This window comes from Micrasema longulum, unplaced genomic scaffold (genome assembly GCF_059751315.1).
Source record: "Micrasema longulum isolate JH-2025_06_02 unplaced genomic scaffold, ASM5975131v1 h1tg000677l, whole genome shotgun sequence".
NCBI lineage: Eukaryota > Metazoa > Arthropoda > Insecta > Trichoptera > Brachycentridae > Micrasema > Micrasema longulum.
This window is the reverse complement of record NW_028277873.1, coordinates 245590-317678: the sequence shown is the minus strand read 5'-3', so window position 1 is coordinate 317678 and position 72089 is coordinate 245590.

Sequence of the window (72089 nt, the reverse complement as noted above, 5' to 3'; positions counted from 1 at the left end):
CTTATTATATTTTTACTAAAACTAAAATCCCACTAAGCCACTTTCTGTAGCTTGTTAGTTTAAAAATAAAAATAATTATTAGCGTTCTTATAATTTACACAAATATTTAAATTTTGCTTAATAGTGAGTTATTTCAACGAGTTTTAAATAACTCACTTGGAAAATGGAAATCAAGTTGGGGTAGAGTGGGGTTCGAATCTCGGACCTCTTATCCGTGAGACCGCAACACTAGCCACGGGACCACAACCCAATTTTCCTCATTCAATTAAATATCTACATTTGAACGCGTTTTTTAGTAGACTAATGTGACAAAAGCTCAGCGCAATAACGCTATAGAGCCGCTAATACGGACAAAAATCATTACAGATTATCAATCTTGTAGTTAGCTATAGTTTACAGCGAAACAATGGGCGGTGGGTACTCAGGTCGAGAAACGAGAATCGCAAACGTAGCGACGAAACCGTCCGATACACGTCTGTTGTAAAAACAAACATTTTCATTGCTTTTTTTCTATGCGATGCGATGGAGCGAAATGTTGCCTCTACGCTGTAGCGCATTCATACTCTGAGGACAAAAGTAATGAATCACGAATACATAAATAACTAAAAGCAACGAATAAAGTAATGATAAAATGTATGTACACGTTTAATTTAGTTATTAATAGAACGTTTAAAATGATTTTATTGTCCTCTATTAACATGGTCGATGATAAATGCTGATAAGGACAATAAGTCGCCACTTTGAAGATAAAACAGATGGTTCAACAACTTATCGTCTTAGTACATACATTTTACGAACAAACACATTTTGCGTCACTGTTATTATTACTTAAACATGAAATATTAATCTATTACGAATAGTTAATATTACGAAAAAACACTGAAGTAAAGTTACCGTTGTTTACCGGCAGAAATTCAGCAAAAGAATTGCATCAGTCAAAGAAAACAACTACTGTTGACTAAGTCATGCATCATACGTACTTACATTTACCAAACACATTTGTATACGCGTTCCGATGTTTAATAAGCCTATGTTAATGTGTTAGTGCCCGTCGGTGAGCCAGGTAAACATACGAATTTCGTTTGTGTTAGTAAGCACACTAGAATATTTTATTTGAAATAGTTTTGCCACTAACACATTAACAAAGGGTTATTAGACATTGCAACGCACTGCATAGTACATGACTGAAATCGTATTATGTGTGAGTAATGCAGTTTATATTATTATTGAGTAAGGTCTGCTTTTGTGAGTAAATGAAGAAAATTGATGCGGTGGATATAAATAATCATATTATTTGACCTTTATTATTAAATTAACGAATAATTGAAATTTGAATAAAGCCATGCAAAATAAATCAAATGGCAACATATAAACTTGGGGCTCCTACGTAAATTATATACATATGTAATTATGTTGAAAGTACCAACTTTTCAGAACAGCTAATTAAGAGGATGCGCGATCTAACTTTTCTTCATACAAACGTATTCCCGCACTTTCTCTTTGAATTATGGCACAAAAGCGATGATGATATTAACCATCGGCGTGTCCCCATTATTTTGTTTTTTTGATAAATTGTTTCTTATGGGAGCTAAGACCATTCAAATACCCCCAGAAGCGTCCAGTTTTATCTGTCGTCTTCGGACGTACGGTATTATACAAATATGATGAATAATTTTGAAAAACGAAAAAGTACCGAAACGGAAAATTTGATTTCGATACTCTTTCTAAAAAAAACATACAAATCGGTTTAGTTTTGAGGTGCGGAAAATAAGCCGAGGAAACGTCGATTTTGTCGATCTTATTTATAGAAAATCAGTCAGTCGTGCAATTGTTTTTTCTCACTGTATCGGGGAGGCATCTGCGAGATAGTGATAGAAAAACAATAGCCAAATACCTATTCGTCAAAATTCTTACCTACCGCATATTATTATTTAAATTGAAAACATACCATGCATAATTTTATATAATATTCATTCATTTAGGGACCTACAGATAACAATATTTATTTTCGGACGTTTTTATATTTTAAAATATAACATTATTTACAAAAGCAGAATAGAAATTATGATACAGTACAAATTAAAAGGGTGTGAAAAAGTTTAAAAAAAATACAAAATAAACATAATACTAGGTATGGAAATGAATTAAAAATGATGTGTACATAAAACAATCTATAAAAGAAAAAAATAAAAGCCTAAAAATTACATATATATACCCGTATATACAAGCTGAACGAGTAGGAGAGTGCAAATGTTAAAAAATTACAAGAATGAAAAAGTTTTTAAAATTTACAAAATATATGTACCCTATACAGGTTAAAAAAGTATGAAACGCGTATTGAAATTACATACACATAATACAAGATAAAAATGTATGAAAGAGCATCAAAATCATTTCGAAAGTATTGAAAATTGAAAACATGCAAAAACGGTAAAATATTAAAAATAAATCAATAATATTTTTTTTTATCAAAAGTATTGGACAAACTCAAAATATTGTTGATAAATCCACCTGGTCCATGAAGAAGTATAGAAATTTAAAAAAAAAACATTTTCTGACGTTGCCTAGTATGTAGGGGAAATAATTCAATTAGATGAATCTCACCCGCATAAATAAAGGTTTCAGCTCTTTAACTTCACAAACATCAACAGATGAAATAATTGAAGGAATATAGATGTTCAAATATGGGCAGAATGGTGAATGTTACACAGTGTGTAAAGTGGCCACTTAAACCAGTCATTGACAGGTCATAAGCCCTGTAGATGCCTAGACTTCTATATTAACTTCTCTTAAATGTGCTTCATCTCTGTTGTAATATGTTAAAAATATATGTTTAAGATGCGCATTCTCTGGATCAACTTACATTATTTATTTAAAGTACTTCTGGAAAAAATAATTCTTCAATTCGCACGTCCTGATTCTGTATTTTGAAACTGGTACTTTAAATTTAAAATTTAAAAATTATCTTAAGCAAATGCGGAGAACTTTTTTTAGAGGGCCACAGCCGAAATTCCTTCTCTTTTTTAATACTACTCAGATAAAGGACAGGCATGAAACTAAATCGGGTTGTGGTCCTGTGGCTAGTGTCTCGGACTCACGGACCGAAGGTCGAATCCCACTCTACCCCAACTCGATTCGATTTTCTAATAGTGAGTTATTTACAACTCGTTGAAAATGGCCCTCAAAATTAAATATTTGGGTAAATCATAAGAACGCAAATATTTCTTTTTCTATTAAAAAAAAAAAAAAAATTCACTCGGGAAATTTAAACCTTGTACATTACTCGCATAAGCACGGTCAATAATACAACTGCAACACATGTGTATTATAAAAATATCCTGAACAAAGGCTAATGTCATCATCATCATAAAATCCTTATCCGCCACCGGACGGTTCGTATGGCAGTAAGGCACTGCATTGGTAAAGTAAATGCGGCGTATCTCGATCGTCTTACGCTTCGGGTGCCAGTCCAGGCACCGGGAAATATTGCAGAGTAAAACCACCCAATAAACAAATGTTTAATGTGCACCTTCCCAGGGCTGGTATTCTTGACGGAAATGCGCGCGAAGAGATCGCATTTTAACGCGTATTTACGTGCTAAATACACGCTAACACAGCGATCTCTGCGCGTGCAATTAGTTCAGAATACCAGCTCAGGGCTGTGATTCCAAACGATCTCGCGGCCGTAGAAAAACCATTTATCTCGTGTACTTTGTATGTAAATATAATAAATTGTTTTCTACGGCTTCAGAATGGCACCGCTGGGGTGGTATTCTGAATCTTCTCTACCGCCTAAAGAGTGGTTAATTTGGGGATTTTTTTAATACGACGACACTTTACTTCATATAATGGCCACTCTGATTATAAAACGTCAAATGAAATATAAAACTGTTTAAAAAACGATTACGGTTTGTTCAATTCAACCTATATTTTTTTTTTGTTTTGGGTAATGCTGAGGGTCGCAATAATGTTCTAAATGAAAATAATCGTACTTGATTTCATATTATGTTCATATTTATTTGACGTTTAATCGTCACTGTGGCCCAGATTCATTCCATAGCAATGCAAAAGCATGCAAAAAATAGAAATCCCCAAATTAATAACTCTCTAGCGGGTAGAGAAGATTCAGAATAGTACCCCGGGAACCAAACACGGGGCCTCAAAGATGGTAGACAAATGCGCCAACCTCCACATTACGAGGCGGACTTTTCTCTAGACGATTTCTTTTTCAGGATTTTTACCCGAGAGTAGCCATCGAATCGAAAACATTCGTCCAGGATTACTGTTCTATTCCACACACAGAACTGTATAATTATCCGCACGGACATTATCAATATTTACAAAATGTCTGCCCCTAAAAGTTGATGTTTTCAATATGCGATAGCTGCTATCAAAATTACGCTATTAATACAAGAAAAAATAAAAAACAATAAACAAGTAAAATAATCAACAGTATTTTGAGCTTTACAAGTTGTTGTAGCCAAGGACTTGATTTAACCCCCTAGGAAGTTTTTAATAATTGCATGTTACAACGAAATAACGAACATTTTCGAGAGGACATTTGTAAGTCTAGGCATTTATCTATGCTGGCCAATTTTCGCAGGGTGAAGTGGCCAGAAAAACCAGCCCGATATTAGAAAATTCCAAGCTTATCAAGACTAGAACGAATCCTAAAACAATGTAAATGCCTCGTTCTCGAAATTCAATGCAAGTGTAACATCAGGTGACTTATTTAAATCAGAATTATATTAGTTAATTTTGTTTATTGCAACAAATTATGTCAATATTGCGATACGTTGACGACGTCAACGTATTATTGTGTATGATGTAAATATCGTGTCGCTGCTGTAAAAGTTGATGAAACGCACGTCATACACATGTTGTTGCCCCGGAATAAAAATGACACAATTTTAAATGAGACAATTTTCTAGTTTATGATTTTTCTTCTTTCATTTTATTTTTGTATTAATTTTAAAAACTTTGCGATTTTATAGTCGCAGACGTCGGCGTCGCGTCTCATTCAACAGTATAAATTCTAACAATATTTCGAGTGTTTACCGTGTCCGGGCGGATAAAGAATACAGTTCTGTGCGTGAAATAGAATCAGAATCATAGACGAGTGTTTTTGACTAGAGCTAGATGAGGCTTGGCTTTGGTAAATACACTATAAAACGAAGTTGGATGAAGAAAATTCCGCCTCTTAGTGAGCGCTTTCCATACTTGAGGTTTGTGGTTCGATTCCTGCCAAGTTTGACTTATAATTAGTGATAAAATGTGTGTAAAAGTGGTTTGGCAGGATACTGGATACCGGCCAAGTTCCAAAGCCGGACATCTGGCCAATTTTCTAAAAAAACAATAAAAACACCCCGGTTCTCAAAATTCTATTAAAGTAAAAAAAATAATGTTATGTTAGTAAAATAAAAAGGGGTAAAAGCGTTTTCACGATATCTTTAATGATCACTTATCGATCAATGATTTGTAGATCGATTTGGTTTGAAAAATAATAAATAAAATACTTATTATGGTTTTGGATAGATTCCCTTTTTTCAAGCAAATGGATTTTTGATTAAAAAATATTATTTTTATATTATTTGTCTAAGTTTTTATGAACAAAAGTAAATTTTTCAAATAATGAGGGTTACTTTCTTTTTTCCAAACACGGTCGATATCAATAAATCAATTCAGTGGTGTTGATTTGGTGAATTTTTATTTTTGAATTGAATTTGCAGTTAAAAGAATATTGGGTATCTGCTAAATACTACTAATGCTGCTATCCGGTATCCAGACGGATATTGAGCTACGATCCAGCATCCGGCCGGATATTGAGCTACGATCTAGTATCAGACCGGATAGTAATATAAGGCCGGATACCGGATAGTTACCGGATATCCGTTTCATCTCTACTTTTTTTTAAAAAGAAATATTTGCGTTCTTATGATTTCTTCTTCTTCTTCTTCTTTTCCTCATCCGCTCCTAAGTGGAGCATGTGGACATCACCAGTGTCCTCCAGGATACCCTATCGCCAGCCAGCACTTTCGCCTCCTCCCACGTCAATCCGGCGCCCCTTAGTTCCGCCGAATAAAGACGAAAGATCGTCATCGACGGCCTCCCTGGTTTAGGCTCTCCCGAGTCCTGAGGCATGCGCAGCACGTGTCCAAGCCAGGTCCACCGCTGCATCCTCAACACGTTCGTTATATGAGGCTGCTGCGTCCGTTATCGGGCATCAATTTTAGTTATACAATCGAACCACCCTATACCAAATATTCTCCTCAAGCACTTACTCTCAAAACTCAGAAGTGTGGTGTTCTAAGCTTTGGTATGATTCCAAGATTCGCACCCATATAGGAGTAACGACATTATATAGGAGTTGAATTATCGGCAGTTCGTTTTGACTGAGTATAGACTATAGTTCTTGACAACACGCATCATGTTAAAAGTTGCTCCAAAAATTCCTAGGCGAGTTGCGAGCTCTTTGTGCATGCTACCATCCTCAGTTCTGTGAACTCCCAAGTATTTACAGCTGTCAACTATCTCGATCCTCTGTCCATCATTATAGAGAGGCTGATCAGGGTCAGGACAGGATTTGTTGCACATAATCTGAGTCTTTTAAGTATTAATATTAAGACCCAGATGAGTAGAGTTATGATTTACCCAAATATTTCAATTTTGGGGGCCATTTTCAACGAGTTGTAAATAACTCACCATTAGAAAATAGGAACCAAGTTGTGATAGAGCGGAGTGCGAACCTAGGATATCTGATCCGTGAGCCCGCGACACTAGTCACGGGACCACAACCCGGTGCAAATGTTTTAATCACTTAAAATGATAAAAATCACTTTAACCGTAAATTACAGAGAACAGTAAATTAAAAATATCCCTACATTTTAAAATTGAGTGTTTTTATCGCTATAGCTACTCTGAGGACAAACTTCTAAAAAAAGGAAATTGATTAGAGGCATGTCTACCTCGCAGTGTAGTGGTTGGCGCGTTTGCCTTCCAATTTCGATTCCTGGTAAGTTTGACGTGATATAATGGTTTTACACTGCAATATTTCACTGCTTCTTCACCTGAAGCAATGACTAATCTTAATGTAGAAGATGATTGAGATTCGAGATACACCGCATTCGGTTTACTAATGCAGTGCCCTATGCACCATGTGGTGCGGATAGGTATATTATTATTAAACGCCTAGATTTTCATATTCCCTTCTCAAAATATTCTACCCCATGTTCAATAAAATAAAATAATTGTATTACATATTTTCTCATGTTACATTTGAGAATGTGCAATTTTATTTATCTTTGGCATATTGGGAAGTAAATATGTTTGTATTTAGATACGCGAATACTGAAATCCGAAACCAGAATAAATATTTACTTCCTCCATATAACATTTCCCAAGCAAGTAATTTACCTTTCATTTTCTCGTGTTTTCCGAGAAGTAAATGTGGAAGTAGAATGATGAAAGAAATTTTGTTTTGTAGAATTATTATGGAATATAATATTTTCTGGGATCATTTTTTAAAATACGAAAATAAAAATATACATTAATCGTGCCAAGATAAACTTGAGCTGTGGACTTTGAAAGTGGATTAGCGAAAACGGGAAGTATTATATTTTGCCAAAAATTTATCAAAAGAATTAAATTATCTTAAAACTTTAAAACCAAACTGCTCGTAGCTTTCACATCCGTCACCCTGAGTTGTAAAACTCTTTTCGTGTTTTTCGTTAGGACTTCCAATATAATTGTATATTCGTGCAGTGTTGCATTATTGTAAAAAAAAAATCCCCACAATTCGCCACTGAAGTAAAAACCGTATTTGCTCACCCTACAAAAGCATATTTGTTTTTTAAAAACTAAAAAAAACATTTTTTATTTTTATTTTTTATCATTTACTTTTCTAATTATGTATAAGGTTCATATTTCATAAAAGTGGATTTTTCTGCTTGCATATAAGCCTTTATTTTATTATTTTACAAAGAATTAAATTTTAAATTAAAATGCTTTATTTATAATTAAATTTTAAAACTTACTTCACCTTTTAAAAATATAAGCAAAACGTCATAACTTACGAAAGAAAAATATTTTTAAGAACGTTTAGAAAGTAGGTATAAACTATTTTTTATTTTCTATATAGTCAAACCTCTTGCCAAGTTCTCTCCTATACCCTTTTCAATAAAAATACACGTTTTAAATGACTTTTTTTTGCTTACGCACCCACATACACGCACCCTCACGCATTCATTCACACACATTCATATACATACACATAAATACAAACGTCGCAAACATACATTTGTTGTAAACTCTTTTCTTATGTATTATTAGATTAACACTTTTATTTTATTGATATTTTTAAGATTTAAAAAAAAATATTTTATGTAAACATTATTGTATTGTGTTACTAAAATGTTATAAAGAGAGAAATCCCTGCAAAAAAACTGCTTTCGCAGTTTGGTAGGAATTAAAAAAAAAAAAAAAAACAGTAGATTTTTTTAATTGACTTTAGTATTGTTAATATAATTCTACTTATTTTTTATGTAATAGCTATTGTGTAGACTTGATTAAACACTCTTTTCATTAAAGTACCATTTTCTCGTTTTCAGTTTTCTATGGCTGGCTGCTTTCTGTATCACTACGTTCAATTGAAGGAATCAGGATGTTCAAGGATCACAGAACGGTGAATGTGTAACCGAATATCACACGCAACTACACTGGCTAGAAGGCATAGTAGAAACATTTACACTATAATATATTACTTCTTCATAATATTCTGAATTATCCCATTTCTTCTGTCTATCAGAGAGAGCTCTTCCAATCTCCATCGCAACACGGACTATCTCATCATTATAGTAACAAAAGAACCCTTTTAATACCCATTCAACGTTTTATTTTTTGCCTCTTCACTCACAGCAGTAGACGCTCCATTGCGGAATAATCTAGTCACTAATGTCACTATCTAAATATTTGAGATTTTTCTCTTCGTGTATAACGTAGATTTTGTAGTTTATTTTTGTTTTGAAGATTGTATAAATTATAAGATTCTGTATTCTGTACCGTGAATATATCCACATACTTCTTATTTTGTCAAACTGAACGGTTTGGGTATGTAGGAAGAAATTGCCTCGAGGCAATATGCCTGGCCCTTGCCCCTTATATATAAAAAAATATGTAAATAAAGTGTAAAATAAATAAGAAGAGTGTTGTGATTAATTTTCTGTTTCCGGGAACCCAACCCAACATCTCACCGAATATAACTTGTGGCGTCACGCGCGGAGTAATTAAAAAAATATAAAACTCAAAAAAATCGTAGCAATAATACGATACATAATTTATTTTTTTGGTTTAGTTTAATAGTCCATTAACACTTTGTATCCCGGAGCCGTGTAAACACGTGATTATATAACCACGCGTTGTGTCCCGTCCCGTGTTTTCACGTGGTTTACCAGCTGTTCAAAAAAGTGCATTTTATTGACATCTAGTGACTTTTATTAGTACTTTTTCGATGCTGATAAACTACGTGAAAACACGGGACCGGGACACAACGCGTGGTTTTTATAATCACGTGTTTACACGGCTCCGGGATACAAAGCACAAAAAAGAAATGAGGCCCTGTAGGTATATGTGCGACATTGCAATGTGATTCTCCATAAAGGCCAATGCTAGAAAAACTATAATACAAAAATGACATATTAAATTGTTTTAAATAAATATGAGAAGTTACAATTGATTTAACTTAGTATTTTCATAATTATGACACGTTTAAGAAATCCTTCACCAAACATGAAATTTCACAAAAATGGGCCAGGCACAGGGTAAATTCTATGTGTATTCGGCCGGTGCTTAAAGTGTTAACAAATAATAAAAAAACCCAGGACTTCCTCATTTTACTATATAAACCCAAATTTAAGTTGAGTCGATACATATTTTTTATACTCGTTTCTTAAATTTGAATTAATTTGTTTTTACCAATAAAAATAAAATTGAAAAAATAAAAAATATGTGTATTAAATACCATAATGGATACGCCTTTTTGTTACTAGAATTTACCAGTTAATCGAACAGCTTTTGCTACTGACCGTGTAATTGCAATTTGGTCACGAGGAACCGCGACAATATCCGACATAAGCTCTCCCTCTCAGTGAAGAGACCAATGATAGCAGCATAATTAAATTAAATTATAATCAAGATTTATGAAATTTAAATTTAAAAATAAATATTCCTTGATTTTTGGTAAAAAACAAATCAATTTATTTGTATCAGCGAAATCGATAAATACCTATGGTCTTTAAAACGGTTTTCGTGTATGTGGAGGTTATTTATGTACTTATGCTTATATGTCAGGTTTACATGTTTTTTCGTATCTAGGTTTGCTTCTGTGGCGCGTATTTAAATTGAAAGCCCCACGGACTTACCCGAATCTGTTTTAAAGGTCTTGTGGCCTCTTTTCAGATCCGCACGTTGCAAAAATAATTTATTTTTTTAGCTTTAATGAACGGTACATTTATTTAGTTTTTCAAAAAAATCTTTGTTTTTAAAAGATTCGCGTATTTGTATTTTTTAAATTTATATTTACCGCTTTCAATGCCCCGATTCGGGCGCGTATTTACATACTAAATACGCGCTATACAAGTGCTTTCGACGGTCGTGAGAGCGTTCGAAATAGCAGGGCGGGGTTGTATATCGAGCCATGATCGCCAAAACACCGTAATCGTCAAAAACAATATTTTACGGGAGAATATTTTGTCTTCTTAATGAGGAAGCTCGGTGGTTTTAAAATAGTTTATTTATTTGTTAATAGACTATCATACTAAGATAAATGAAAAAAATATATGTATAGTATTAGAAGCGCTATGAAGTTTTGTAATTTTGAAATTACTCCGTGTGTGACGTCCCAAGTTCTCTTCGGTAAAGAAGTTGCCTATTTTTGGCCTTGCTTATTATGTTCAAGGCTTACATTAACTGCAAAAGTTACGTTCCTTATAATTTCTCTGACTATAGTGTGAGGATCTGGTGGTGGAAACTCATACAGGAGAAGCCGGACTATTGACAGGCATCAACAGACCTTCCGTTCCACTTTGAGAGCGTTCGGCATTTGGTGTCCTATTTTTATTTATTAAACGGTGATGATACCAGCAGCTAAAATAACGAAAGAATTCTCATCAAATCAAAGTTATTTAAAAGTAGAGACAGTATAAACATTAAAATCACAAAATATTCGTACTGTCCCTATTAATTTGGTAACCCACTGTAGTAGCTAAAGAAAAAGTATTTTTTTGTTAATGAAACATGATTATTATTATTAATTAAGAAGAATATAGTAATACAGTAAACTATCGTTTTTGTCGGTTACGATTTATTTATTTTATTTCATTTATTTATTTTTAGTTACATTGAGAACATTACAGAGTATCCAATTAATTCTCGACAACGATGTTTTGACGATTATGGTTCGATACGTAGACGTAGAATTATAGATTAACTGTAACTACACTACCCGTGTTCGGTACCAAGTACCCAGTACTCAGTTCTTCCAACTTCCTATCAGCTGCCAAAAGCGCCAAATTTATTTTCAGAGCGTACGCGTGTAAGCCGCTCCGCTTGTCCACGTAATGCTTCGGTCTTCAGTCTTCACACTCCTCATTCATCCTCATTGATGCCATTGGACGAACCCAAACAGACGATAATAAACACGCGCTGATTTTCACATCCAGCTGCGAGCGTAATTATGTAGGTGATCTGGACTCGTGTACGTTTTGTTGATATTCCGAATCAAATACATCTATTTTTATATTTGCTTCTACACGGGTGCAATAATTGCATGATGACATTCGGGAATAACAAAACGATTTAAATTGAGGAATATTTACAATTTCAGGCTGACAAGATCGACGTCATTTTTTAAATTTTATTTTTTTAATTTAACAAAGCCTATTGAAATATATATGTATATGTATATATATATAAAATAAAATCAATCCCCGTTATTAGTCTCGCAAAAACTAAAAAAAGGCTTAACAGATTTACGTACGGTTTTTTGATTTTTTTTTTAATTTGCGTCCTCAAGGTTACATAATAAATAATAACATCTTCAATATGTTGAGTGGAAAAAAGTTAGAAGCATATATACATATGTTTTTCATCGATTTCTCAGGGTTGCATTCGACTAAAATGCATATATTGAAAAATTCGGAGGATGCTGTTTTTTTGTACAAAAAAAAATTGTATTTTAACGTTTCCAAACAATTATTTTTAATAGATACTAAATTAATTAATTTCTTTACAATTTCTTCATTTCTACATATTAAAATATTTTAAATGGATTTGTAGTTAAGCTAAATATTAATTTCAACTGACATTTGAAACATTTTTGAAAAACGGATTCTTACACAAAATGCTCCACTGTTGGTAAGTAGAGCAGAGTTTGACTTTTGCAAAAAAAAATCCATATTTGAAAATCAATTATTTACAGTTTCGGAATTCAACCATAAACAAGTACAACAAGGTACCTACTTAAATTCAATATTTGAAAATAAATTATTTAAACATTTGGAATTCAATCGTAAGCAAGTACCTAGGTACCTACTTACCAATGAAAAGTTACACTATCGTTTTTACGTTTATCCGAACGGTTTTTACATGCTTTTACGACACAACTAAGCATTTCGGTTTCGAATTAAATATCAAGCTCACGTCGAATCCCAGCTGGCGGTTAAAGAACGACTACGTTCTAACAAAAAAACTGACATGCAGTTTTTTTTCGCACAGTAACGGGGAGGCATCTGCAAGACAGTGACAGGAAAACAATATTTGAATACCTATTTATCAATATTCTCTGTCCTCACAATTTGTGTAAACTGAAATACAAAAATAATAATGTACATATTTAATTTGGACTAAATACAATAATTAATATCAAACTTTCGATTATGTTCATTTAATATATATATAAACGAGTATATTTATCATCGTTATATTAGATAGGTTTTGTTTTAATTTGCGTTAAAACTTTATTAGTTTAGTTATGTGTTTATTATTGTCCGTCTAGTGGCGTATGGTCAGCGCGTTTCCTTGCCATGCAAGAGGTTTAATAAAACAACTTTGTTTTTAACCACTGGTTAAAAACAAAGTTGTTCTGTATTAATTTTATCATAATGAATAACCACAAGGTAAGTGCTTCAAATATCAATTTAAGATAGTTAATTAGTTTATTTTGTACGAAAAAAAATGCTTAAGTAATAAGCATCAATATTATTAAAAAGTGAAATAATTATACCAAAAATGTAGTTAGGATTAATCTAAGTTTATTTTTAATACCGTTATACATAGATATTTTCTGTTTTCTAATGATATCACACATTTTGTAAGTATGTATTAAACAACATGAATTAATTGTTGTGACCTAATGTTATTTATATAAATATTTATTAATATGAGAACAAAATAAAAATGACATTTTAATAACAATATAAATATACACGTCCAAGCGATAACTTTGGTTACGACAGTAAATTTAAATATTAAATGGGATATTGAGGAAGTTCAGTGCAATGGGAAATTGGATATAAAAAATGTTTTCTTCGCGCGGTGATAATTAGAGAGAGATCAAAATCATTTTTATTAATTTAAAAAATAAATTAAAATGATTTTAATAAAATTAAATGAGTGTTGTGAAACATTTCCGGTTACCGGGTCAAATGAAGCCAACTCACCAATCGTGACAACTCACGGTAGAGAACATGAGACGTCACAGGCGGAGTAATTTCAAAATCACAAAATTTTACAAAATCATGGCGCTGATAATACGTTCCATTAAAATATTTTAAATTGTTTTTGGCTTGTTGGATAGTTTTTTAACAAATAAAAAATGTATAAAAACACTTACTCGAAACCTGAGGATGAAAATAAATTTCACGGTAATACGTACTGAATCGATTTCACAAAGAAACAAGTATAAAGTAGAGCCATTAACAGAACAAATAACCTTTCATTAACCTTAAATTATCAATTCGCACAATCCATAAATTCACAGTTTTATACCGACGCCTTTATTTTATTACTGGTCTTCGTTATTTTAAAATTTGATCAACGATACATTTTTATGTAGGTAATGTGAGACGCTGATACGAATATAATAACAATTAGTTATTTCATACTATTTCAACAACAGCAGACCATCACGCCGTTTCCCCGTAAGGGTAAGCAGAGAGGATAGAACGCCACATCACTCTATCTTTGCATACATATCTCGCTTCCTCTACATTCATATATCTTCTCATGCACGCGCGCCGATTATTCCGACTTTTGACATGTCCATCTTCAAGTATTTGTTGGATTTGGTCGTGCCATGTCTTTCTCGGTCTTCCTCTATTTCTGCATCCATTAACATTTACATTGTAAACCCGTTCTTTCGCTGTCCATTCGCTCTACATGTCCAAACCAGCGCAGAGCTTCTTTCTTGATTTTGTCGACAATGCCTATCTCAGCCTTACATAATGTACGGATCTCGACATTTGTGCATCTATCGTTCATTGTTTCAACACACATTCGCCTGAGAGATAGCATTCATCCCTGGTTTTCCAAGTCCATACTTCGCTCCCATACATCGGAGTCGGGAGCAGGACTCCATTGTGCTCGGCTAAGTTTGCCTCTTGCGACAAACATTTATTTGCCTAGGTTGATTTCAGTGCGCCGATATTATTTAATCATCTATTTTTAGATTAATTTATTTCATTGCCATTATACAGGGTGTTCTTTAAACCTTGTCACATCCAAAACCACGATGATAAGTATGGAAAAGAAAGCATATTAGCATATTGAAAAAAATATTTAGAACAAAGAAATTAAAAAAAAATAAAAGATAGAAAAAAAACAAATGGTTGCTTACTTCTGCAGGGGAGAAGCAAGGGGGGCGCGGCCGTGCTATTGACTGTGTATTAGACTCCCTCCTCCTCGTTTCTTTCCTGCAGAAGTAAGCAACCATTTGTTTTTTTCTATCTTTTATTTTTAAAGATTTTAGTCGTTCTAAAAATTTATTTTAATGTGCCAATATGTCTTGATGCTTATACTGATCATCGTGGTTTCGGATGTGGCAGGGTTTTAAAAACACCCTGTATTATTTACTCTACTCTTTTATCCGACTTTTAAGGTAAAATAATCACAAAAACCTACAGTAATTATTCATCGCCTATCCACGGTCCCTAATCAAGAATGGCATTATTAATTGCGAATCCCGCGAATTTCTAAATAATCCGGGGGTGTTGATTTGTGCCCGAAATACCTTAGACATCGGATTGAATTAAAAATAAAATGTTCTCCATCTTTGTTGTAATTTGTCGGTCTTGGTGACTCCCTATGGGGGTGGAATCCAGTATTTTATCTACGAAAACATTTGGACAAACTCAAAATATTGCAATATATTTATAATGACTTTTTTTATGTTTGGCATAAGTTCGGAAATTATTGGCATAGATTTATTTATTCAAAATTACACTTGTTTAAATATCTATGAACTTGTTAAGGCTTTTAGGCTGTGCCCGTGTCAAGCCATAATAATTAACAATAAAAAATACGTAGTAATTGAATTAAAATATAATGACATGTGATGCAATAGAATAACAATCCAAAAAAATAATGTTTATATAATAAATAATAAAATTACAAAGAAGACAATTAAATAAAATATACTTACAAATTTAGATTCATACATATTTGAATATACAAAATAATAGTATCATTAAATCAAGAGAAAAATTTGTATTAAAACATAATTGAATGAAGATTGCTTTATTTAATTACTAAACATTTGTATTGGTATCTTTGTTGATTATGAATCAGGTTTGTTTACCTCTCTTCCCACCTTGATATTCCGCCTAGCCAGATTATTATTAATCGGGCATGTGTGTATATCATAATAATATATTTCAATAATTTATTCATTTGAAATGGATACCCTTTTCGACCGATATTCGATAAATGTCGAAATCCGTGCATCCGTGCTGACAAAAGCATTATCGACAAAATCAAGAAAGGAGTTCTGCGTTGGTTTAGACGTGTAGAGTGAATGAACGACAAAATAACGGCTAAAAATATTTACGATGTGAATGTTGATGGATGTAGAAAACGAGGAAGACGGACATTTCAAAAGTCGGAATTATCGACGTGCCTGTTTGAGAAGATGCATGAAAGTAAAAGAAGGGTGATATGGCGTTCTATTCTTCCTACCTACTCCTAAGGAAAAATGGCGTAATAGTTTTTGTTTGGTCGTCTGGTTTATAGTGAATTAGTATATTTTAAGTCTATGCTTTCACCGTTGTCTTTTTTGTGATCATCGTGGTTTCGGATGTGACGGTTTAAAGAACACCATATATATATGTATATTAGAAAAACAATAATTTAAATGCATTGTATACGATATTATGTTCAACCGTTTGTAAATAATTCAAAACAGAAACCAATATGTCACAACATTTCCAGTAAACCCTTTTCGTAACAAAATTCAAATCCGTTTCATCTTACGTTTCTCTTGTTTGTTTTTTTGTTCCATCCAAGCTTTAAAGAACGAATTTTAACAGACGAAAATGAGTCTGATTTACTTTGGTAATAGAGCTTGAATTCTTATCCGCAAATGTGGCCTGTCGTTCGACATAGCACGACACCATACATGAACATAGGGCGGATTTATTATTATTTTTTTTAAATATTTCATTTATCAATCGGCAGGTAAACACAAAAACCAGTACACTATGAGGCCGACTAATCTTCACTCGATTTATTTTAGCAAAGTTTTCACCCGCGAGTAAAAACTAAATAAATAATAGTAAAAAAGAAAATAATTAATAAGTATCCACCCACCCTAATTTTATGGGACCGAGTGAATTGGCTCTATACCCGTACTATGTCTATGGCCCGTGCATGACAGACACAATCAATCATTTCTGGAGTAATAATACTAGAATAATAATATACAAGATTAAATATGAATATGTTTAATGGAAAGCATTGTGCTACGTAATGCAAAAATATTGTCAATTTTTTCTTTTCAAATAATGTTGGGTGCAGATTTTTTTGTTTTCCTTTCGTAATGCTTATTTTTAGTAAAAAAAATATTTTAGTTAAAATTTCAATATCGATTCTGAAAAGCGAAATCGTGTGGAGATAATTACGTCTCGTGGTGAGAAATATTGTATTAAAAGGTGCTTTTACGTTTCAATATTCCAACTTACAGAAACATAAAATTGTTATATTCTCTAAAAATTTATGACTTCCTAATTCATTTATAAACATTGCAAATTATAAATGTCCCTATATTTTCCAATTATATTACTGTAACAAGCCATTTTTTAAATCGAGTAACATGTAACAGGAATATACTGCCAAATTTCCTTTCGGGAGATTATTCTTGTGATTCTGAGAACCAATTCCGACCAACGTTGCTAGATTTATTTGTGTTGAATATAATGTTAGAATACATGCAGGGTATGGGGATATATCATATTATACATAGGTAACACAGCGTGGTTTAGCTACTGGCTGATACACAGAGAGTCTTATTTAGTAGTAGCTATCTGTGTACGAGTATAGGTACACACCATACGCGGTCCGTCCTTAAATTGGATGGAACCAACACTTCACTAAAAAATTGTCTTCTCAACTTCTTTATTCATCTTCATTCCTTTTCCGCACCTACTGGTGCATAGGGCACTGTATTGGTACACCAATCTCATCGTATCTTGATCATTTATGTTACATACGACCAGTCTTACGCTTCAGGTTCAGGGACTAAAATATTCTAGTGTTGAATCACTGATTTTAATAAATATTTCGCGTCATCCATGTCGGCAATCGAACTCGAGACCTCTTGCATGGCAGGCAAACGCGCTGGCCACTATACCGCGAGGCCGAGACTTCTAAACAATCGGTAGTGATTTTTTTATAATATAATGAAATCGGCTATAAGTTAACTAATTGTTAATCATAGCGATTTGAGACGGATTCGATGTTCATTCGTAACTTCTACAAAAATGTGACAAGCCAACACACACAACATTTCGCCAGCGCATTTATGCGCTAACGCCGCGAACTGAAGTAAAAATCAAAGCGCTCCGTCTAATAAATACTAAAATATGGAACTGCATAAGTCTGTTGCTTCCTATAAGGCGGTCGCCCAGTTGCTGAATTCACAAGTCTGCGCACGCGCAAATTAAGATCTTACGTGCTCCGTGGAAGCAGTTCTAACAAACCAATCCATGTATATTTTCTCAAATGTTTTGTGACAAATAACAAATTTAGCACTTAAATCGCTGACACGATGATATTAAACGATAAAATGTAACTCTTTTATGCTGAAATTATGGCATTAAATTGCTTTTTAGGTTATTTCAAAGCACTTGACTCGAATAGGTACATATTTTACATATGTACCTAGTACCGAGTGACTGCTTCCCTAGTTGAAAAAGCACGCCCATTATACAGTGTACAGTGTTTCAGGGCCATACCGCGAAACTTCAAACGGAACATTCCGTATGGTAAAATTTTAAGAAAATCTAACATTTTCTTTCAAAATTTCGTTTTTTGACCGACCGAAGTTTCGGTTTTGGTTTCGGCCGATTTCGGCAAAACTCCGGTTCAGCTAAAACCTGCGGTCGGATTATGTGGACTAGACTGATCTTGTGATTAGTTCTAAGATCTTTCAAATACATATTTTTGTAATTCCTTTATAGTTCACATTGAAGAACTGCTACGTATGTATAAGTTTTATGCATAACGTAACTACGAATCGGAAAGCCCTAAAAATAAACAAATTTCTTCGTAAATTTATGCCTTTTATCGTAAGGTAATAAAAAACACACACTTTTAGGCAATTTGAAGTGACTTTTGAGTTATTCGGGTAAATTTCTGTTTCGGCCGAAATTAGAACGAAAGCCGAAATTCGGTTTCAACCAACAACGTACTACAATTTAAAAAAGGAGTCAATTTTTTTTTAAATTAAAGAAATATTAGCGTTCTTATACGAGTAATTTACACAAATATTAAAATTTTTGGTGGTCATTTTTAACGAGTTGTAAATAACTCACTGTTGGAAAATGGAAATCAAGTTGGGGTAGAGGGGGGTTTGAACCTCGGGCCTCTGGTCCGTGAGTCCGCAACACTAGCCACGGGACCACAACCCGATTTAATCCTTAATGTTTCGGACTAGCGTCCTTTCTACAAACCCCAACCCATCCGCTTCCCGGTCGCTTCCTAGTCCGCGTCCAGGGCGTATCGGTCCGTCGGTAAAATACGTTTTGTAAAAAAAAATAATAAAAAAAGCGATATTTAAATTTATTTCAACAGAGGGGGAAAACATTTTTGAGAAGGGAATATGGGAGTCTAGGCATTTACAGGGCTTATGACCTGTCATTGGCTGGTTTAAGTGGCCACTTTACCACTGTGTAACATTCACCATTCTGCCCATGTTTGAACATCCACATTTCCTCAACTCTTCCATCTGCTGGCTTTGTGAAGTAAAAGAGCTGAAACCTTTCTCACGCGGGTGAGATTCATTCGGCTGAACCAAATCACCTACTAGGCAACGCCTGAAAACAAATTTAAATATGAATTACTCCCTGGGGAGAAAATCCAGCCAGTCTGCAAGCATTTAGACATACTCAAACATTGTTGGGTAAAAATGCGATTTTCCAAAAACTTCATCGGGATATTTTTAAAAGTATATTTTTTTTAATACATTAAACCGTGAGTTATAATTTTTTTATTTATTATTGTTTAAGCATCTTAAATGAAGAGTTACTGCATCTCGCCTCTCGTACCAGATTCTCTACATACGTATACATCGAGTACGTAAGTGTAGTAGTGTAGGTGGCGAATGTGGCAGTGTTGGTTTCGTGTAATATGTAGAATAGTAGCGAACTAATGGGCCCGAAGCCATATGATGAAGTCGGGTAAAACTACGACAACAGGCCACAGGTTGTTTTTATAACACTTTTTGTTCGCTATAGAGATCTCCGCGTGTTGCGAGTTGTGGTTGTGAGTTGTGACTTGTGACCGCGGCGAGGTCCTATTCCTGACACAGCGAAGGTGCGAGTGACTGCACGCAACTTTTGTATACCACCGCGCCCGCGCCCGCGCCGTCGAATAGCCCCAAAATAATTTTTAATTATTATTGTTTATTTAATGACAGGAAAACGCACCAACCGATACACATGAGGTTGAATAATCTCCGCTTTTACTTTTGCAGGTTTTTTTTACCCTAGTCGCCATTAGAACTGCACCAGAACACTAAATGCAAAGTATATCAATCATCCTTTACACGAAAGTAAGATGATCATGCTTACGCTTCAGGTGCCAGTCCGAAAACATGAAATTTTACAGAATAGTACTATATTTTTCATTAGTATTTCAAATTGATGAAGCTAGGAATCGAACCCAGGATATTAAAATTGGTATGCGAATGCGCCAACGTCCAGAATTCTGTTTCTATTTTACACACAGAACTGTATTCTTAATTCACCCGGACACAGAGAGTTATATAGTTAAACCGGGTTGTGGTCCCGTGATTGTATTGTGGACTCGCGGGCCAAAAGTTCGAGGTTTGAATCCCACTCTACCACAACTCAATTTCCATTTTTCCAACACAAGCTATTTATGACTTTTAGGAAATGGTCTGAAAATTTAAATATTTAAGTATAAAATAAAAACTCAAGAATTTCTCTTTTATATAAAAAAATAAAATAATAGTTATTAAAGACTCATATTATGAAACTCACTCCATCCTAATTTCGATACTGTATTGATCGATTCTTGTAATTAAATATTTTCATATAAATATTTTTGTAAATGTGTTTATAAAATATTGTTAAATTATTAAAAATCCAACTCCTCCTTTAAACACGAGCATCTTGCTTCATTAAAGAGGTAGGAATGTCAAATATAAAATTTTTAATGTATTTTTATGCAAAAATGTAAAAAAGTTGTTTAAATTTTTTGATAAAATTAAAAGTAGAATAATATATAATACATAATATAAGTCGATGCGAAGGAGCATTGCGAGCGGAATATCGCACACGGGATAAATATGATATTGTCGAGCAGTTGAAGAATAGTGATCGGCACAATGCCAGCGCCTGGGGGTCTAGCGCTTCAAGCCGAAGTACTCCAAGCGCTGTGCTGTTGCTATGCGATCCACATCGCGCTATACAATATTATGTTCCTATTATATACGTATGTATGTATATACGCGATGCCGGTAGGTCTAGTCATGGCAATTATTGCTATCGTTACTCAATTTCATTAGCGTGCGATATTTATTGCATGGCATGTGAAATGCTATTTAAGTGACACATAAAAAAGGCGTTTTTTAAACAAAGAAATCAGACAAACGTCGTAAAGGGGTCCGGGGCATTCCACGTAAAGTGCAAAGGGAAGTAAATTTTTAATTTCCATTTATCACCTCTAATTTAATAATGTAGCTAAACGTCTTTTTCAAAAATATATCCCGAAATATTTTTCAGAACATTAAATAATGACTTTTTGTCTATGGATTGTTTATGTAAATTATTACTTCACATACATTTAGTATTTAGAAATCACACCAGTCGTAAAGCTCTGTCTCACTTGTCACAATTTTGTTTAGTTTTTTTCTACATCTGTTATTAGACCAAGTGACCGGATTTTGGACTTAATGTATTTATCTTCGTGGACAATGCGTGCCTACGAGAGGAAGAGGATCGTTGCATTCGAGATGTGGTGTTGGAGAAGGCTGATGCGAGTGCCTTGGACAGCCAGAAGGACGAAAGCATCGATACTGGAAGATCTCCATATTACAACTCGTCTATCAGTGGTGTGTTTGAGAAGGATACTGTCTTTCTTTGGACATATTGATAGACGTGAGCCAGACAATCTAGAAAAGGCAATAATGTCTGGCCGAGTTGAAGGTAGGAGAAGCCGAGGTAGAATCCCATATAGATGGACTGACCAAATAAAGGTGGCTACGGGACTAAAATTTGATGAGTCAGTGCGTCGGGCTGAGGACAGACTGGAGTGGAACAGACTAATTAGAAGTGTTCATGGTGATCACGATCCTCAGCATTGAGGGACCGACTTGGAAGAAGAAGTATTTATCTTTATAAAATAATTTATTGTAATGTTGAGTCTACATTTTGTTTAGAGAATTTGTTGTCCCCAGTCGGCGATTGAGATCATAAACTACGTTTTATCTTCCAGCCTTCAATAATAATATGGCTCACTTGAATTATTTGCCATTATCACGTAAGTTAAGATTATATAATTATGTAGAAATTAATGCTGATATTGATATCTTTAATGATACATTAAATAATTATAGGAGAACTGTAACGCAATGTATTAAATCAAATAGTCCGTTATGTTAGTTAGGTAAAATAGTTTGTAATAAACTCTTAGTATAATTTTTAGCCTCACAACTTTCATAATATTAATATAATTTAATAAACCTAGTCAATAAAAAAAATATGTATATCCATACAAACTTTGTTTTACTCATTTGCGCATGTTGTGTTCACATATAATTGATGAACAATATCTAAATATAACAAATTGAAATTATTATACTAATGTCGTATGTATTGTTTATTGTTTGTGAACCATAATGAATAAAATAAAATAAAATAAAAAATTGAAACGCAGCCCATATAGGCTGCATTTTTATTTTTAATAGGTGTTATGCAGGCGTTATATAACGCCTGCATAACACCTATTCTCCTCTACAGATGCGAATCGTGACGGATCACTAGGGCCCAAAACAGCAAAATTCTGAGTTTTAAGAATAGATGTTTCAGGAGAATCTCGGGTGTGCAGTGGTTTGACTTTGTAAAGAATTGAGTAATAAGAGAACGGAGGGAACAAACTCCGCTGACAACAGCTGTCACCAAGCGGAGGCGATACGGTTGTCCCGGCCATGTGCTGCGGACGCCTCCCGAGAGCCTTACCACGCGCGCCTACTTTACAAGGCATTAAGTTCTCGATATCCGTCCTGGACGTCCACTGCTGACTGTTCGTCGGCAGTTAGTGTCAGAACTCAGAACTACGGGACGAGAACCTGACTTAGGAGGATGCGCAGGAGCTGGGAGTCGACACAGATGCTCGGAGGATCTTCGTAGACACCATATGTTCCAACCTCATATTTTATTGAAATTTTACGACACAAAAGAATCTCTCATTAATATTGAGTAGTTAGGCATAAATTTATCTTCAAATGCGCAAAGGCAGAAAAGACTTTCCACCAGTCACATTCATTCAAATAATAATTGCAACACGGAGCATATCGACTATTTGGCTTTTTCTTTAAAGCGGTATAGTAAAATGGTTCTTTCTCTTGTTTTAAAAAAATATTTTACTACTGTACAAATTATGATGACAAAGTTACAACTCAAAATTGGTCAAGTTCTGGAATTAAATGTCCCTCCAGTCGTAATGGAAAGCCTCTTCTACTAACCATATGGTTAGTATGAACCATAGATACCCATTCGTGTATACGTAGATACGTAAACTAACTTATCAATATGTTGTATACTCATAGTAGCGAGTATTTCACCCAGATTTTCACGGTTCATGGTGGGTTCCTGAGCTACCTGCATCGCTTTAGGCTCTCCGAGATCGACCGCTGCCCATGCGACTATGAAACTCCTCAAAATGTCTCTCACCTGTTGATGCATTGCCCCTTTTTCAGCTTTCAAAGACAACAGCTGGAGGCGCGATGCAGAAACCTAAGTGAAGATCTTTGCGACATCCCATCGGTGATAGGTAATAAAGAACTCACACGAGAGGTAGTATCATACATGATCAATATAGTGCAGGCAATTGGTAAAATAAACTAAAATAGGGAATAAAATGCCGAACACTCTTCTAGTGGAACGGTGTTGACAGTAGTCAACAGGCAGGCTTCTTCTGAAGAGTTTTAAGTGGTTTCCTCTCCACATAAGCAAATGCTGGGAAGTACCTGATTGGTCCACATTAGAATATCCTTCTTTTATTATTATTATCCAACTCTCTATATCTCCTATTATTATCTCCTTTTATTATTATTATTATTATCCAACAGTTTAGCTAAAATAAACTAATATAATAGCAAAAAAATCATATTTTTGAAATATAAACCTTGAATATTATAAGCAAGGTAAAAAATAATGCAACTCTCATGTAATTATTTTTTTTAAAGTAGCTAGTATTTATAGCTTCACACACTGTAATTATTGCGGGGTAAGTGGCCGCTTCACACACTGTAACATTCGCCATTCTGCATGTTTACACATCCACATTTCCTCAGCTCTTCCACCTGTCGAATTGTGTAAGCAAACGGTTAAAACCTTTATTGACGTGGGTTTATCTACCTGAATTATTTTACCTTCTTAGCAACTCCTGAAAACACGATTCAGTTGTTAAACTTATTTTATAGATACCAGTCTGTTCAATTAACAATATTTGGACACATTCACAATATTGGTAATAATTGACTTATGGTACTGCGTTGAAGGCATAAATGCAACATTTTATTGTTTTTAAATTATGTAATGTATTTTATAAGCAGTTCTGTATTTAAATAATTTTAAAAAATGAATTTTCAGAAGATATATGCGTCTCTCAAAGTGGGCAATAACGCTCTCTTGTGGGCGCTAAAGGCCTTCAGAGGGGTGCTTGAAAGTTTAGAGTAAATTGGAAGGCATCGAGGCGATCATGGGCGGAGATGGCTCATTAAAAAAAATGACTTTCAAAATTTACAAATTGGTCCCGGTCGGTATGACATTTTTTCATGAATCGACTTCTGCAGCTTTGTTTTGATTTGCTTTGTGCTAAGCTTTACGGGGAGCTCTAGAAATTTTTGTCGGTCTCGTGGTGAAGTGGTCAGCGCGTTCGCCTACTATGGAAGAGGTCTGGGTTCGATTCCTGACATGGTTGACATGAAATATTGATTTTAAAAAAGTTTTTACACTAGAATATTTCATAGTCCCTGGGCTAGCACCTGAACCGTAAGACTGATCATCCAACCTTCGCGTTACAAAAATGATCAAGGTATGCTGCGATCGGTGTACCAATGCTGTGCCCTATGCACCATTGGATGCGGAAAGGGAATGATGACGATGATGAGAATTTTTACTTTCTAAGTGGACGGTGGGCGAAATGAGTTTGAGACCTGCGATATACTCGTATATCGATCGGTATTAGAAAATATAATACATGAATATTTTGTAATGAATATGAACCTTTGACGACTATTTTCGACTCGATGCGATAACTACATTAAATTTAAAAACTCGAAAAGCGGAAATTCGGTTAAACCGTTTGTCTACAATGCATAAGTTAAAACGCAATTATAGCGCGTTTTTACGTACTAAATTCGCGTTCAAGCGCGCTGTAATTGCGTTCAGAATACCAGCCCAGGGGTGCTATTCTAAACCACTCTCGCGGCACGAGTAAACAGTTTTTCTCGTGTATTTACTTACAAAATACACGAGATAATACGGGCGCGAGAGCGTTTGGAATACCAGCCCAGGTTTGATTCCTTATAAGGCTGATATGAAATATTTATTTAAGAAACATGTTTTTACACAGCAATATTTCATAGTCCCTAAACCTAAACTGACCACCCGAAGCGTAAAACTATCATCACACCTTCATGTACGAGTATATTATTTTTTAAATATCGGTCGATATGCTGCGATTGGAGAATGCAGTGTCCTATGCACTATTAGGTGAATAAAAGGATGTAGTTTTGCTATATTTTCCTAAGGTTTCATTTTCTTGTGTATACGTTTAAGGTTTAAGATATTAAATAAACGTAAACGTCAATGTTCAATTGTAATAGAAAAAAATAAACATGTACAGATGAATAATTAATGAAACCATATTAATTAAATTTTGAAAAATTAAAAAATCGGTAGCTAACACGCTTGCCTCATACGCGGCGGGTTTCGGGTTCTATTCCCGGTGAGATCTGAATAATACAAATAATATCAATGAATTAAAAAAGAAGTGTAAAGTTTGTGCAATTATTGATTTATTTATTTTATTAGATAAACAAACAGTATGTACACATATATTGCCAATTTCTTTGTATATTAGTGTAAGAAACTCATGCACACACCAAAAAAATTGTGTACACTTAATACAATAATTTTAATTATGTTTAATATAATAAATGTAAAAGAAACGAAATGAAAAAATATGTATATAATAATAATAATAAAGTTAAATGTCTGCTTCTCTTAAAATTTCTATAATTTTTGACCTAAATTTACATACATTGTCACAAAAAATATCAGCCTCGGTAAATATATTGTTATATTGGTCGCATATTCTAGGTATTGTAGATTGTTTAAAATAGTTGGTTGACGCGTTTTCAGTGTAAAACAGAAGATTTTGTCTTGTCGGTCTAGATGGCACACGGAATGGAAGTCTTTCAAGTAGGTTTGGAGAATAAATTTTATTATTTATTAATTTGAATAAAAATAACTGGTTCTAACATTATTCTTCGATTTTTATGAGAGTTCATTCCATGGTTCTGCATACTTTCAGCATGATTATTAGTTCGATTACTTTTTATTTTAATATTTCATAGTCTTTAGACTGGTACCTGCAGCGTAAGACTGATCATCTTACCTTCATATTATAAATATAATCATCTAGACGCTGCCATGGATACCTATATCAATGCAGTGCTTTATGCACCATTAGGTACGGAAAGTGGGATGATAACAATAATACTACCATGATATATTGTGTAAACTAACTTAAGACAGCAAAAAAACAAAATAAATGTGTTTTTTTAAGCCTGGATTTTCTGTGCTGTGAGCTGTGATACATTACAGTGATTGAGCCTCTTGGCCTGTCGCGATGCAAAAATGATATTAGCTGGGGCATTTAGCAGTTGTAATCGCTATTGAAAATAACCGATTCACAATGCGAATGCTAATTATGCCATTATTAGTATACAGATGTAGCTCAGTACCTGGCAATGGAAGAAGACAGATTTCTATTTCAAATATAATTTTGTCTTACGATTTTAATCTACATGCGGAGATAAATAACTCTTTTGTACACTGACGCGTATAAAATATGATTTGAAAGCAGTACCGAGGCGGCCGAAGTTGGTTGATGATGTCACTCCTTATAATGGCGGATGGGAAAGTTGCGGAATATTTCCAAAAACAATTAACTAGAAAAACGCTTCTTAAAAGTAATCAGCAAATTAATATCAACACATCAAAAGACTAATTATCAGATCACCAACTAAAGGCAGTCTTGCGGTACCACAAATGAACACTTTACACAGACGTAAATTATATTGGACCTTGATTTATCCTAAGATATTCTAGTAACTCAACAAATAAATATTTTTTACTGTTTATTTATTTACTTGGTCATCGCATATTTTAAATGAAAATAAAAATTAATAAAAAAATTACGCGTATCTTAAAATTAAAAATATCTTTAAGCAAACACATGTACAAACAAAATATATTTATTTTAATTAACGCTAGTTTCAATTTACAATTAATAGAAAAAAACTATTTTTGTAATACACAAAAATATATTTCAGTAATAATTATTTTAGGCAAAACGAAAATCGAAAAATAATAATTAATAAAACATTATTTAAACGGAGTCTTTCAAAATCGGAAGAAATCAGCTAGAAAGAACTCTAAAATTAGCAATACTATCGCCAAAATAGACTGTGTTTTCTTATTTTCTTGGTTCTAATGATATGTTTTATATCTGATTATATTTCTCCGTTTTTTTTGTCTAAACTCTTCGCTTTAAGAGAATAGTGATTTCAATTCTTATTCTATTCTAGAGGCAACATCGCCTCAGTTTCTCAGTAATTAATAAATGTGTTTTTCTGACTTGACGTGAATTATAAAAGCTTTGAACTCTAAATCTCAAATCTCTAAAAATACAGACATGGAAGGGAACATATGAAAAATCTGAAAATAAAGTAAATAAAATAAGTAGTAAAGACATGGCTAGAGACTAATTACTTAGCTCTTAATAAATCTAAAACTAACTTCATTCCATTCCATATCAGTTTTAGAAACTATTCACAAAATGCTTATCTTAACATCAAACTACATAATAATAATTATCTTCAGAGTGCTCATTGTAATTGCCCAATATTGGATAGGACAGACAATGTCAAATACTTAGGAGTTATTATTGATATAAATTTAAAGTGGAAACAGCAGATTGAAAATATTACTAACAAACTTAAAATACTAACGTTTTACTAATTTCAAAACAATTTGAAATATAATTAATGTACGGGAACTTTTAAAGATTTATTTTGCATTGTGCCAATCAATTTTGGAGTCCGGTAAAATCGTTTGGGGTGGTGCGAGTGACATAATTTTAAATAGCGTATTTGTTGCACAAAAATCCATAATTAAAATAATACTCAGAGTCTCGATACAGACATCTACTGAAAAAATATTCCACAAATCACAACTTATGACACCAAAAAAAATATACGCTGAAACTATACTCACAGATTCAAAAACTACTCTTACTCAAATGAAAGACATAACCCCTGCAATACGTCACAAACAAATAATATAATCACTAGATCCTCAACACAAAGACAACTTAAACAAATACAAACTAATACCACTTTCGGAAGAAGGGATTTTGAGTATTATTCAATTAAAATCTATAACCTACTTCCACTATCTATTAAAACAATTAGTAACTAGTTTTTTCAACTGCAGTATTTCATTGTCCCTGGATTTCTGGATTGGCGCCTGAAGCATAGGACTGATCATCTTCATGTAAAAGATGATCTAATTTAGCTGCGCACGGGGGAAAATTAATGTATATACTAGCCAGACATATCTGGAGATCGGATATTAACTCAGTGAAAACTAAATGCCGCTTATATAACGCCTGCATAACACCTATTCTACTCTACGGATGCGAATCCTGGTACCTCACTAGGGCCCAAAACAGCAAAATTCTGAGTTTCGAGAATAGATGTATCAGACGAATCTCAGGTGTGCGCCGTGTGTGGTTGTTTGACTTTGTGAGGAATGAAGTAATAAGAGAACGGACGGAACAAACTCCAGTGACAAATTATGGTTATTAGAAAAAAGTTTTTTGTATTAGTGATAGTTTTTAATTTTTCAAAATGTAATCTGTAATTGTTTTTCAAGTAAAATTATTGGTAATGTAGGTTAAGTGTAAATAATCAATGTAATTTATAAGAACCTGCTGACGAGTTGTATATATGCTACTCAGCAGGACTTTAATTTAAGAATATATAAAAATAAAATAAAAAAATAAAAAAAACAACTGTCGTCAAGCGGAGGCGATACGGTTGTGTCAACCATGTGCTGCGGACGCCTCTTGAGAGCCTTACCACGCTTGCCTACTTTGCAAGGCATCAAGGTTCTCGACGTCCTGGACGTCCACTGCTGACTGAACGTTTCAGAGACGGGAATATGGAAGTCTGGGCATTTACAGGGCTAACAACAATGTTTAAATATGCATATTTCTTACATTTTTTTATGGGCATTGTTTGAATTTTGTGAAGTTAAAGAGCTGAAACCTTCATTGATGCGTGTGTGATTCATATAATGTAATTATTTTACCTACACACTGGGAACTGGGTACTAGATAACGCCTGAAAACATTTTTCAATTTTCATACTTCTTTATTGGACCAGTTGGGTAAAGTGTATTTTAGAAAATTACAATGAATTTTGACCGAGAAATTTCTCGAACCAGTTTGAATGCATTACATTTAGTTTACGTAAAATGACTAAGAAATTCATTCTAGAATGCTTTATGAGTAACGTTTGTGACCTTGACGGTATGTACATACGTAGATAAATAATTAAAAGTACAGTATTGACTTGTTGCTGGGCAATTTTAATATGATGACATTTCCTGAAAACTGAAAATATAAAATTGTAAAATTGAGTGATAACGTGTCTATACATAGATAATATAAAATGAGTAGAATATGCGTACATTTTTATACGGTTATGAGTCGTGCTGTAGCACTCATAAAATAAAAAAAAGTTAGGAGAGAATGTCATCAAGACAATAATCATCAACGTAATTATCTTAAAATCGGGTTGTGGTCCTGTGGCTAGTGTCTCGAATTCACGGATAAAAGATCCGTGGTTCGAATCACACTCTACCCCAACATAGATTTAGATTTATTTATTTATGACAAAATACAAGGTTTTTAAAATTTTACAATTACATTACATTACATATATTATCTGTACGAAATATTCCCAATCAGCAAAAGCGCTGGTATGAGGGGATATTATATATAATAACAAAATAGTTTAAATAAAAAGTCGATAAAATAACATCAATATCACTCGTCACACGGGCTGTAAGAACAGTTTTATTTAGGTGTTTTTTAAGTACGTGTATGTTTTGTATATTTTTTAGGTCATTAGAAAGTGAATTGTAAAAATTTATTGCTGTATACAAAAAACTACTTCTTTTTCTGTTGGTCCTAGGTTGTTCGCAAGTTAAATTATTTGATGCTCTTGTATTTATTTTATGTATGTCGTAGTTAAAATTTAATTTAATATTTGTCTTTATTTTATTCTTTTTCATCTTAAATATCATTTTTTTTCTGTGTAGATTAACTCCTCTAGATTGGTTGATTCCCATTTTCTAATAGTGAGTTAATTACAACTCGTTAACGAGTTTTTAAAAACGCCCCTTGAAAATGAAATATTTGGGTAAATCGTCAGAACGCAAATATTTTAATAATAAAAAAAAATCTTACAACCACTGGTGCTCAGGGTACTTTATAAGCACTGCAATAGATTTTTTGCTGTACAAGACGCCAGGGCCCATAATACATTGGAAAATGAATAGATTTATCTTCAATTATCTGCAAAAAAACATAATTTTTTGTATAAAAAATGAAGTATTTACTTATATAATATATATTTTTAGACATGTTCAGATACAGATACCGATAAAGATAATTCAAATCTTTATGCAAATATAAAAATTTTTGTACAGCTAATTCGATTTTGCTTTATGGACAATTAAAGATAACTCTCTTGACTTCGGGAGATAAAAATTATCTTTGATTGTCTATGAAGTAAAATCGATTTTTAAATTTTGTGTTAATATGTGCATAAAAGTTTGCAGTATTTTTGTCGGTAACGTTTAATAGAATAAGCTTTTAAATAAATATACATGGATATAAATCGATAAATATGTATACACCTGGGTCCCGATTGCAATGGGAAGTCAATAGAGTTATCTTCGACTGTCTATAAAGAAAAACCGATATTTGTGTACGAAAATGAGTATATTTGCATGAACATTTGAAGTATCTTCGTCGGTAACCTATAATTGAACATAATAAGAATAAAATTTGTATGCATACTCTGCTTTTCATACAGAAAACTTAATTTGACTTTGTATATAAAATTGAAGATAAATTTTAACTTCCCATTGTAATCGAGGCCGTAATAATCCGCATTCATGTTTTTCTTACAAACATGTTAAATTATATAATGTTCATGCAAATATGCTCATTTTCGTACACAAATATCGATTTTTCTTTTTAGACAGTTGATAATAACTATTCTCATTGTAATCGGGGCCTAGGGCCTCTACAATGGGAAGTTAGCAGAGTTATTTTGAAATTTATCAAAAACAACAAAAAAAAACACATTATAATGTTTAACCTCATACGAGATTAATAACAGCGTAATTATATATTACTCGTATGTGGAAAAAAATTAGAAAGTGTTTTATTTCAAATAAGTTTTAAATGTTTTTTCAAAAAGTAAATTCTGAAACAATAAATAAAATAGAGTTATTTTTAATTGTCCATAAAGAAATATCGAATTTCCCGCATGCAAATTTTATATTTGTTTTGAAACATGTTTAATTACAGGCTACCGATGAAAACACTTCAAATTTTCATACAAATGTACACATTTCCGTACAAAGAAATCGATTTTACATTATAGGCAATGGAAGATAACTCGGTTAATTTCCCATTGTGATCCGAGGCCCTGGATTCTGGATCTATTTAAAACGAAGATTACAGTACGGACGACTTAAAAGTATTGTAAACATAAAATTAGGGACTGAAGTTTTATTTGAATGATTAGTAATTACTTATCTTTTTATTTTATCTAAATTGTCTCCTGAATCATACAATTTATTTCAGGTAACATGTACACAGTCGAGCAGTAAAACTTTTGTTGTAACATGATAAGGTAGGCACGTAATGTATTGTCAAATCAAAGCAATATATTTAGAATCACCTTGGCAACCGATTAAATTCAATTCAAAATTACACCTACCTTCTACATGAAATAAACGTTCATTATTACTCTGCGAAATAAACTTACGAATTTCGTCATTTTACTTGTAAAGTTTTTTTGTAGTCAATCAGGTCCTCAAAACATATTTTATTTTATTAATTTCATCACCATTCCATTTGGTTTAATTTGGTATTTAATTTACGCTGTTATTTGATTTATTTCATCATTTCATTTTTGCATTGATATTTATTTGACTTATCTCATCATCATTCGTTTTTCGGACTTCTGGCCACCTAATGAAGACGTTCATTGTTTTTTATTAATAGACTATTAAACTATAGTCTTTAAAATATAGCTTGATTAAAATGACAGCTGTCAAACTAATTTCATTAGCGATGGGAAATTACTGATCACCGATCAAATCGATTTTATCAGTTATTTCATGCAATCATGAAACTCTGTTTCCGAAAATTGATATAAAAAACCCAAAAAACAAGCCTATTATAGTGTGTTTAACACAATTATTCACCAAAAAATGAGACATTTATACTTTCTTCATGAACAACATCAAATAAATTATTTTTTATTCGATCAATTTAATTGATCAATTTGTCCCATCTCTAACGTTTTTGCAAAATGATGTAACCTTGTAAGAACGTCGTTAATAATAAGGTTTATTTTAGTTTTCTTTTAGTTTTAAAGCTGATTTTATATATTAATCTTGATTTATGTTTCAAGCATTGTATTAAAAAAATAAATTAACACGCCAGATAAAAATGATTTTTCGTGTGTCAATATAAATAACTCTTTTGACGTTACTACAAAGTTATGTCGTCACTTTTTCTGACAACTGTCATTCTAATCATGTTAGAATTTAAGGACTATAAGCCAAAAAACATAATACAACAGAAATGCAGAACATTTCAGAGAAGGGAATATAGAAGTCTAGGCATCCACAGGGCTTATGACCTGCCATTGGCTGGTTTAAGTGGCCACTTAAAAATAAAAAAAATATTTGTTTATTTTTCCATACATACTCGTTTATTATTTACATAGAAATATAATTACAATAATTCACTTTAGAAAAATACATCATAAAATTAATATATAACATAAATTGAAAAAAATGCACACAAAGACTTCGGCGTCTGAGCGTGGGTCATTCCTTTTTTAACTATTAAAAAGTTTATATCATATAAATATGGTATGACATGACCACGAAAAGAAAATAAAAGAAAAATAAAAGAAAAACCGAATGAACATTTGCTGATATTACGAAAATATGATTTATTTGCAGTATGCATTTATTTTTAACATTTTTTTTAAAAAAGAATGTGTCTATCTGTTCCTTCCATGCACTTTACACACTGTGTTACATTCACCATTCTGCCTATATTTGTACAACTATATTCCTTCGATTCTTCCATCGTTTGTGAAGTTAGAGTTCTACATCTCTGTTGTATTATGTCAATATTGACTGCTTCCTAGGGGGTTGAATCCAGTCCCTGTCTACAAAAAATTGTACAAACTCAAAACATTGTTGATTAGACAAAAAACATATTTATTTTTATAATTGTTTAAAGTTTTGTATTTTTGAAATAACTTCGCGTGTGACGTCAGCGGTTCTTCTCTGTCAGTTCTACCGATTAGTTCGTTTACAATAAGCAAACCGGGTATCCTTCACAGATCTCATATCATTGGTTAGTTCATATGAACCAGTAAAGTCGTTCAAAGTAGTGCATTTTTATTAAAATATTTTTTAATATTTTTTTGCACGTCTTCAAGAAACTTTGCCGTACAATTTAATGCTTTATGTTTGACCGTGCGCAGAAAACATTATACAATTTCTCGTAGACCTGAAGTCCCTCATTGCCGGCCTCGTGATGTAGTGGTCAGCGCGTTAGCCTAGCACTCAATAAATTTTGGGTTCGATTTCCGACGTGGTTGATATGAATATTTATTTAAAGAGAATTTTTACACGATAATATTTCATAGTCCCTGGACTGGCATCTGAAACGTAAGACTGATCATCTTGCCTATTAAGGTTAGTATAAAAAAATGGACGAGATAAGCTGCAATCGATGTACCAGTTAAGCCCCCTAGGTATCATTAGGTGCTAAAAGGGGAATAATTATTATGCATGGTGCATAGGGAACTGATTTGGCATTTATTTGCCGTATTTATTTCATCATCATTCCCTTGCATAAAGCACTGCTTTGATTCTCCAATCGCAGTTTATGAGCGATCATTTGCGTATTTATTTTATTAATGGCGCATTAAGTTTTTTTTTGTTGTAACTTACACGAAGGCAAGATGATCAGTCTGACGCTTAAGGCGCAAGTCCAGAAATTATGAAATATTGGCATAAAAAGTCGTTGATTAGATGCACATACTTTACGCCGACCTTTCAGGGGTCAAGACGTCAGGCACGATAGCAAAGGTACAAACCACGAGACGGAGAAATCATGTTTCAGGACTATTACCTTACTGTAGCAATTGACTACAAAACAGTTTGGTCGAGAGTAAACCGCTAAGGGTATCTAAATAAGGCTAACGCACCAACCACTACACCACGAGGCGAGCTTATCCCCATTCGGTTTCCCTTTTCAGGATTTTTATCGGAGAGTAGCCATCGAGTCGAAACCAGGCGCACTGCGTTCTATACTTTATCCGCTTGGACAGACGAAACGCCTCAAGATGTCCCTCACCTGTTGATACATTGCCCCTTTTTCAGCTTTCAGAGACAACAGCTAAGGCCGCATGCAGAAGTTTGGACGAGGACCTATGCGACATCGGATCGGTGATACTTCATAAAGAACTCACACAAGAGGTAGTATCTTACATGGTCTAGTCAGTGGGGACATTGGTAAATTAAACTAAAGTAGGACGCAAAATGCCGAGCACTCTTTTAGTGGAATGGGGGGCCCGTTGAAGACTGTCAAAAGGCCGGCTTCTTCTGAAACGTTTTAAGTGGTTTCCTCTTCATAAGAGCAAATGATGAAAAGTTTCTGATTTGCCCACTTAAAATATCCCTCCTGATTCCAACAGCGAATAGATGCTTCTTAAAAGCAGAAAAAATATTTCTTTTGCTATCCCGTTTTCCGCATCCCAAAACTGAACCAATTTTGTTGTTTTGTTTTTAAGAAAGAGAATCAGAATAAATTTTTTGTGTCGGCTCTTTTTGCGTTTTTCATTAAAAGTTATTATATTCATAAAATAAAGACAAGATAGAGAAGAATACATAGAGACAAGTCAATAATAAATGTCTATAGAGTGTAAATCAGTACTTTAGTGCCATAATCCAGGGAGAAAATATGGGAATACATTTGTACGAAGGAAAGTCGGACAACAATTCCTAAGTCCCGAGACGCGGTGTGCGGTACGTGGTGGGCAAGCTGTAAAGCACCATTCTGCTCATGACATCACATTTTTACTTAGGTATTTAATCTTTTAGAACTCATTTATGTATAAGTTAGTACATATAATATTACGTGTAATATGTGACAAGGTAACTACTACATATGCGTATTTTTTTGTGAGTGCGGTCGTGAAATTTTCAGAACGAGTTCACTACTAGGAAACGCCTAAATAGATTTTTTCTTCAGTAAGTTAAGGTACGTTAAAATACACATGATTAGTAAGAACAAATGATGTTGGAAAAAAAGATGGCGTAGCGCCAAGAATCTCACCTAATCTTTCTCCTCCTCCTTCTTCTTCTTGTCTTTCGTCTCACCGACGGAGGTTGGAAATCATCGCAGCAATTCTTACTTTGTTGGCAGCTGCCCCGAACAAGGACTGAATGCTGCAATGGAACCAGTCACGCGAGTTCTTCAGCCAAGAGATGCGCCTTCTACCTGCACCGCGTCTTCCTTCAATTCTTCCCTGTAGAATGACTTGTGAAATAGTTTATTGTTTACCTCTCATCAAATGCCCAAAGTACCCAAGTTTTGTATTCTTTATGGTCTTCACTACCTCTTTATCTTTTTTCGTCGGAGAACGTTATCGTTTCGAACTCGGTCGTCCCGAGAGATTTTTAATATCCTTCAGTAACACCACATTTATTTTAACTTTATTTTATTTATTTATCTTTAAAACCAACACAGTCATAATAATAAACAAAAGATAAATAATAACAACAAATAACAAGACCAATTATAGGCTTCATATCGGAACAAAAATATAAAAAAACAAAACGTTCAGTTTGCTTGGGGTGAAAGGAAGTGGGATGAGAAAAAAAGGAAGGAAGAGAAGAAGAAGAAATAGTAAGTAAATAGAAAACAATGAAAAAAGTAATAAAAATGTATATAAAACACACACATTCATACAAACATTATATAAATATATATATATTTATATATATATATATACATACATACACATATACAGATATATATATACATATACACACATGAACATGCATATATATATATATATATATATATACATACACATACATACACACATGAACATATACACTTATGGACAAACATACGCGTACATATATATAATTAATAATAAAATACTGAAACTATTAAGAAAATTAAAAAATAGTAACTAAATATTTTACTCTTGTGACGTCTCTATTGCAATTTTGATATATTTTTTAAAACAGTATTTTCTTTCGTTGAAAAGATCTATGAAAAGATTTATTCACACTTCAGTACATTACATTGTATGGTGTAAAGTTTACCCTTTACCACACAGTTTACCTTGAAGATGGCTTCATCAATGGTAGACAGAACGTCGAAAAGAATCTAACTTACACGGGATCACCCAAAAAAATACATATTAATGCACACTTTTAGTGACCGTGAAAATCTACGCATCTACATGAATTTCGCGGTCAAACGTTTTATCAAATGTTATTGAATAGTTGTATACATATGACCAACTAGCGATTTTTCTATGTCTAACGGTTTCGAGACGTGTCCGTCTCTTCGCCAGGACACCAATGAGGAATTTCAGCCCTACGGGAAATTGGATACAATAAATGTTTTCTTGGGCGCGGTAAAAATTGGAGCATTAAAGTGCATACATGCATTCCGGAAAATAATAAACCCAAATCAACCAATAATAAATAAGAGAGTTATGGAAGATTTCCGGTTTGCTTACCGTCAATGGACCAATGGACAGAACTGATTGAGAATAAGCGAAAGAGAACCTCTGAAGTCACACGCGGAGTTATTTTGGAAATACATAACTTTAAAAAATCAAAGCGCTGATAATATGATGTAATATTAAAATTGAAAAAAAAAAATTTTTGCTTCGTTTAATAGTCTTTTGGAAAACAAAAAAAATCCCCCTGTACTTCCTTCATTAAACTGACAAGCAAATTCTAATATCGCCATCACCACAGTTGCTCAAAAATATAAAACCAATGTGCTTTTAGTAAAATATAATCAGTGCGTGTCAGTGTTAGCTAATAAAAGCATGTGGTTTCGAATCGGCACATTGGTTTTATATTTCTGTCCAACAACCATGGTGAAGATGTATAGTGGGATTTGCGTGTTAGTTTAATTGGTGTCCTGACGAAGGGACGGGTACATCTCGATACCGGTAGACATAGAAAAGTCTGTAAGTGGTTATATACAACTGTTTAGAATACACAATTGTTTTATTTTTGCTCTTTAACAAAACAGGAGGTCTAATTTAATAAGTGAATTAAATACATATCCCATTACTGAGATCTCACTAGGAATCCATTGGCTGTTTTTCTAAGAGAAACGGCTAAACACTCTGAGCGATATTGATTAATATACGGTTTATGCAGGATATTCTCAGAGAGATTAACTAAGATAAATTAAAAAAGAAAGGTATATCCTAAACAAAACTTGTTTAAAATTAACAGTAAAACACGTTCTGATAAGTAGAATGCTTTTTCTAATCATTGACCAATGATTATCATTATTTATAGTATTAATAGACGATTGATCGGGTCTCAAACTGTCCGACAGGTTTAACTAGTTAGAGACAAATAATTATTAGCTTAAATGTCTTTCGATCAACATAATTATAATAATATTAATTAATTAATGAATTCATACAACAATAGTTTATTTCCATCCGCTTATGGTTTTGGTTTCTATCTCGTTCGACTATTATACAGAAAGTTTATTTGTAGATTCAATTCTCGGATAGGTTTTTAAAAATAATAAATGATAATCTATAATTTCTTTAAGTTGGAATTTCAATAGATAGGATTTTTTTCTCGCAACAAGTAATCGACATACGCAATCAATAATTTAAAAATACACCATTATCCCTAATACTGATGCATGTGTACATTTAACGAAGTTTGTTTTCTCATCTTTCTATATATTTTTCACATTCGCTCATAAGTGGAGCATATGGACATCACTCTTGGCTGTTTCCATGCCATCCCGCGTCCCCAAATCGGGTTGAGGACGACCGGAAGATTGTCATAGACCTTCCAGGGCTGGTATTACAATATTCTACACGCTCTCTTGGCCGTATTATCTCGTGTATTTTGTATGTAAATACACAAGAAAAACTGTTTTCTCGTGCCACGAGAGTGGTTCAGAATAGCACCCTAAAGCGACAGGTGTAAAGAAGAGGCATCTCGGCTTAAGACTTCTCGAAGAAGCCGAAAAACGCTCCGAGTCAGGTCAATCGCCGCGCCTTTAGGGACAATTCTGTTTACAGGAAAAAAATTATAATACAAGGAAACAATGGTGAATAATAAACAAATTAAGCATTTATGCGGTGACGAGTGGCGGAGTATAATTAAATATAAGTGTTCCATATTTATTCATAGAAGATAAAGAGATAAAACTAATGAATAGCAGGTATTATATAGCAAGGTCAGGGTATTTAATGTGGCGTGATAATGCACACTCTAGTGATGAGATTATTGAGTACACAATCGAGTCGTCCCAGTACTGAGTATGTACTCACTGCCCGACTACCCAGTCAACCTGACTACACAATGTATTCACGCTTACATATTGTAGTAGACGGCGATGACACATAACTTAATATAATGGTTTTATTCTTTTTAGCGTAGGTACCTGCAAATTGAAAATGGATCTAGAGGATTTCAGTAAGGACATACAGCCATGTTCTCTAGAAAAAAAGTGTATTAACCTTTTATACTAAAATAACTTATTCATACAAAAAAGCTCGCAATAGGAAAACGTCCGGCGGATAAGGAAAACCCGAGCTGAAAAATTGAACAAAAATCTAAATATTCCTATCATATTCGTAATCTCCATAGACCTAGATTTATACTTTAAAAATAATCCAAGAAAAAGAATGAAGAAAAAACGAACAATACGAGAAAGGGAAATTTAATGTCTGAAGTGTTTACACAAAACATAATGTTTAAATTGCAATATTATAAAACAGTATAAAAAGGTACTCTGATGTAACAAATTTGGTAGCAAAAACATAATTTCATTTCGGTTAAAACATCTTTGATTATCATATTTTTGCCAATCAAATTCAGAAATTGATTCTAATTATGATTTTTCAACATCAATTTTCAGATAGCATTATCATGTATGTATTGTATTCATATACACGTACACTGCATATTCACATTTTTATTATATTATCATTTAAATGATTATCTGAAAGGACTGCTTAATGGACTAATGATGCAGAGACTGCGGTTCAGACAATTGTATATAAAAAAATATTATGCTCACGTTTGTATCTATATGAATGAAGAATGTATTGTACTCAGGTATTAATTGATTGCTTTTTCATTAAACAACACAATATAATATAATTGAATTGAAAGTTAAAATGTGCTACAGTAAATGAAAATGTGGGTATTAAAAAAAATAATTAAGAAAGTATTGATACGCATATCAGAACGAAGATGGAGATCGTCTTAGAGAAGGGAATATGTAATTCCAGGCATTTAAATATTAAATTCATAAAAAAGCCAACTTCAGGAGAAATATTCCTAATTCCATTTTGGCAAGGAGAGGCGTCACTTCAGGAGACTGCTTAGAGACATTGCAAAAATTTATTTAATATGAATCATAATAGGTCCACATATTGTGCAGCGTATTGTTCAGACGGTGACATGAAATAGATTGGGGTATTTAAAATATATATATCTGTACCTTAGGATTAAACCACGGGAGTCACATTGAACTAAATTTTAAGGACACAAGATTTTTTCATTGTGTGATTTCCAAAACATGATACCTTTTGAATCAAATTAATTAATTTCAAATTATTAATATTCAAAGCATTAGCTTTGTGGTCCAACATTTTAATATTATGTTAATAAAATTTGTATAAAACCTTCAATACTATGGTGAAGGTGTGTAGTGATATTTGCATGTTGGTGTAGTGTTGTTGTCCTGACGAAGAGACGGGTTACGTCTCGAAATCGGTAGACAAATAAGTTGGTGAGTGGTTTTATACAAATTTTATTAACATAATATTAATTAATTTCAATCTATAATAATTATTTTGATAATAAAAGTACATTTAAAATAGTCTATCAGGGACTACTGATGTTTTTTCCACTAAAACAAAGTGGACTTTAGATTTTAACTTAAACTCGAAAAAGTATTTTTATGTTGAAAGTGACTTTGGTGTTTTGTTTAGGTATAAAATGGCTTATTAAAATAATTTCTGCATTTTTAACTTCAAAACGGCAAAGAGTGGACTCCCGTGTTTTTAAAATTTTTTTAAAAATAAATATTAGCGTGCGTATAATTCACCCTAATATTTCAATTTTGGTGGCCATTTTCAACGAGTTGTAAATAACTCACTATTAGAAAATGGAAATAAAGTTAGGGTAGAGTGGGGTTTGAACCTCGGACCTCCGGCCCGTGAGTCCGCAACACTAGCCACGGGACTACAACCCGATTCTATTCTTTATCCTCTATGGAGCAGATATGCATGCTCACACTTATATTGTAATTAGGGTAACAATTTCAAAATGAAGGAATGCCTGTTCAGGGTGCCTAAAATGCCTGTTTTTGGTAAAAAGCCGTAAAAAAAAAAAGCATTTTATATAAAATTTTATTGAAATAATTACGTATGAATAAAATAATGTAATTACTTCATTAACTTTTTTCGGATGGTTAGATTTTAATGAGACCTTTTTTGTAATATTATATAAAAGCAAAAATCATCACAAGAAATTTGGAGATTTTCTTGGGTCATCAATATTGTCTTTGCTGGCTTAAAATTTAACATACCGTAGTATTCGTAAGTATATTCCTTTATTTAATCGCATTATTAAATTTAAGTAACCGGCAGTGGCATACAATTTTCATTCTTACGCGAGGGGATTTAAAGTTACGTTTAATAAATGCTTATTTTTACAACCGATACATCTTTTTTCTCAGTAGACAGAATAATAGTTTGAAATTCAAAAATGGCTTTTTCAGAGCAATCCGGCCCCACGCCTCGCCTGTCTAAACATTAAAATGCCTGTCAAATGCGGCAAACGACTGTCATTTATTTTTATTAACTTATTTATTTTCTTTTATTTAGGAAACATACAGTACAGTTACACAGTTTTATATTTTACACAGTTAGACTTAACTCCAATGGACCAGTGAAGTTTCCATATTTTAAAGTAATTATATGTAAGGTTATTAATGAAAGTACAATAAAAAGAAAAAAAAACATAAACGGAAGTTGCTTAAAAATTAAAATTGAAGTAAAAAAAGTTATTTTAAAGTTTGTAGTTAGTATTTACAAATGCAAATAATATTAAAAATGAAGAAAATTTGTAAAAGTAATTAAAAGATAAGAATTAAAATAAAGAACGAAAAACATGCTCAGATGTAAAAATAAAATAAAATAGTAATAACATTTTTAAAAAGGAAAAACATAAATATATACATACATATTTTAAGGGATTCAAAGAAACGACGAGAAGAATCTTTAAATGATATATAAGACAATAAATTTATGTAAATTTAAAAACATCTTCAAAATTAATGACACATTATAGTAAGAGCAGCAATAAATTGATTTTATATACATATACAATATAAGTAATTATAAGTAGTTTAAAAGTATAAAAACATGTCGATGCAGCAGAGAAAAAAGAAAGAATAACAGGGCTGGTATTCCGAACGCGTTTACAGCGCGCTATAATGCGAATTTAGTACGTAAAAACGCGCTATACCGCGCTATAATTTCGTTTGGAATACCAGCCCAGGTATAGCTCGTAATCTTAAAATTTTAAAAAGCAATATAAGGAGAAGATTTTAAACCAAGGGTAGTTGATAAAACTATATGGTAACTCTAGTTGTATCCCAACATCCCAACTCAACGCAGTGGCTAATTCGTTTCGTAAATTCATTCGTATCGTATGAGAGGGAACGAGAGCGAAATATGGTTTCGACTGCATCAGAATAAGATGGATATATGACGAACAAACGAACGAACGAACTTACGAAACGAATTTGTGACAGAATATGCCTGCAGGACTTTTCATCTCATAGATATTGGGATACTTTACTATTTTATGTAATATATGTGCTTTTGTAATAAAAAATACAGGGATTTTGACCTGTCATTTGTTGGTTCAAGTGGCCAGTTTAAACAATGTGTAACATTTATCATTCTGCCTATGTTCGAACATCCATATTTCTGAAACTATTTTGTCCGTTTATTTTTAAAAGTACCTAAAAGAGCTAAAACCTTTATTGATGTGATGATGTGAGTGAGATTCATTAGATTATTTCACATACTCGTAACGGCTGAAAATCATAAATATACAGTACCAAAATTAGATTGTATCAAAGGTTGAGATGATTTTTTTTTCAAAGGTGGTTTTATACTTTTTTCATTATCTCGAAGCGTAAGTCTGATCACCTTAGTTGATTAGTGCACTCGCCTACCATACTTAAGGTCCGAGGTTATATTTTGTCAAGGTGGACTTGAAATAATAGTTTTAAAGGTGGTTCTTCACTGCAATATATTTTATTGTTTTTAGACAGGAACCTGAAGCGTTTGATTGATTGCAATACCTTCTATGTAGCGAAAATGATCCAAATACGCTGCAATCGGAATGCCAATACTAGAAATGCATTGCCCTGTGCACCACTGCACTGGTGCGTAAATAAAACCGATGATGTTTTTTGAAATACAATCCCTGAGAGGCAATTACAAGCGCCATCTTCATCGTTACATACAGAGACGGTATTCTTAACTTCGCTGCTATCTCTATCTACATCGAAATGCTCTACTGACTTGTCATCTAACATGTTATATGATCGAATTCAACAAATTAGTGACGCTGAAACTATACTCCTTGTTCTTAACTAAATTAAAAGTTAAATGAATTATCTTTCACTTTCAAAATGTGGCCACTTCAAAGCGATTATAAACTCAAATAAATCCTAACTCAAACAAAAAATGTTCGCTTGAACGTGATTTTTATATGCCGTTTGACTATCAATTCTCAAGACGGTATGATTAACTTTTCGTCTGTATAAATAAATCTACCGAGGTATTACAAAGCCAGCTCTTTTGACATCTCGATACATTATACATTCAGGAAGATCGTAAAAAAGGTGAAAAAAAAAATTAATTCAATTTATTTTTTACGGCTAGATGCTGCTATATGTTAATAGAGCAGCATCTAGCCACATTATCTCTGCATCTAGCCGTTTGGTTTCAAAACTGACAATTACGTCAGAATTTAATTCGACTTGAAATTGACTTATTTCATTTCGGATTTTAAATATGCGTTTAGTAAAAAAGGTAACCACCTCAAAACGATTGAATTTTTTAACTCGTAATTGAAGCAAAAGTTGCTCGGTGGAATTTTTTGTCACATTTAATGAGTGTAGATATGTGTACCATAGGATACTTCAGACCTCGGTGCATGCCGATGCACCTACGTCAAAATTTGAAGATAAAGGGTCGGTAGTGCATCGTGATCGCTTGGAAGAATTGATCTTCAACTATGACGTCATGGTGAAGGTATGAAACTCTTAACCTCTGATTGTAATCGCGGCCCTGGACCGCTTAAAGTGTAAGAATGACGATCTTGCCTTCACGTATAAACAAACATTTGCTGAAACGCTGCGGTACAAATGCAAGTTAGTTATGCACCATCAGTGTGGATAAGATATTATTAGTCGTATAGCTGTACTCAAAATTTAAGTAAAAAAATAACCGCATTTGCGCGTTGATTCCGTTCCTCACGCTTCACAGCACAGCGTGTTAACCACTTCACCGCAGAAAATAACTACAAAAATCAAATACAAGACAACGTTTTTTTTCTGAGCGCATCGGGTCGAGAAATAAAACATTAGCATGGCTCCATTATTTTCGTCATTTTTTACAACTCAAAAACACAATGATGCTTACAACTTGTTTACCATAAACAGTATGAAATGATTAGAACATTGACACTATTTTTATGGCATGTTGGACTAAAAAATTTTTTTTTTTTTTTTTCGTCAATATTGACAAAATGGGTATGAAAGTAATATCATGAAACACATTTTTTACAAGTGAGTAATAACTATTTAATTTTAACCTTTGCATAATTAATATTTTTTCGGTGAATCTGGCCTGTCAAGGAAAACATATTTGAAAAGTTAAAGTTAAAATAAGTTATCATCAACATTGATAAATGAGAGTAATATAAAGCAATTATTAACTTTTATTAATTATTATTTTCAAGATTTAACTATAACTGCGAGTTTTAAAAAAAGTTAATTTTCTAATATAAACTTAGGTGCTATACTTCTTATTAAATTTATTATTCAATGATTTATGTAAATATGATAAATACGAGTACGTAGGTCAAGTAAGCGATCGAAATGTAATAAAGAAGAATCTGTAATTCAAAATAATGGTCCAGCACCAGAAAAAATATTCATAAATATCACAGTATTTTTAATATTTTGAATCGGGTTGTGGTCTCATGGATAATGCCTCGGACTCACAACTCAAACGTCCGTGCTTCGAATCCCACTCTACCCCAACTTGATTCCCATTTTCTTATAGTGAGTTATTTACAACTCGTTGAAAATGGCCCTCAAAATTAAATATTTGGGTAAATCATAAGAAATAAATATTTCTTTAAAAAAAATAAAAAATTTATAAAATAATAATAATAATTTGTACCGAAAATTATATCTACTATCCCAAAATACTTCAATTGCAATCAAAAATTAAATTCTTCTACCAAAATTTGTAATGTGTGAGTGTGCAAGAGGAATGTGTACGAAACTATAAGAGTTTTTTTAATGTTTTTTTACTATATTATTGCACGATGTTTTAATTTTCACAGAAACTTGACTTCATCCAGACATCAGCACAGTCGAACTCAGACTATTTAACCACAATGTGTATCGATTCGATAGAAATAATAACTTCAGTTACAAAACTAGAGGAGGTGATGTGTTGGTGGCTGTCAATAAGAATTTTATATCCAGAACACTCAAGACTGTGCATAATAATGTGAAACATATTTTCATACTAATACATTTAAATAAGTTGGAAATAGTGATGGGCTGTGTTCCCACCATTATCTCACACGCATGTCTTCCAAAATCATAGTAAAGAAGTTGAACTTCTGAAATTTTCCCATCCTGATGCTAAATTTCTTACAATTGGTGACTATAATCTTTGAAATGTTGTGTGGGACACAATAGATACTGAATCTACAGATATCTTTAATAATAACATAACAGATGCTGAAAGACAAATAATTTACACGTGTCAGTATCTAAGTTTAAAGCAATGAAATAATTTTAAAAAATAGTTCATTAGATAAAATAGAAATAGTTCTTTTCTTTCAAACCATACATCTACATCTGTATGTAAATCACTTGGTGTTGTTTTTCAACCAGATGGACATCACCCTGCTCTTGATCTAAGCATGTGTAGTTGGGGTACAAAAAATGTTGAGTCGTTAAGTCTTTCGGTGATTTTATTAAAGCTAACTATTTGATCATTTGTTATTTTCTTTCAAATGCTAACTGGTTATTTTTAGAAAGTAATAATTTAGATAATGTTGTTGATACATTTTATAATACCTTATATACATCAATTGATACACATGTTCCAATGACCAAAAGTTGAATATCTTCATTTCCTTTATGGTGAATCTATAAAATGACTAGAAACCTGTCTGATTACCGCATTTTTCAGAAGTTTAGATAAGAGTATAAAAAGTTTTCTCTCGATTGCCACTAAAAATATATTAAAAACAGTATTGAAAATCCATTAGAAGCGATAATAAGATAATATTTAATTATTCTTAAAATTTTTAAAATGACATTTCTTTACCATATGTTATGTACTAGTCCTTAAAAACTGTAAGAAATTCAAAAGATAAAGTTGATATTTTTGGAGAACTTTTTAATTGTGTATACGAACTAAATAATCAGCAAAACTAATTTAACTGTGACAGCTGTCCCGCATTTACATTGAGGTGTCGGATATAGAAAAAAGTATTTAACAATTAAAATCCAAATGTAGTTACTGGCCTTATAAAATACCATCCATTTTCATAAAAATGTATCGATTCCTTTCTACACCCACTTCATATATTTTTTAACAAATCTTTGCCAGGGGGACATTTTCGTGAATTGTAGAAATCAAGTTTTTTAACCCCGAGATTTAAGAATGGAGATAGAAGTGACAACAAATTACAGACCGCAATCCCAAATCTTATTGAAATAAATATTTTGAATAAAATATCTTTTTACTAGCCAGATAGTAACTTCTTCTCAACATGGATTTATGTCTTCTAGATCAACTCTTACTAACCTTGTTTTATACGAAAATATTATTTCAGATACTGATTGCTTTGATCTATACCGATTTCAGTAAGGCATTTGATAAGGTTTGTATAAAAATTCATGTGCTTATACACTACAGTTTATACTATCTAGTTTAAGTCAAGTATAAGAATACCTATGCCAAATTGATTTACTAGTTATTTAACCGGTAGATACTCGTAGTAAAAATTGGTGACATTCAATCCTATTCCGTCTTTATTTATTTTAATTAAATTTAATTTATTTATTTTTAAAACCAACACAGTCATAATAATAAACAAAAGATAAATAATAACAACAAATAACAAGACCAATTATAGGCTTCATATCGGAACAAAAATATAAAAAAAACATAACGTTCAGTTTGCTAGGAGTGAAAGGAAGTGGGATGGGAAAACAGGGAAGGAAGAGAAAAAGTAGAAAGGGTAAGTAAATAAAAAAAAAACAAAATTAATATAAATACATACATATACACAAAGACTCGCCCTTACATATATACATACATACGCATACACACATAAACATATTTGCATAAACAAATACAAAAATTATAACATTAAAATCAATTCCAATTCACCATTTGAAAAACACACCGTATGAATATTGTGTTAAATAAATTAATTTATGAAGTATCTGAAGTAGCAGTCTCCTACAGGTTATCTTCCCTAGACTTAATGCAATTTTGAATACACGTAAATGTCGTTTTACGCCGCACTGTGGGCTAAGAATGAAGCTCCATAGACCTTAGCGTTGCTCAAAAATCATGTACCTAATTTTGAAAAAAAATAATATTCCCGCGTTTTCTTTTTTATATTTTTGTTCCTATGTGAAGCTCGTAATAAATTGGTCTTATTATTTATTGTTATTCTGTATTATTATTATTAATATGTTTCATAATTTTTTATACTGTATCACGATGTGTATACTGTATCACGACTTTAGAACATAACACAGGGCTTTTGTACTCATAGGATACGTTGCTATTTTATGAAATAAACAATAAACATATGTACTTTGGTAATAAACAAATAAAAATAATAACTAAATTTAATGCAACTCCCCCGAAAAATGACAGACGACGCAAAATAAACTATTTGTAAAATTAATTAATGTAATATTTCAATTCAATGTGGCTAGTTAGCGAAATTACCGTTATAAATATGTTATATATTTTCATGTTTCGTGTTTCTCTTCCTGTTTTTCTTGTCTGACAACACCCTGTGTTCGTATATTGATCGTTCCTACGAAGAAGGTAGTAACTCCGAAGTTTTAACCAAATTAAACTCTTAATCAAAGCGATAATATAATCTAAGTAAGCGTCATTAAACTAATCCGAAATTGTGGTTTTTGACCTGGGCACGCCTTTTTTTGATATATTAATATTTTTATGCGTACGAACGAAATAAATTAGAGCCTCAAGTGCTTTCGACTCGATGGCTACTCTCATGTTTCTAAATTGTATCGGGACTGGATCCTGAAGAGTGAGATTAATCACTTACCTTCTTGTAACAACGAATGGTTGAGGTAACCTGCATTTGATGTACCAGTGCAACGTCTTTTTCACCGACGCGTCGGGTGGTTATAGGGTAATGATTATGACTCCCTTAAAATGCTTGGCTTTGTTCTTAGAAATGCCAAGACCTTTCCTAACACTCAGATTATGAGGACGTTGTATAATTCCTTGGTAAGAAGTCGTTTGGAGTTAAGTTCCATTATTTGGTCGCCACATGAGACTCGATACTCTTTGATGGTGGAGAGAGTGCAGAAAAAATTTCTGGGCTATCTGTACCTAAAAGAGTGTGGATATTATCGTTGGCTCTTCCCAACCGACTTTTTACTGGGGATGCTAGGCTATCAGTCATTATGGAGGAGGAGGGACGTTCATTTGGGTGTCCACTTTTTCCAGGTGATCGGTGGTCGCATACATAACTCAGAAATTCTGATGGATGTAGGTCTGTTCGTACCTGATAACTATCTTCGACAAAGACAGCATCGATTATTTTACCTACCACGATGCAGAACCAACCTGCCAATGGTAATGCCGGTTGGTAGAGCAATCTTGCTACTTAATCGCATCGCCTCGGATGTCGATATATTTCACGACAGTGGGCCTTCCCGAAGGAAAGCACTTTCTAACTTTTATTTTTCTTTTTACATTTTGTAATATTATTTTAATAACATAACTATCTACTGTAATTTGTAATATATTATTGTATTTAGAATGAATGTAATGTTCTAAATATCTGAATAAATAAATGAAATGAAATGATGAAATCTAAAAGAATTACTTACGAATAATAAAAAAAAGTAGTAACAAACTTTCATTCAGTCATTTTCAAATGTTTAATTGTTTGAAGTAAGGACAAAATAAGCAGGGAGTTATAGTGTGTTTTTTATCAATACTTTAAACACTTTGAGTACCGGCCGAATACACATAGAATTTACCCTGTGCCCAGCCCATTTTTGTGAAAATTGGTTTTCTAAAAAGTGTTGCGACAATTAAAAAATACTGCGTTAAATCAATTAAAACTTCTCATATTTATTTCAAAAAATTTAATAAGTCATTTTTGTATGATGGTTTTACCAAAATTGGCCTTTATTGAGAGCTACATAGCAATGTTCGCACATATATATGGTCTCACACTTTTTTTGTGTTTTGGATACCGGAGCCGTGTAAACACGCGATTGTAATAATCACGCCTTGTGTCTCGGTCCCGTTTTTTCACGTGATTTACCAGCAGCGGAAAAGTACAAATTAAATTCACTAAATGCACTTTTTTAGACAGCTGGTAAACCACGTGAAAACACGGAACCGGGGCACAACGCGTGGTTATATAATCACGCGTTTACACGGCTCCGGGATACAAAGTGTTGCAAAAGCCTGCACGCTCTCCGATGTACAGTCGCGTCGAATAAAATCACTGACATTACTTTCTAGACAAACCTAATAAATAATAAACCACATATTAAATAATTTAAATATAAATTTTAAAAACACTTCAGACCCACCCTCTTCTGAACTCCATATAGTAGAAAATTGTGTATCTTGTAGAATAAAATATCTTGTTTTAAGGAATGTGTTTCAGACAGTAAAAATGAAATCTAAATATAATACACATAATATGTATAGATACTACTACTACTATATAATATATGTAAATAAATATAAAACGAACTCCTTCTCTAAACAAGAGTTTTCACTCTATTAGACGGGTGGGTTATACATTATATATTATGTAGCAATCACTTTGTAATTTGGTACTTATTTTGTCAAGAATATTTTTTCAATATATTTTTTTTTAAAAGTCCTCCTTTGTAAGATGGGCCGAATCGACTTACCCCAGTCGTTTTCCGAGCTGACAATATGAAGGTGTGTTAGTAATACTATATGATACACGTTCGTCTGCGTGAATGTGGATGTGATGTATTGAAGGAAACGTTGCTCTGACGTCTGATGGCCAATATCATAACTAACAACATTTATCGGCTGGACGAGAGCGCATTAAACGGTATAAATATACCTACGTTTTTTCTCTCGACCCAAAAAATCAGCTTGTATTTTTAGTTGCGATGTTGACTGAAACGTGAAAATCGAAAAATGTGCCCTGATAAATTACCCACACATTCATTTCTGTTTTCTCCCGTTGCGTTCTCCTTCTCCTAACTTTTTTATTTCTACTTAATCTAAGTGGCATTGAATTTAATGATTTTATCCCAGACACAATGTGTAGCAAGTATAACTGGCTTAAACTGAATAGTTTTTCTAATTATGTAATTGATTGTTATTTTAATATTAACTAATGCAATTTGGTGTAGGATTGCCACAGTTCAGTGTTTGAAAATAAAGATTAATGCCATATATCTACCGAATGCAATATTATCTCATTAAGAAATGGTGTCAGTATGATTGGTGTACAAAACACGTATTACAAGATAAATATGTATGAAGATAACACTTGCAAATTGAGATATCGAGCCATTTTGTTGAAATTCAATAAAAATATAGTTTTCTAGTTACATTTTTCTAATTATCTCAAGGACAAAAACTATTTTTAAGAGAGGAGTAAATTACTGGATTTTTCTTAGTGGGAGGGATTTAAGTAGAAACTCTTTGATAATTTTACGAATGTTTACCATATTGATATACTAGTTGTGGTGATATACCTGTATATCTGTGTTAACTAATTACTCTACTTGTCCCAACTCAACACGGAACTTTTAGTCCCATGGAGTTGGGACTTACGTTTCAAAAAATGTGAAATAAACTGTTTATATGTAAATAAATTTAAAACTTGTTTCTGAAAAAACTTTTCCAGATAATACTGAAAATCTTAAAAACGTTCATTAGTTTTTTTCTATTCATTTTTAAAATACAGATTTTAATAAATCTTTCGAATAAAATATGATTCTTTTTCATAAAACATTTATAAGTCATAGTTGAAAAGTTTTGTTCATTAGAAAAAACAAAAAAAAAAACATCAATTTTACACAATTTATTTAAAAATGATGCTTGCGTTTATATTTAAAAAAACACCGTTGATTTAAAATGTTCATAGAATTTTAAAAAAATATTTTGCAGATAAGGAAACATTTTTTGTACCTCTTTTGCTAATAAAAATATCATGCAACCGGTTTTTACTTTTGGATTTCGCACGTTTTATTGCAAAAACAAACCACTTTGCACTGTTTTTAAAATTAAAGAACAAACAAAAAAGACCAGAGGAGTTAATAAGTACAAAATTTCACATAATTTAGTCAATTTTTATGTAACAAAAATTTACACATGAGCAAAAAATAATTGACAAGAAAAATGACATGCAACTATATAAGGACAACAGCAAACTGACTGTTTCGTCGTGATCGTAGAACAACGACGGATGTACGAAAAATGCGACATTTACTTTTCATAAATTGAATAAAACGTTATTAAACTAAAACGCAAATAACTAGCCCAAGTATCAAATTAACGATATACTTTGGTATATCGAGTTTCGAACGTAAAGCGTGAAAAAAACCGCTCTCATGTAAAGTTAAAAAAAATCACACGCGTCCTCGTTCTACGATCACATACATAAAAGTGCTTAAATTGATTGATAATATTTTTTGCGCAAATATTGATTGATTTAAGTTGGATTTTGCCATAACAGGCCTAAATTATATTATTTTATTTTTATAAATTATGGATTATCAAAACAGTATATACAAATAGTACACACTGAAGATAATTAACAAGCTTAATTTAGAATAACTGAGAATAGAAGTTTTGTCTTTTTTGCTCTTTATTTCTTGTCACCAAATCAAATATTTTCCACTTTCACTTCCTCCATAAATCCTCCGCCACTTCTAATCATTTTCTTTCTTTTCCCTTCCCTCCATCTCTTTGTTTTGCCCCCATTTCTTTAATTTTACTTTATGTCAAGCACATTGTTTCAATTACTTATTATTTTATTTATTATATAAGTAAAACTGTAGCTTTATTTTACTAAAATTAAGTGAATACTTACAATTGGATGGCAGGTCCTACAACGTGCAAGTAGAGCCGTTCTTGTATTTTTTCTCGCATTAAGTAATATTAATTTTATTGAAATTTAAAGCATTAACTTTGTGGTCAAACATTTTACTAGATATTATTAAATATTTGTAAATAAATACTTACCGATTTTTCTATGTCTACCGGTTTTAAGACGTACCCGTCTCTTCGTCAGGACACTAATTAAACCAACATGCAAAACCCACTTTCACCTTCACCATAGTTGTAGCACAAAAAGATATAACCAACACGACATGTATTTTAATAAGCACGGCCACTGATTAGGACGAGGAGACGGGTACGTCTCGAAACCGGTAGATATAAAAAAGTCGGCACGTGGCCACATACATATATTTAATAACATATAGTAATATTTCATATTATATATTACATAATGAATTGTTTACTGCTGTGATTATTTCTGTTTAAACTTTTTATTGTAAAAGGTTCCTTGAACCGTTAATATAAAAATAAATATTAAATCTAATGTTAAATATGAATACTGTTTATAAAATTTCAGGTAAAATGTAAAACATATTATATTTTTCATGTAAAGTATTACATTTTTTAAAACGCCTATCTGTTTTAATATCTCGGTAGTCAAATGGTAGAAGAGACCATGTATATTTTTTTCAGAGTTTCCAGTTTTCAAGAGTTTTAATATATATTTCAGTAAATACGCATTAAAAAAAACATCATCATTTAAAATGGCAATTAATTATTGAAATGTGATGTCAAAATATTTTAGTTTGTGGATTAAAGTCTTGAAATTGAGTCTTATTTCATCTTTCCTAAACATTTAAAAATAATTACAGATGGTCCCTTCTGCCATCTGACTACCCAACTGTCAATAAGTATTTTTTTTTAAAATTCTGGAGAGATGTAGAATCATACTATTTTAATAAAAAAATAACTAGTGTCGCTCCCACACAGGATCTCTCAAGTGTGACATTTAGCTGGTTTATATTATTCATCCAGTAGATCTGTCACTTGAAATATGTTACTAACTCTGTTCTAAAAATAATTGAATGATTCTTGTTGAAAAAATACATTTTGTAGAAAACGAATGAATCGGCTGTTTTTATGTTCTTGTTTATTGTACTCTTATATCTAGAGCAAGAAGAGTAGGAAGAAGCTTTGATCGGTACTTATCTTGGATCGAGTAAAAATAACATTTTGTTTGCTTATTCCAAGGTGGGAAGGGGGGGGGGGGGGGCAGCTCGAGAAGGTTGCTAACAAGATTATATGGCTACCAATCAATAATCTTATGTCACAAGTGTTTAGCGAAGAGTAAAGAGTGTACGTAATACCCGCTATCGAACAATATAATGCTAATAAAGATAAGTTTTTGACTTTCCATACTTGTGTCACATACTTCACAATACCACATACTTTGACGTTAATTAACGTGTTTAACGTGTTCCGATTGTTTGTTTAAGGGTGTTAAACAATCGGAATTCTAGCCCCCCTTGCCTATTTAAAATGATTTAAATAAAATACGGTTTTAATGTTTCTTAGAACTTTTTGATAGGATGAAGTAATTAGTATCATACTCGGCTAGGCACTACGAGAATTATGCGCCGGCATCGGAGTCGTGGAGCTTTAAATCGCAACCATTATTAAATATAAGTATGAAGTAATTTTTTTAAAGACATTTAAAACTCAAAAAACGGCGTAATGTTAAAAGTGAGCCACGCCTGTATTATGTCACATTAACAAAAATATACAACAACAACAACAAACCATCACGCCGTTGCCCCGTAGGGGTAGGCAGAGAGGATAGAACGCCATATCACTCTATCTTTGCATACATACCTCGCCATATCACTCTATCTTAGCTAACATACCTCGCTTCCTCTATATTCATACATCTTCTCATGCACGCACGCCGATTATTCCTACTTTTGACATGTCCATCTTCAAGTATTTGATGGGCTTGATCGTGCCATGTCTTTCTCGGTCTTCCTCGTTTTCTGCATTTATCTATGTTAAGCTATCGAAAAGCTTTATTTAGTATCTACTTTATTACCATTATTTTTTTATTTTTTTTTTAGAAATCCAAATAAAAGTACTTAAATACAAAATTGGATTTGCGCTCGAAGGATTTTACCAAATGTGATAATAATATTTTAACAGAGGAGAAAATTTTTCGAAAAATAAATATTTTGTTACGTATTTTCTTATTAGATTTTTACGTCTATTATAACACAATAACATATTCAAATATGTTATTTTACTTTCTTTAAAATTTCATTCTTTGTCAAACGGTTAAAAGGAATACGGAGCAGATACTAAAAGCCTCGACAGAGGAATAATTGTCTTCCGGAACCGGTCAGCGACGTTATTAATACCAATGTTTGGAAATAAGTAAAAGTTATTAATGTATTTTGAATAACAAGTAGATATTTGAAACGAAGACGCTAATGCTTTTTCCAGTTTTCAACGCTCAAACTTTGCTCGCTTTTTAATTTAACATTCGCGCGGAGATATGAGAAACTCTCAACAACAAAGTGTCGGGCCGTATTCAAATAATTTAAAAATGATATTTAAACGCGGCGTAACACTTAAAATGACAGTACTTAGTATGTAATTGGTAAACTTTCATTAGAATAAATTATGTTAAGATACATCGGAGTGATAAACAACAAGGAAGCTGCATTGCATATAGAGTGCTGTGTAATATAATATACTATTTAGATTTACGCATACGAATGTATAAATTAACATATAAATGTTCGTAGCTGCGCTATAACGAACGGAGAAGTAAGAATTTAAGATACATTTTTGATTCTGGAAGAGGATTTTGGTAAAGTTGGAGATTTGAATATTGCGTGCGTGAAACTGATAATGGCCATTCAGACATATTGAAGTATATATTATTTACTTTATCGACTAAACAATATGGATAACTCGTTTGTCTCATACATACTAATGGATCGTATAATTTGCATCAATTTTGACAGAAAAACGCTGTTAGTTGAAACATTCTTAATATTTTAATTTCATACAAAAATACTCATTTCAAGTGCTAGTTGCACCAAAAAATGTAGACAACGTTTAAAGTAAAATAATTGCTGCGTTTTAGTCAAAATATGTTCTTTTTTTATCTTACTCTTTTATGAAACCCATTTCATCCATTTTGACAAAAACTACATAATATTATTTTTTTTTAGTTGCAACTTGTTCTTTTATATCGACTCTTTGTCATATTGTTAACTCAAGACAAGATCTGGACTTTTTTGGTTTAAGTTTACAACGATTTAAACGAGCACTAAATAAATAGTCCAAATCTTGTCTCGATGTCCCTTATGTTTATCAATGCTTCTTTTCTTTTTTTTAAAATGTTTTAAACTATTCTTTTATTGTAATATTTAAACCCTATAAATTGTATACATGGACAATGTCCGTTAATAAATAAATATATCATTAAAATTTATGCACAAAGCACTTGGCGGATTTATTGCTTAAGAAGCTTTATTCAACTAACCAAAAAAACAGTAAATACAAAAAGCGATACAGATCGAGATTCCAGTCCATAATCACCTTACAAATATAATTTATATGCGAACACACTTTTTTTCTCTTTCAATAAATGCAATGATAATATTGCGGAGGGGATGTTTGGAAAACCGAAGCATCAAAGAGGTTGTAAGGGGAGCAGTTAGGGGCTCCGTAAAAAATAATACGGAGGAGAGTGATTGATTGCTGTTTCAGGAGCAGAAATGATAAAACTACTGAATCGAGCCGAGGGCGGAATCATAGACAACATAAAATTTATTTGAAGCACTAACTTTGTGGTTATTCATGATATAATTCTCCGAACCGTGGATCTGCGACACAAGTACGGAACGGGAACACAACCTGGTTAAAAATATATATTTATATTATACTCTAGCAAATAAATCTCACGCAGTATCTGGTTTCGCTAGCATTTTTACATTCTGATTGTTAAACATACTTGTTTACACGTTGAACGATCAGGAAATGGAACACGGGATTTACTATGCGATAGTAGTGCGTACGGTATGTTAATGAGATGTACACATTATAATAACCACACACAAATAAATATTATATTTAGACTCAGTAAACAGATCTGTTTTTTTTACATTTTAAATAATATTAAGATATTTTAGAGTACACGTGGATTAGTACCGTAATACATCGGGTATTATCCTGTGTTAGCTCCCTAGTTGATAAAACATTTATTATATTATAATGCTTACAAGTTATAGCTCCTCTGTCAGCTGCTAACTCCTATAAGAGAATATATGCTAATCGCATGATAAAGTCAAGTGTTAGTCGTAGGTGCTATGTACGATCCGGTGGTATTGTTGCTTACTGTAGTGTGGATCAAATATCTTAGATTTGATTTGTACTCTAGCATAAGATTGAGTTAAACACACAGTTACGAGGATTACGAGTATGCAAGACTAGCTCCACATTTTTAAAAATCAGAAGAAGGCAATTGGAAAAAAATGCGATGATTCAAATTACACCACCCTTCATCTAACACTTGTTTACCCTATATCATATTTAACATACATATATGTATTATTGTTTCGCACATTAGAAGTGTTGCGCATTTTGCAAATTATTAAATCTCTCGCTACACGCGCTGTCTCGCTGTCTGGCAGTAATTCTGTTTATCGGCATTATGTTATGTGACATAATAACACTGTTTGGTTAATTTATACAATTTTAATGAAAAAGAAACTCAAGGGCGCCTCGAATTGTTGTAATATCTACGAAAAACCAATTAACACGAATCGTGTTTTGTTACTTTATTATTGAAAATGTCGTGTTTTTTTTCATAAGCTTCATTTGTACTACATTGTTATTGTACTCGTAATATAATACAATACAAAAACAAGTCAAAATTTTAAACAGTTTCAGTTTTTGAGAATCTTTGTTCTTTTTAGTATATTATGCTTCGCGTGGTCAGTTTTGAGTTTCGATGCAAATTTTTACCAATTTATTGTAAGTATTTTGTTTTTTAACCCTTTCGAAGATATCTCGCGCACGGTACAATGTACCACGAACATTTAAATTTAAGTATCTATGTTTTACCACCGATTTAACACGTTGCCTAAAATGAATAAAATGACCGTTCCACCTTTGAATCCGCATGGTATTCTCTAGGAAAAGAAGTCCCTATTGATAATATGTTTAATTTCCAAAATCTGTTAAATTTGTCGGACGTTTTTTATAGTTTAACTTTTATGAAACAAAAGTTATTGATATTACAAGCTGAGACCTTGAGACTAATAATTCTTTCGAGATAAAAATTCCCGGGAAATGGTTTCGTTAATTTAGATTTAATCGGATTTGTTTCAGTTTTATTTTGCGGCCTCGAAGTCGACCATCTTCTTTAGTTACGAATACATTGAACACAAATCACGTTCGAACTTATTTATCTCTTTTTATATTAAAGCTATTGCTAGTTAAACGTAATTTTAGCTTTTATTTGTCTTGGCCCCCTTTGCTAAATAAATATAATATTTATTCTGGAATTGTATTTTAGGAAAGGTAATTAATTTTTGCATTATTTTTATATGTCGATGATGCCATGCTACTTGCTAGCGATGAAGAGAATCTGCAGTTCTTAGTTACAAAGGTCTACAATGTATGAAAGGGGCGATTTGCTGACGAATGTTGATAAATCTAAAAAGACGCGCGACAATCATCATGTCAATTTTGATATTTTTTTAGGCTTCAATTTTTTTCGGACTTCTCCGGTATAAAATAACGCACACTAGCAGTAAGTCGTTGTGTTGTGGAACTTTAAAACTGACCACTATTCTAAGATGAAATTACGTGGCAAGGTTTACAAAATTAAAATAACAACCTTATATTACTTTTCATTGTATTACTCGACCCCAAGCAAACTACGTTGAACATTCTAATATTTTTACAAAGTATTAGAGCGACGGAGGCAATGTATTATAATATGTGTTGTGTTACTTTATAAGCTAATAAGCGCTAGAGACAGTGCAACATATTATAGTGAGTCAACAATTGTAGTTTGAAAAATAAATGCTTAAAAATAATAGATTTTAATTTGTATAAAGATTAATTTTTGGTGCACACACGGAAGGTTCCGGGTTCGATTCCCGGTGAGAACACAAAAAAATAAATGTGATTTTTCTCAAGCCTGGATGTTCTGTGATTTAATTCACAACTGTAATTGAGCCTCCTGGCCTGTTGTTGAGCAAAAAACAAAAATAATAAAATACATAAATTAAATAAATCTACATTTCTATGATTGTTTTTTTACCGGTTATAATAAATAAAATTTAAAAAACGCTATAGGACCTGCCATCTAATTACATGTATTCGCTTTAATTTTACAAAATAAAGCGACGGTTTAAAAAATATAAAAAATAAAATAAAAAGTCATAAAAAAAATCTTAGTAAAAATTAAAAGAAAGGAAATACCGCCCGAAAAGTCACGAAGAGAGAATCGAGGATGAATGAAGGAAGTAGGAATGTAAAATTGCATTGGATTTGATGACGATAAATAAATACAAAAATAAGGACGAAACGTCCGTTTTCTGTTATTGGATTAAGTTAGTTCGTTCTTTTCTGTGCCTACTCTACGAAGTGTTATGAGTTGTTTGCTCACATGTGGAGATGTAAGGCGGTGATAAAGGTGAGTAACGTAAATATATCTTAATACACTAATGTGTGCTATTTACATATACAAAATGTTTCATTTATACTATACGAGTTAAACCCGGCAATGCTTTGCTATTTCTAGATTTGAGTATTTACTCGTATACAGATGAAATTAACACAATCGAAAGTTTCATATCAATTGAACGCGGTTATGCAAATATAACAATTTAGGAAAAATCAGATATTTATGTTATCGGGTGCAGTAAGGTCAACTGTTTATTCTGCTAAAAAAAGTCATGCCGCTTTCATACAAAAAACTGTAATAATCACCTTTTGAAAATAGTGTTGGTCACAAAAACGGCATTTCTCAATTCACAAAATTCAATTCAATTCAATTAATTTATTTTAAATATAACATATACATTAAAAACATATATTCAATATGTACATTTTATAACAAATAAAAAATACATGAAAGAGACTCATGTCAAAGTAGTAGGAATCCTGCCCCGGAAAACCCCTTTGGATACACGAAACAGATCAATATCCAGGGCGATGTTGTTCAGCATAGCGGTAGCCTCTCCGACAGGCATAACCATAGGCAGGTTGGTCCTGTATATTGGAATATGAAATAATCTATGCTGACGCTGTCTTAGGTATTTATCAGGAACATAAAAACTAATGCTCATCATAATCTCATAATCATCGATGATACCGCGCAACAATCGATAAAAATGTGTAGTCAAATACACATTCCTTCTAGTCTCTAAACTGTTGTAGCCAAGCATACCCCGGAGAAACTCGGTCGGGTAGAGCCAAGAATAATACCCGCACTCTCTCATGTGTATCTCAGAAACTTCTTTTGGATTTTCTCTCTCATAAGAGAGTACTTCAGTTCGTGTGGCCCCCAAATCGTCGAGCCACTCTCGAGTCTACTTCGCACCAAGGAGTTGTAAAGAGTTCTTAGTACGCGGGTATTTTCGAAAACCCTGGCAGTACGCAGAACAAATCCTAACATCTCCAATGCATTACCACAGAGAAAACACCCACAGCACTAGAAAAATCTTACGGTACACATGCTGACGGGAAGATTAATGCCTCCAGGAATCTAGTTCTCTTAAATAAATTAAAATGGACGAATACACGAGTACATATTTTAATTTAATAAATTCGTTGATTAAAAAAACTAGTAATAAAAAACATGTTTTAATAAAGAATGTCAACTATCACATTTATTGTTTAAATAAGGTATCATTCAATAAAAGATCTGGCTGTTTGCCTTTTCGATTCCTTAAATACATAATTTAATCATTTTAAAAGTTATTAATACAAATGAATTAAGCGATTCGTTACAATGAGGTACCCTTATGAATAAATATAAATAACATGTTTTATACATAATGTCCCAACACACATTAGAGTTTTACTAGGGCTGACTGTTTTCTGCAAAATATAATTATTTGGTTGTGTGGTCAGCCAGACTTGAAAAAATCATTAGAACTGGTCAAATACATAATTTTTTTTTGTATGTAAAAAATCGAATGTATGGATTATTTACCATTTGTCAAAGTAAAAAACATTCCAACTGTTGTGTACATTTAATTATTCACTCTTTTCACAAACGTGCTATTATCTCAGTTGACTTTTCTATGGCTGGCTGCTATCTGCATAACTAAGTTAAGTTTTTGTATTTTATTAAAATTAGACATACATGTACATGTTTATTATTTGTTTTGTGTTTCGGATTACAAAAATTGTGAGGATATGCGGTGACAGGGAATTTTGATGAATAGGTATTTAACATCGTTATGTCACTGTCTTGGTGATTTATCCCCGATACTGTGCGAAAAAGAGAACTATATGTTGGACCTTTTATGCCTAACTAAAATAGACAAAATTAACGTTTCGTTGTCCTGTTTTTCAGACAGATGAAACTAGGCGCTTTTATGAGTCATTGGATGGTTCTAGATCCCATAATAAACAATTAACTAAAAAAGCAAAACAATCGGGACACGCCATTGGTAACTATCTATTCTGTGCAAAAAAATCGGTGCCATAATCCAGGGAGAAAATACGGAAATACGTTTGTATGAAGAAAAAAATCAGACCGCGTTTCCAAACATTATTAAGTATACTTAAAAAACTTTGCTTCATGATGCTTTTACGTAACTATAGAAATAGGTTCGGTTTTAAATAAAACCATTGACATATGGATGCACCTTAAGCCCTTTAAAATTATGACACTCAACTCATGCCCAAACGATCAGTTATGCTCAATGCTTATTTATTTGTTCTTTAACCGCCAGCTGGGTTTCGACGTGAGCTTAACATTTGATTCCAAACCAAAATGCATCACTTAATCAGGATTTGTATTAAAAGCGTGTAAAAACCGTTCGGAGTTCGGATAAACGTAAAAAAGATGATGAAACTTTTCATTCGTAAGTAGATACTTGTTTATGATTAAATGTCGTAACTTAAAATAATAAATATTCAAATTTAGAATCAAAGGAAATGTCAAACTGCTCTTTTTGCCAACAAGGGTTCACTTCTTACTGTAGAAATACGATTTTTTTAAATGTATTAAATGTCAGTTAATATTGTATGTAAATTAATTTTAGTCTATTTTATTATATCTTATATGTTTTTAATTTCTCTTTTCTTTTCTTTAAAAAAAAAATCTTTCTTTGTTTTTACCTTTCACTAAACTTAATCTTTAACTGACATTTATTGATAAATACATAATATTTCAAATATCTGCCTTCTAATAATATACAAAATTATAAATCAAACCGCTTATACACGCGTTTGTGTAATATTCATGTAAAGAAGTGAATTTGAACAGGAATGTTGCGTCTCATAAAACGAAATAATACGGACCAAAATGGACACCAAGTCGTTGGAACAATAGGCGTAATCCTGGGGTCTACACACGTGCGTTTCCAGAAATTCTCCAGCAGCCTAGTGGACCACATGGTGACGATATCTACCTACTGTCTACAAAAGATTCTCTTCGGACATCTATCTCCCTTTGTTAACCATGGAGTTGATACAGTGCTTTATTTATTTAGTTTTTTATTGCTTACTTCTTGGTATGAACACTTGACCAATTTACTACTATACTCTATTTTTTATAAATTTATTGATATTGTTTTAACTTTGCTGGAATTCCTCTCATCCATGCGCTTTGTAGCTGCACGATGATTGGTTATCTAGCTTTCATATTTCAACTTTAAAATACCTTAATTTTGTAAACGGGGTCTAGAATTCCAATCGTCTATGCGCTTAGTAGCAGCAAGGCGTGTTGTAATCTTACTCCTTTTTACTATTCATATTATTATTATTTTGTAATACACTAAATTTATTTGTCAATTTTTAAAATGTGTAAATGGGGGCTAAATTTCTAACTGTCTATGCGCTCTGTAGCTGCAAGACGTCCTGTAATCTAGCTCCTATCTATTATAATTTTTGATTGATCTTAATTGAAAACGAGGAACTAGAATCCCAACCGTCCATGCGCTCTGTAGCTGCAAGACGTACTGGGATATTTATTAATTGTACAGCGCCCTTGAGGTGATTTTCACAAAAATGGCGCTTTATAAATTATCCAACTATATATATATATATTAAATTGATTTTACACTCTTATTTTATATAATTTATGAAAGATGGTGGAGTTCTATAATTGAGAATATATGTAAAGAACGTTAGTTATGCTTACTTAAAAAAATTATGTATTTTATGTATTCTTGTTGAACTTCCAAATAAATTTAAAAAAAATACATATATATATTTTAATATTACTAAAAATCGAGAAAAAAAAGAAAATTGGTGAAATTATAAGGAATTTAAGTTTAATTTAATTTGATTGAGATCCGTAAAAATTTGTAAACATTCAAATAAAAACTTTTTTACATGTTAAAAACTAACATTCTCACATTTTTTTAGTATATTTATTGTCATCGGACGCAGCCCTGGTGAATGATGATTAAAACATTTACGCTCCTATTTTTTTTTCTACAGAAAAGTTAGAGATTTTAAGGGCTGTAAAAATACTCAAAACAAAACTCATAAATATGTTACGCGTAAATCGGTTCAGTAGTTATTTAGTCAATCGAGGACATACATACGAGCATTGCCTTCTATACATATAGATAGATATATTTTTAATGTTATTTCACCAAGTAAATGCTGAAACAAAAAATAATATTTTAGCAGCGTTTTTTGAACTGTGCAAAACGATAGAATTTTGTAGAAATACCATCGTTTTATAATTTAAAAATAATGTCCATTGTCTCAAAAGAGACCATCAAGTTAGGCGGCATATTATTTTATTTATTTTGTATGATTCTAGTATATTAGTAAAAATTTGATCAGCTTGTATTTGATCGGTTCACTTTTACGGCTTCATGCCAATATGGCTTTAAGCTCAGAGCTTACTCACCGACATACATAGTTTAAAGTTATACTTATAATTAGTTTACAAGATGTCATTAGAACAATATTTTAAGTATTTCGAACCAGTTGTACCCTCCGTAGATTATTCAGTTTCCTCCCTTCAAAATATTCAGAAATCCCGGCGAAGATTAGTTAGATTAGATTAGCCCTATAAATAAGGCGTTGAGAGCCACGGAGGCTTAACCAATTCATGACAAGAGTTCCACATGGAACTCAAAAAAGTGTTGACCATAGAATTAAGAATAGTCCAGAAACTGCATACGCGCATCAAACAGAAGGCGACTCAACTACTCCTAAAGGAGTAGTTTTACTTTTTGACAATTAGTTTCTTTGTAGACGTCGCTCAGTATACAACTCCCGATTTGAATTCAACTATGCCGATTTGTGTCGTTTTAAAGTGTAGAAATACTGCTGGATAAAAAAGAAACGGGTTGGGTTTCCCTATATTTTTTTCAGATTGTCAAAGAAAACAAAATGGATGTTTTGTTGGTGTTGCCAGGGTCAAATTTCGTACGCTACTTTAGAACTAACGAAAATTGGACCTCTCGGATCAAACAACGCTGAGGTGGATATTTGACCGACATTATTTTTAAAACATCAAATATTATTTAACATGACATAAAAATATCCGTTTTACGTAAAATAAAATTTGTTATATTTTTTATGTTCAAAGTTCATTGATTTAATTACTCTTATTAAATGACCCTTTATTTATCTACTATGTTGTGTCAATCAATGTATCCGCGTGTATAATAAAATTTTAGAGAAATTAACAAATCGCTTTTTTTTTAAAAAAGGATTATCTTATTTTTGTGTTATGATTATATTTTTCGCGATCTGGCAATACTACACGGAGGCTTTACGTATGCGAGCGGCAAAAGTGGGGTTTTTTGGACACAGTCCGACGTATTCAAATATGATTCTACGCTCCTTCTGGACTCTTTTTAATTCTATGGTGTTGATATTCTATCCGTCATTTTGAGTTGTCTTGTGAGGAAAATCACGCAGTTAATATTTTTTTTAAACCCAATGATTGTATGTACCCGTTCAAATTTAGTTACCAGAATACTAGAAAATAACCCATCTCGGATTGTATCTAAGTAGAAATTATAACTAAGATAGTTATAAATTTATAGTTAAATTATTTGAACAGGCAGGATTCAGGAGTGGCTACAGCACAATTGACCACATTCATACTTTGCCTACTTTGATAGAGATATACTCCGATTACAATTTGCCTCCGTACTTAGCCTATATTGACTATCAGAAGGCATTCGAAACAGTCGGGCAGTACTTGAAGCAATGCACCGAGGACGTATAGACTCCAGATATGCCAATTTGATTCAAAGTATCTATGACGACATTACTTTACAAGTAGTTATAAACGATGACTGGCTGACTGAAGAGCCTGTAAAAATAGTCCGACAACGAGACACAATATCCTTAAAACTATTGACAATGACACTAGAATATAATATAGGGTCAAAGCACCAATGAATGACCGATTAAGGTTCAACTTGTAGTGAAATCAACATTAAAGATATAAATTTAATTTTTTAAGCGTAAAAAATAAAAGATAACAATAAAAAAAACATTATTTTTTCTAGTAGTCTAAAGTACTTTTACCTTTTTACTGAAATACGAGTATTACAATTATAATTAATATTACTCTAAACAAAATAACAGAATCACCAGTGAATAACCACTACTACCCCAGTAAAAATAATATTCAGATTTAGTTACATCATAACATTATAAAACACCCTTACACATTAAAATATGGATATATTCAATGAATTGCATAAGAAATAGCATCAAATCAAACACTTACCACACCTTTCCTTATAAAAACACTATCAATCTCAGAACAATAACGGGAAAACACACTATTCTATTTTGACAACTCACAGTTCAAAACTGATGAATTTGTTTCTTACTAAAAGTGTGTCCGCATTTCTTTTGTCATAGTTTCTAGTGTTAAAAGTTTTTTGACTGGACACATGTAGCTATTCTTATTTTATTGTGTTTTATTAACCAATGGTCATTTACTGGGGGGTGGTCATTTACTGGTGCTTTGCCCCTATATTCAAAGAACTCTACTGGGACAATAACGGGATATCGGTGGGAAGACGGCGAGTGAGTCACTCTTCGCCATCATCACACCGTCACGTCGTCATCATCACTGAACTTGACAGGAGTCCATTATCATAGGCAGCGCACCGTTTTGGTCTTCGAGATTCTCAGAGGGAACAAACCGCTTCTACCCCTGGACCAGATAATAAGACACCGTTCCAGTCTACGAAATCAGAGAGGGAACAAGCCACTATCTGCCGGGACTAGAAAATAGAGAAGGAAGATACGAATTTGTATAATTTTGTTTATGTAAGTGTAGACGTACTCGTATATATAATCATTTTGATAATTCATTGATTATTTTTCCTTTTTCCTTTTTGACTAGGTAAAGTAAAATAATTTTAATTCAAGTTCACATCTTAATATATTTTGAAGTAATTATTTTATACAAAAAACCTATATTTAAAAAATTTAACCTTAATTTTTTTTTAAATTTTTTTGAAAACGTCTCTTGATTTAGAAGATATTTCATTGAAGTTTTTGAGTAAATTTATAACTCCACTTGAAAACGGCAGTGATTGCATACTTTCATAAAAAAAAACTTTACGATTACGCGCATGACCTTGCATCGAGATCCCAAAAAGGCACTATATTTTATTTTCAATAACATTCAAACACAGGTGACAGGAAAATCGAGAAGAAAATAATATCTCCCTCTCTCTTCCTTTCCTTTTTTTTAAGCCTTCCTTCCTTTCTTCTTTCCTTTCCTCTTTTTTCATTTTTCATTTTTACTTATTTTTTGAAGAAAAGGACCTAGTTACATCTCGTAGAAAATTAAAAAGTTGGGAGGAATACAAATGATTTTTATTCGAAAATTTTAATTCTCAATTGTTACTAGAACTTCAATCGTGTTAACAAATTAAAAACGAATCGTTCTTATCTTATACGCGAAGATTAGAAAACTTGATATTCAAATTGAATGCGTAGTACGTACTAACTTAGAGACAACTGATTTATCAGAACTGGAGGGTAAACACTCTCTTATCAAGCAAATGGCACTGCAATTATTTTTGATAGGTACGTTACTACAAAACGGTACCGTACTTCGGGCAAGAGATCCCAAAAACTTTGAGGAATAATAATAAAAATAATTATAATGTTATGATAATTTATATAGCGCCATTTTTGTGAAAATCACCTCAAGGGCGCTGTACAATAAATAAATATCCCAACACGTCTTGCAGCTACAGAGCGCATGGACGGTTGGGATTCCAGTTCCTCGTCTCCAATTATGATATATTACAATTATGATATATATGAGCTAGATAACAGAACGTCTTGTAGCTACAGAGCGCATGGACAATAAGAAATCTGGCCCCTATTTACATTTTTTTTATTTATTTTTTTTATTTGACAATGAAGTTTGACAGGAAGCCTCAGTATTTACTATTACGAAGAAAAAAATATGAATTATACAAATAAAAACCAACTAAATTAAAAATATTGTAGTATATGTAAGAAAAGTGGACTCGCTTCGAATAATTGTTATCATAACAATAACAATAACAATAACACTCGTAATAGAAAACAAGTAAATCACGTAAGCACGTTAAGTCGGTCAAATAATTCAAACAAAATCAATGATAAAAATAACAACGAACGTTTTAGTAGAAACAGTGAGAATGTCATCATTTGTTATTTTTGCAACAAGATGGGAACAGAGATTGTAGAAAATTAAAAAAATATTCACAAGGATAAAACATTCGAGAATTCAAACTCCAAAGACGCTGCTCCGTTGACTACCGAAACGAAGCAAGTCAATGCGATTCAGGTGGATTGTTAAATTTGGATAATGTAACGGCTTATGTTAACGATAAAATAAAAGAAAGTGCTAAAGAATACGTTGAACTGTTTCTTGATAGTGGCGCAGATATATCTTTGACTAACCCAATGGCTATAAAGGGCGAAACTGCGAACAATGATAAAGATAATCATTGTTTCTTTGTAATTTAAATCAAACTGTAAATAAATTATCTGTTAGGGCTCTACTTTGGTACAAATTAATTTGTCAGCATGCGTCGCACTCCGAGTATAAACTCAAGTTGGTACATGATTACAACACCAGGTTTACTCGTATGGAAGGGCTAGCTGTTCCTAGATACTGCAATAAATATGGCAAAACCAAACAATATTAAAAATACTAAGTTAAATACAGGAGTGCGACGTTTGCTCAAATTATGGTTATTAGGAAAAAGTTTTTTGTATTAGTGATAGATTTTAATTTTTATAATGTAATCTATAATTGTTTTTCAAGTAAAATTATTGTCAATGTAGGTTAAGTGTAAATAATCGATGTAATTTATAAGAACCCGCTGACGAGTTGTATGTATGCAACTCAGCAGGACTTTAATTTAAGACTATTTTGTAAATATTTTTGAAAAATAAATTTTTTTAAAAAAAGGAATCGACTCTGAAAATCAAATTCAGACGTCGGGAAACGTAAAAATAGGAATTGATTTTGATGGAAACATAATTTCAAATAATACGCATTTTCAGATACAAAATATTTGTTCGTAAGATGGTTTTACACTGTCCCAGGACTGGCACCTGATCCTTACCTTCATGTAACACATGATCTAGATACACTGCACGTTATTTTCCAATGCAATGCCCTATAGTTTTATGATGATAATTATTTCAACCGGGTTCTGGTCCCGTGGTAGTATTGTGGACTCATGGACTAAAAGTCCGAGGTTCAAATCCCACTCTACACAACTCGATTTCCATTATTTCAGCACAAGTTATTTACGACTTTTAAAAAATTCATAAGAACTCAAATATGTAGATCTCTTTTGATTAAAAAAAAAAAAAACATAGGTATGGTATGTTAAGTGATTACTCAAACCACCCAATGACAGTTCATAAGCCCTGTAAATTCCTAGACTTCTACATTTTCTAATGGTACTTTCATTTCAGCCAAGATCATCATCATCATAATTTCCTTATCCACATAAAATGGTGCATGTAGCACTGCATTGGTGCTCCAATTGCAGCGTACCTTGATCATTTTTGTTTCAATGAAGGTAACGTGATCAGTCTTACGCTTCAGACGCCAGTTCAAGAACAATCAAGTTCTGCACTGTAGGGCTACCTTTTCAATTGGGAGATACCTATCAACAAATATATACTGTGGAGTTGAGGAAAAATGTATGTTTATACACGGTGAATGTTACACAGTGTGTAAAGTGGCAGTGGCCACGTGTGAACCTACTAATGACAGGTCATAGGCTCTGTAAATTTCTAGCTCTGTTTTGCCCCTCGGGTGCAGAAAAAAACAATTTATAAATGTACTTTGTAATGTATGTAGTACGAGTATTATTTAAAAATATAAGCAAAAAAACAGTGGCGTAATAAGTATTCATTAATAATTATTACTACTAAATTATGATGAATTATCATTGATATGCAAGTATTTCGCATATACTTATATATGTAATATATTAAATGTTATTTACTTAATACTATGACCATGGATTATGTTAATAAGAAAAATTAATTTAAAAAATCCAACGGCATTCAATTTCAATATTTGGGAACAATGCTACTACTTAGGTAACTGCTTATTTGTGGACGTTAAACCGCGATGCTACGTGACCGGCATGCTATTATTGCTTATCATTGTTATATTTATTAATTTTATTAACACGCGAAGATTATTAGCGTCATATTACATGAAAATGCTACAATTATTATTATTTTTAATTTAAAAAAAGGTAAGAAATTACCTGCCTATATTTGTTTACTTTTGTTTTTTTATTTGAAGCGGGGGCAAGGGTTGATGATCCTAATTTGCTTTCTTTCTGACCCCGAGACCTCGGTAACTGGGATTTATAGATGTAAAAATACTTTTGCTATGCTACAATGAAATTTCATAAAGGTTTTTTTTAAAACAACAATTGAATTAATTATGGATTCTCTGTGCTACTGCTATAAAGTATGCCATTATAAGAGATTACATTGCTAGTTTTATAGTACTCAATAACGACACAAACCACAAACTGTTTTTTTATGAGCACATACTAATGCAGTCAACAATTCATTTGTTTCAGGATTTAACCATCTGTAGTACCTACTCAGTACTTACCTTATAAAATATCCATAGAATTTAATAAACCATGTCGCAAACAATAAAAGCCTTGTACCTAATTATTAATTTGAACATTTTTAATTATTGCAAATGTTCAGATTTACATTAGCATTAAAAACATTCGTTTTGTGGTCAGCAAAAATGTTATAAAATACAAACACATTTTATCAAGACCTACAATAGAAATTAATAAAATAAATTCGCCCCGAATGATGAATGTTAAAAGTACAATGAAAGCATCCACCCCTTTCCCGAAACTGTTCATAAAGACTTGAGTCTTTCTTCAGTTTTGCATATCAATATAAATTTTTTTCATTTGAAAACTAATTAAGCGAAAATTTAATATTTCTTTAAAATCAAACCGCGAAAATAACAAAACAAATAAACTTTCATTGTACCCCTCACTGCAGTATTGTCAGTTTGTGATCAATCAAATACACATGGTCAGCACAATCACCTTTTTCTAATTTCCCAGTATGACAGTGGAGGAATACAGTGTTAGTTCCAAATTGAGACCGCGGCCGCACCCTCCAGATCCCGCATCGGAAAGGAAGAAGAACGTAGTTATACAAACAAATCAATGAAACGACACGAAACCCAAATACATATAGGAAACATTAGAATAATTTGCCCCGTACAACATGCTCTCAATCAACAGAAGAAAAACAATACGTATCTATAACAAATCACAGTGGAACATCAAATTATCAAGACACTACCGGCAAAATCCTAACACAGATCCTAAAAGGATCCCTATCGAACTCAGGCGAAATTACTTTTCGTCATAGTACTGAATTCCTCGCAAAAACCATTTTCCTTATACCAATAGTAGAAACAATCCTATGCAAAGACCTTAATCGTCCTAACAATCTCACAGACCTTAAAGAAGACGAAACGGGTCCTAGAGCATGGTCGGCGCGTGGTTCTCTTGAGTAAGTCTACTATTTAGATTTGTAATTTACCATTTCCCTGTTAAAAGTACAGTAAAACTCCAACTATCCGAACCGCTTTCAGCGAGCAATGGCTTTCATTTACAGTACGGTACGTACATACTTTTCTAATGTACAGCACTTGTAACTACGCTTAACATATAAAAGTGGTGTCTTTTCATTTAATTAATAAAAAGTTATTTTTCTTTAAAAACCGTTTTTTTCCCAATTTCAACATACACAAAGGAATTTAAATATGCCATTTTTTCGGAAAAAATCCAATTATCCGAAGGGAGTCTGGTCCCAACTGATTCGGATAATTGGAGTTCTACCATATATATAAAGTTACGACAGCTCTGTGAATGTTTGAGATTTCATCATTCTTCTTCTTTGGTCTCAATCCTGGGATTGGCTGGCAGCAATTACATACATTCTTCTCCTCCATTCCTCCCTGTCTTGTGCGGCTCTTTTAAAGTCAACATATGATGAGCAGCGCACGTCCTCTAATAGGTCCTCCAGGTACTCTCGGCGTGGACGTCCCCTAGAACTTGTCCTCTCGGTCATCCCCTCCATTATGACATGCAGGAGGCCTTCTTGACGTATTACATGGCCGATCCATCTCGCTCGCCTTTCGGACAAGGTCCTGAGCAGGTGCCTTCCACCTTCGATTCTTTGGAGAACCTCCTCATTTGTAATGTGGTCTCTCCAGGAAATTCCTAGTAGTCTTCTATAGGACCACATCTCAAAAGCCTCTAGTCTCCGTTTATCTCTTTCGGATAGGCACCATGTCTCGCAGCCATACATCAAGATACTCCATACATAGGTCTTGATTAGGAGTATTCTTAGTTTTAGGTCTATATTATTATTTCATCATTATTTCCTCCATAATACGCATCAGTAAAGGTTTTCGCTCTTTAAACTCACAAAGATCAACAGATGGAAGAATTGAAGGAATATATTACAAATGTCCAAACATAGGCAGAATGGTGAATGTTACTCAGTGTTAAAAATTTAATAATAATATTTTTATGTTTAATAATTAGGTATATTAAATTCAAACCAAAATGGACACCGAGTCAATACGCACCACCCCTCGGTAACTGCACATATGTGCATCTTCCATCTTCCGGGAATCAGCGAGCAGCCTGTTACCTACATGTCCGCCAGTAACTATTATACCTACAATCTACAAAAGCTAACCCTCGGATACTTATCTTTCCTTATTTTGTTAACCATAATGTTAAAGCAGTGCTTTATTATTTTTATTGTTTACTTTTTAGCATGAACACTTGACAAATGATTTACTCTG